The following is a 72,089-nucleotide window of genomic DNA, read 5'->3' on the forward strand; positions in this document are numbered from 1 at the left end:
TCAAATATTGTTTCTTTTATAAAGCTTTAAGTCAAGACCCTTAATAATAGCTATTATTTCCATCCATCAGTTCTGTGTGTATCATTAAGTTCTGTCAAGCTGACTGTTTCTGTTTAGTGCACTACTCCTTGCCGGCTGCAGGACTGGCACACTTGGCATGCTTCCTGGAGCTCCATTAGACACCCACTTACAGGCGCACACACCCCTGGCCGACGGGCCCCGCACCTGGGCATTAGGTCTACGGGGAGCCACTTCATTACCTGTGTGCCAGGTGTCCCAAGCCGTTGTGCAGAGAGCATCAGGAGGCCCTTACCTCCATTATACGGAGTAATCATTGATTAAAGAAAAAGACTGAGGAGTCGGAGATCGTAAAGTGCTTGTAAAGCGCTCAGCATTCTAACCACCGCTGAGTCTATCAGGTATGGCGCCACGTGCCTTTTCCCAAGGCTACAAATATAATAGGCGGTTTACTCTTGCTTTTCCTTTTCTAGGAAATGTTTAATGGCTGCTTCATATAAAAAGTATTCGGTACTCGTAAAAGGTTCCAGATTGACAGCTTTGCAGCTGAAGCATTTTCTTCTTTGCTTTTCTGTCTCAGGGGGCAGCAGTAGTGGTGCTTTAACAGAGCACTGGGGTCTTGTCTCGGTGCAGAGATGACATCTTGTGTCCCTCTCTGTCACTTCGGGGCAGCAGTCCCGCCTCCACCTCACCCGCTCTGACTCCCAGTCGTTTGTGGGGTGACCCCCTTAGCATGTGGCAACCGTTCTGCCAGCTGTGCTTTTCCACTTCAGATGCTGGACGTCTAATTCCCACCTCCCTTAAGAGAGACGACGGGCATGATGTAGCTCCCATTGAATTTCAATTACCATGTCCACACGCGCAATGCATTGCCCACTTACGGGTACCCATTTCTGATAAATTCCCCCTCCTTTAACCCCAATGCTCAGGATTTGCCAGGCAGGGGCTTATAAAAGCAGACTTCAATGAATGAAGCCCACCGCGGGGTGCCTTTCTCGCCACACCCACATATCTGGTTTGATTTTGGAGAAATTACTGAATTCCTGCCTTTGGAAAGCACAGTGGAACATCTAGTGGAGCTCTATTAAAAGCTGGGTGGGGTGGAGTTGGGGTTTAGAGATGGATACAGTGTGTTTAGCAAGGCTTGTCTGGGACAGTGTACAAAGTACAACAGGAATGCCCAATGACCAAATGATGGAGGACACGTATAACACAGACTCAGAATACTGTGGGTAAACAGGCGTGTTGTCTTTTTGACCTTCCTGTCTCTGACCACCACCATTCAATTAATGGCAAATAAATGGACGAAAGTCATAAAGAATTTAACAGCAGCATAAATGCAATCTCAAAAATTTTTATTTTTAAGTACTTGTTGTCATGAAGAACCAGTCAGTAACTCCACTCATTTAAGTTTTATGATTATTTGATTGATTCACCAAAAATGCCTGACTCATTAGAGTAACTTATTCAGGAAACAAACTACAGTACACAGGTTGCAGTGAATTTCTTTGATATGCCTTTTACTGCTTTTTGTTCAATATGTGTTTAAATATTGTGCATGTTTTGATTCAGTAATGAGCAGTATGTGAATCTAAACTAAATGTGACTAAATGTTCTCCATCTCTTTGCCATTACAGACTGACGCACATCTCACTTGTTTAATGTGAATGACTCACAGCCCCATGTCCAGAACTCTTCAGCATTTTCCTTCGGCACATTCAATACAGGGCCAAAGTTCTCTCCCATTTTCTCCTACATCGTTTTGAGTCAAACACAATATTTCTAAGTGCGGCTTTACAAGGCTCTCATGTGCACCCAGCTGGCAAAGAGTAACAAAGAAAGCGGGAACTATCAGAGGGAAAAGAGGGAAAAATGGGCTTTTTTAAAATAAACCTGAATTGGCATGGCAAATTTAAGTTGTTTTATTATTTATTTTTTTTTATTATTTTTTTTTTTTAGCAGATTAGAGAAACAGCACATGCATCATTTGGCAAATTTTTGCACTTGTAAGATCAGGCCATCCATACACTCTTGACAGGTTTCATATGGATTTTGCTGCTTTGACCATGATATAAAACTGTCATAATTTATTTGAAACACTAAAGGAGAAGACCAACATTAATCACCCTTTCTTGTTTATTAAAGCAATAAAGATTTCACAGAGTGCTTTATTACCAGTGCCAGATTGGGAAAAGGCAGCCTTTTGTAGAGGGGCTAACAAAGACAAGAGCCCATTACACCATTGCAGAGAGAGAGAGAGAGAGAGAGAGAGAGAGAGGGAGAGATGGAGAAAGAGAGAGAGAGCAAGAGAGAGAGAGGATCAAGACAAGCCTTGTTCAGACAATCTTTATTGTGTTGTCAGAATGTGTGACATCATCCTGACCTTTGATCTCAGGCGCTGCATAGTGCTGATTGGACAGGTCGCTCCATATTGTCTTCCACTATAATGCTGATCAAAGAAAGAGTCACACCTGAGCTGAGATGCAGACGGGTATTTAGCAGTGCTCAGAGTGAGAAGCTTCAGGTCCGGCTCTGGAAAAAGATCATGCTCCTGATGATACACACGCTCATTCTGTGTCTTTATCTCCAGACAACAGCTCTGTCAGCTGATCAATAACATGATTAATAACATCTGGCATCTCCTGAGGATCTCGCTGTTGGTCCGTTCAGATATTCGCACAGGGGCCATTTGAGTCAAGGACACTGGAATGGTGACCTGAATAAATCTCTGTCAAATCCAAAAGTCTCACCTTTGAGCTTTTTTTATATTCAATAACTAAAGCAAACTAAAATTTGGAGACTAAAGAGACGCATTTTTGATCCATTTAACTAGAAGGGGAACTTTTAAAGGCATCAGTGGGAATATTCTTACACGAATGCTCAATCAATCATAAATTTCCTCAAATCTTCATTTGGCTTTGAATAATATGGTGCTAATTATTATTTTTACCCTTTATAACATAATTCTATGGTGTAATGATTTTTTATGCCCCTGACATATTGTTTGTAGGGTGACATAAAACTCTGATGACATGTGACATTTGGAAAAGGTCACCCCACCCATCCGTGCTCATGTCTGTCTTCATAACACTGGCACTTGTCATTTTGAAGCTGGCATTGGCAATCTTTGTCTCACAGAAAAGCCAGAGCGCTGTTCTTTTTGCTGGCCATAGTTGTTGCCAGGCCTGGTACTTTTTTTCTTGTGTGGTAGAAGGGAGGGTGACAATTGTCACTGAAGGGAAAGAGAAACCAGATCACTCCCCCTCGGGGTTCCTGGGGGGTCACAAACAGCATGTCTGAGCCCAGTTTGCGAGCACAGAATGACAGGGAGAAGTACTAATACTAATTTGGTAAATACGTCATGACGGAGGTCAGGTATGCTGAGTGGAATGACACAAATGGGAGGATAACTGTCTGAATTAAACAAAATTGCATTGTTGCATTTTTTGTGGACTGTGGTTTAGAATCTGTCAGCACAATTAATCCCACTGTGCATTTATAAAATCGTAAAAAGAATGTAGCAAGACATTGACTTATTCATTTAGAGGTTCCATGCTAAATAATCACCTTTAACATAACAATCATATAATACTATGTCATTAAAAAATGTTTTATGTATTTGATTTATTTTAAATATTATATTGTATTATTAAATCAAGGATTTTCCAACTTTAATTTTTCAAGTATTATTCTAAAACATTAAAATGCATTGTAGAGTTTTATTTGACATCCCTGACATGTTTATCCTTCCTGTCAGTTTGATCATATAAACTTGCCTTTTCAATTTCTGTTCTCTGTTCTCTCTTTTGTTTCATCATGCTGTGATGATATGCCTTTACCACTGCTGTTTGAAATTACCCTTTTCTGACAACTGAATTCTATGGTTTTAAAATGGGTGACCTCTGCTCTCCGGTTGTTAAGTGATGTTTTTTGAGTAGGGCATTGCCTCACGGAGGACATAAAATATACATTTTAATGCACATAGGGGTCCCAGCTTTGTGGTCGTAAATAATAGTAGGGTCGTCCTCACACTTCTATCCCACAGTGCAGTAGGCCAACCCTAAGCAAGGTGGAGCTGTGGGACAGACAAGGCAGGATGCAACAGGATGAGAGGCAGAACTCAGGGTTGCTGGGTTGATATAGCCAGCTGAAGAGTGGAAAGGCCACTAACTGTGTGTGTGTGTAGGCTATAACACTTAGTGCTTATGCCCTGACAGCTTTAATGGTGATGGTCTTATTATAGAGAGTGTGCAGAGAGTAAAAGGCCTGCTTTATGGGGAATGCCTGTAATGGTGGCAGATAGCAAGGACAGTGTGTGTATGTCTTTCTTCTATGCACTGTTTTGTTTTGTTTTCTGTGCATATGCAACGCATGTAATTTGTACTAGACACAGTCGTTCTTTTTTAAAACCTAGTGAGCTGCAGTTAAATGCATCATCTGAATTATATCTTATATCATAATCACACAGCTTGCTAAAATACTTATTTTTAGGTGGATTCTAAAGCTGCATTGAAGGCAATCCCCGAATCCATTCCAACTATAGTGAAGGAGGTGAAAAAAATAATCTGTCACAGGTAAGGTCTCAAAATAATGTTAGGATGCTTATGTAGGTAATAGATAGCTATTAAGCTTACTAGGTTTTAAAAAAAACAGAACTATTGTATGTGTGTGTGTGGATGTAAAAGAGAGAAACTACAGCCCATACATCTGAGTTAGGGGCCGTTCACATATCGCGTCTTTTGCGCGCGCAAGTTCGTTATTTCCACTGTAGACGCGCGCTCATAATGGAAGCGACGCGGTCGCGACGCGCACGCAGTGCGACACGCCCATTTTTTCAGTTTTTCCGTTTTTTCCAGGCACCGCATCGAGTTAAAGACATCTCAACTTTTCAGAATGCCACAAGCGCACCGCAGGTCATGTGACAAGAACTAACCAATCAGCTTCATCCTTTTCCGTAACAACATTGAAAACTCAGCCAAGATGAAGGAACAGCTGTTCATAGCTGTATATGGATTGCCATTTTGAAATAAATTTAGTAGCAGAGCGATTTTTAGTGCTGCAAATCCATTTATCCTTTGCTGAAAGTTCGGCGTCTTCATGGAGAGAGCACCTCATGGTTGCGTAGCAAAGGCAGACGCCTCAGGAGCGCTACTGCCCGAGCGATTTGGAAAGAAGGAAAAAGCGGCGCGCCTAGCGTTTTTTAGGCACGATATGTGAACGGCCCCTTAATGAGTAGCAGCTGCAGACTAATGAATCAGGATGGCTTTAATGACCGCTGCTTAAAGCGAACACTTTACCTGAAGAAACTCCAGCAGCAGAAGCTCTGCTACACACTGAGTGAAATGTGATCATTTTCTGCGGAAGGGAGGTTGAGATTGAGTGACTCGTCTGTGTGAGGTGTCTGTTCAGTGTCTGCTCTTCTGTCCCTCGCTGTTGTGTGGCCTGCCTTCTCGCTCTCACTGTTATTTAATCCTGGTTTTGGTGCTGATGCCAATTTCAAAGCAGCAGTGTGAGAATGTTCTCAGAACGTGTCTGCGGCATCATAACCTCGGTTTCCTGTAAGGAGACCCAGCACTTGTTCTCTCTCACCCTTCTCAGCAGGGCAGTCAGCCCAGACTACAGCACCACCTGGCTGGCCGTTAGCCTGAGGAAGAGGCCCTTTGGTAATGTGGTTTAAGTGAGCTAACGGCATGAGCCTACCACAGGTACGCCTCTTCCTTCTTATTGCTTAACAGACATCCATCTCCTCTGGGACTGATGATGTACTGCACAGCCTAGCACTGTAGTCTAAAGGAGGGCCTCAAGGCTACGTCCTCCACTCTCACAACTTTAAAAATATCTTACTATAAAGCCCTTTGAAAAATACCATCAGCTGTCAACATGTCTTCACTCACCCACAACAGTTTTCACTGACTAAACTGATTTTGTTACTCACCAGCATGGGGTTTGGTAGCGGAGCCCACCCAGGCCTGTCAACCTGAAGGAAACTGCCCCTCACTCTTGGCCTTTCAAATATATTTACGTTACGAGTGACAGTTGCTGGTGAGCCAGAGCCTGCACTGTTTTCAAGCAGTCTAATATTTCCTTGGCCTTTTCTCCCATTATCCCTGACCTTCAGTGGTGCTATGCAGCAGTTGTTGACGCAGATGTCACAGAGCATTGTGCAGAAATGTCATCAGTAAAATGTCCCATAGACTGATGAAACTGGAGACGTGCTGCACGGCTTCCACATAAACTCACAATAAATGCAAAACATAACGTTTAATAGATGAGGTTTAAAAAGAAACTTTTTGTTTATCTTGTCCTCTCAATCAAACATAAGGAACAATCAATCACTACTTGCATTAATTATGCAGTCTAAAAGAAAAATGTAGAGTTTTTAATGGTTATTATTATTATTTTATTTATTATTAAAAAATATTTTGTTTTTGGTTTCCTAAATAATTTTAATCTTGAGAGATAAAAAAACTGTCATAGGAAAAGTGTTTTTCTTCATTTTAAGAACACATTTGTAATGTAAAATAATTGCACTTATTTTACATTTCCTTTTTTTATTCTACTTAATTTCTCTTATGACCATTCCAACTATCATCCCTGTATAATTCTTTCTAAATGGACAAAACCATGTGTGCTCAACTACCTAAAAGAGGGGTTAAAATAGTTGTAAACTCAAAACTCATGAAATATTATTTCCAAATCTGAACACTTGACTCTGGAGGATAATAAATTAATCTTTCTCTCTGTAAATAAGAGTTTTTTTTTATATATATTTGTGTTTCACAGGGACTAGGCCTCAGGCTCTCTCAGAGTGTCACATTTTACACTGCTGGAAAAAATTCCACTGTCTGGTTCACACCTTACTCTTAGATAAGAGGTTGGAGTTCAAAAATGGTTGTTCAGTCGATTATATAGTATTTTAAGAAGCACAGCATTAAGTTTTTTTACTGCAGTGGACGTGTTGTGTTTACAGATCATCTGTGTTGCAAGTTAAAAGTCTTAAAGTGTAAAGGGATTAAACAACATTGTTCTTGACTTCAGGTTGTTTTTTTTTTTTCAAGGGAAATTGGCTGCTAGTCTGCGGATGTCATAGTTGCTGTTCCTGATAAGCAGCGTGTGATTGATTGATTTTTGATTCTCTTCTGACATCTGGCACCCACTGCTTCTCCTTTTAATCTTAGATAAAAGGCTGCTGTCTTTTGTTTGCAGCGTTTGAGGTTAGAGCCTTGTATTATTTGGCAATTTAACATGACAGGCGATGGTGGCTTTTTTTGTGTTATAGGTGTTCAGATGTATATGGATGTCTTAAAAATATTGCCCGGTTTATAACAAAGCCTATTTCTCAATGTGTTTATTTGTTATATCCTCTGGCGCCAATTCAATAATTAGGCTGGATTAAAATTAGGGTGAGAATAAGCACTGGTGCTGAATATTAGAGAGGAGATCAAATGATTTAGTATTTTGTAATTGCAAACTTCCAAAAAAGATTAATTCATAGATGGATTCATGGCTAGATTGATTGATAGTCATTAATACTCAACTTGGGTACTTGCCTGTGCTCAGCAAAAATACAGAAGAAACACATTCTTATCAGGTGACAGGAGTCCGATCCTTACTTCTGTCCTAATCGTGTTTGTCATTGCTAAATGAGCTGGCCCCACTAGGTGTGTTAGCATCTAATGAATTTACAACCTGATATCAGAAGGCCTAAGACTTGCAGGGTCGTAAAACAGGAAGGGAAAAAAGCAGTAATTAACATTTATTAGCTGACTTGTCATCTGTGCTGGTTGTTTAGGGAGTATGGATAAAATTCCGGTAATCAATTAATTTTTAATCATCTCTAGAGAGATTATGGAGACTCCCTATGAACTCCAGACTGGCTGGAGTCTGTCAATAAACAGGGCATGGGTCATTCTGCAATGCGTCATGTGTGTGTGTGTATGTGTAAACCAGACTACGTACTTATCAACACTCCTCTTGACTAATACGCTTTAACTAAGTCCCCTGGCAGGCAACTACTTTGAACACAGGCACACACCATTTCAGGAACTTGATTTTGATCACTAAAAAAACATTAAGTTGTCACATACAACCACTTAAATTGTACTTGAAACTGTTTTTTTTTTTTTTTTTTTTAATTGGGATAACACCCCTTTTGAGTTTTACATGCTCAAAAGACTTTGAACTGTACTTTGGTTGCAGGAAATGACTGATGTTGAACATGGAGGCAGCTTTGGACCTTTCCCTCTAAACTAAGTCTCCTGTGGTGTGTGATGAAAGTGGCTAATGGGTAATAGATACCTGAACTAATGCCATTCTGTAGAAATAGCGATAGATGGACAAAAACGTAGGGGGAGAAAACTTGTCTCTGAGTTATGAAGGTGTACCTGAGGGTTAATTTATCATAGGCACTTCTCAAGCGGTAGCTGATAGTTTAAACGTAATTCATTTATAACCTTATAAGTGTTCATCCTTCAGGATCAGTTTTGGTAGCTCGCCTAAAGGCACAGTGTGGGCAGGGCTGGATTCCTGATGATAACTGCAGTTGGCGTTGTTTATTGTGGTGCATGTAATTTCATGTGTTTATTTGTTGGGTTTTAGGTCATGGTGATGTTTAGCCTAGTTGAGTACAAAAAAATCTGGTTTCTATGAAACTGAGGTTGAAAATGTTTAAGTATGGTATCTGGCTATTTATTTACATCATCATAGTCTGCGCCATTTTTAACTCTATCAATCTCTTAGTGTTGTAAAGTATCCAGCTCGTCTGGAGGTTTGTAGTGTTAATGGCTCAAGGTCAGGGCCATAAAATGGGGGACAGAGAGGGTGGAAGTGGCTTCTTAGGGTAGTTAAGAAGGGTTCGGAGCCTTAATGTGAGCCCCTCATTCACAAGGTGAATGGGGCTTAACCCCAAATCCAGCTGTCGACAGCCTGCCACTTTACACCGTTTAGCCCATTTGGTAACTTTGTCTCACAGAAGTGTTCATTCAGAGTGTTTTCTTTGAAAACTCTATCTCCGCTCTAGAGTGTTGACAGGGGTGTGAAGGTAGATGCAAAATCTGAATTACTCTTTGGCCATGTCTTTAATTTTGAAGGTTTTCTCACCATTGGCGCTTCCTACAGGTGGTTGGCTGTAACTGCAGTTTATTTAGTGTTAGGTCGCAGAGGCCAGTGTATGTATGTGTGTATGGCCTATGGAGGGGGTCACTTACCATACTTTGGACCAGCCACCACCCTCCACCAGTCCCCAGCTGCGGGTCTGAGCCGTGCCACCTTCCTTGACACAATGGGGCCCTTTGACCACTGAGAGCAGATTGACACAAAGGACCCTGCGTGCTGTACACTGCTGCACAATGCTATTGTTATCATACGTTACTGAAAGCAAAGACCTACTCCACTATTTGTCATTTTCAAGTGTCAAATGATTGCATAAAAACAGGATTTATAAAGACTTCGGGAAAGTAGGCTGTGTTTTATGACTGAAAGGAAATAGAACACCACAGTAAGACACAGGATTTTTATTTTTTAACTGTTTCTTACTGTTTGAACATCCCATGTGTAAAAAAGTAATTCAAGCTGAATTTCTTTATTCATTTACTGGGAGTATTTTTGTTGTTGTTCTTGTTACATACGATTAAGCTTAATATGCAAAATTTCAAAATATCTTTTCCCTAAATCAACAGAAAAAAAACTAGGCCTTTTAATGCCTTAATCCCCATTTATACCAAGAATTTTAACTATAAGGATACCTAAGACAATAGCTATATTAGCATCTACACCAACATCCAATAATTTTATGTTCGTTAGAAGCGCAAGCTGCTATTATGCTTTAAATGCACTAGCTCTTTAAACCTGGTTAAAATCTGGCTGCCAATGTTTTTATCATTCCCCAGCTGGAAAACATTGTTCAGAGAGTTAAGATTGTTCATTTAGTTATTAATATAGCTGTAATGTGGACTTCTTTATTCTATTCCTCATAGAATTAAACAATTGTTAAATTGTCATTAAATTATCATTTTGGTGTGAACCAGCCTTAATACTGAACTGATGTATATTGCATCTTGATGATCAAATATATATTGCAAAAGCATCTCCACTCGTATCGTGTGTCATATCTGGATTATATATGGTGCGAAAGTGTGTACATATCTATTTGTGTTTGTGTGCGTGTGCTTATGCGTGTGATAAACGTATTGTTACGTGTCTGAGAGTGGCCTGTAATTCAGGCTCAGTGAACCTCTTCTCCTCGCTCGTGCCTTACCGGCCCCGGTAGACCTGTTGATGGGGCCTCTCTGTCAGCGTGCCACAGGAGTGATAAATGTCCCTTATCGGCATTGTCATTGTAATAGCCCCACAACAGGCCCGAGATGGGCGACTGGGCCAGAGTTATCGCCCAGCTCCTGCAGGGGAAGAATACACATCAAGCTGCCAATCACCCAGCCCGAAAATTGCTCTGAGATTTGAGTCCCCAGACAGCCAGCAGATTGCTAAAGCTCCCTCTCTCCATCCCTCCCTCGCTTGCTGCTATCACGCTGCTTCATTGCTTTATTTCACCCCTTTTTTAATGCTTAAACTCCTAAACACCACCATCTCATGTCAGTTCCTTCACAAGATTTTTTTTCCTCTTTTTTTTCTTACCATCGCCAGTACTGCACTGGGAAGACATCGGGGTGCTGGAGAAAAAGGGAAAAACAGGAGCGAGTATGCTTTTGTGTGTGTGTGAGGAAGAACGTGAGATGGAGGAAAAGTGGATGATAGAGGAGTGAAGAGGTTAGTGTGGGAACACCAGCAGAACCATTCCAGTCTCTTAATTTTCTATTGATCCTTGTGCTCCTGCTTTGAGTATCAGCCCTCTCACCTCACCTGTTCACTTTAGGGTCTCTGCTCATGAGAGATGTTAAAGACGTTCCTTTTCTCTGCTCCATTCTTTTAGTCATACCTGCTAATGGCAGGTACATTTAAAAGAATTACAAGGTATACATAGTTCAATCTTGTGTTTTAAAGCTTATTGTTGGTAATGCTGTTTTGCATAATAGAGTTTGAAATTGATAAATACATATTTATTAATATTTTAGATGATTGCATTTCTAATAATCATTTTTGCAATTTTTTAAATCAACTTCAATCTAATTTTTTTAATTTCTTGATGATAATAATAATAATGCAAAGTTGAATAGTTGAAGTGTGTGTGTGTGTGTGTGTGTGTGTGTGTGTGTGTGTGTAATAATGCAAAATTGTGAATATCTGTATTTACTCCTCAACATTTTTTTCTTACATTTGGTGCTTGCATTCATTTTGGGGCCCTGCTCATGGGCAAGTATATGCTGGGTTAGCAATGTCCATAAGGTTAAAGGTTAAACAACCTTCTAACCGCTCACATGCACACCATAGCCAAGGGGTAACATCCCCCTCTGCTGTTAGAAGTCATAACACACTCCTTATGAAAGCTGATGGAGAAGCTGGTGATGTTGGACCCTGGAGACTGACATGGATAAGATCATTGTGGTGTCCACTGGTGTTTGTGATGCAATCGGCCATGTCTGATTGAGGTGTTCTCATGGAGGCTCCAGGGGACCCTCGAGGACCCCATGGTCTCTTCGTAACGGGTGGCCTGAGGTTTGCCTGCTGAAAAACCCATTCTTCCAGATGACCATCTCATGCTCAGCCCTCATTCCCACTATGGCCTTTATTAAACCATCCTGCCAGCTCTTCCCGATGAGAAGAGAAACAGAAAGAGACTCTTAGAGAAGGTGAAAGCGAGAGCAGGGGATATATGCCAGCTAAAGATACAGATATGGCAGCACTGTGGGAGGATTAGCTGAGTGTCTCCTATCAGTGACAAGACCTGATAACAACCTGAGAGCAGTATGGGTTCTGGCTTCACATGCAGGTGAGTTTTTTAATCCATCATACTGACCTCCTGAAGAGATGAACACATCCTTTCCTGCAGTCACTCGTCCCAAAGTTGAGCTGCATCCCAACAGTCTTTACATTTGGGAAATGCAGTGGCCTCATAATACTTGTATCCTTGAGCTACACTTAAAAATGTAACAAAGTGCCTTACCAAATGCCTTTTGTTTTAAAGAAAGAAACTTTGAACTTAAACATTTTTGTGTTTCACAGAAGAAAGTAAGTCACAACTGTAACAACTCATGTTGTTTCAGTTTTGGAACAACATGAGAATTAGAACATTTTCATTTTTAGTGGAAATGTCAGTTTCAGTATGGCTTAAAGTAAATGCTTAATATAAAACTTTTTGGGCCCCGCTTTATTTAAGGAAGGGTGAGAGAGTGAGTAACAGACTGACAGAGAAGTGACAGGATAGAGGGATAGGGACCAGGTTGGGCAAGTCGTGCTATGTGCTGTTGTGCTAAGGATAAATCGCAGCCCATTTGTACTGAGAGACATCTAACTAGCTGCACTCCTGTTAGGCTTCTGCTCCACTGCTGTGACCCCGGTGCCATATTTCTGAGCCATACTGCCTCTCACAGATTAGTACACACACACAAACACATAGAAATGCTGGGATATATGTGACTGTGTTTGAAGGTGTGATATTGTATAACTGGACTGATGTGCTCAACTGTGTAAGCTCTGGGTCTGTTTTTTATTTATTTTTTTTATATTAGCTAATATTGGATATTTAATTGTGCATGCTAATTTACCCTATTGCGCACTTAAACCTAAAAAAAAAAACCACTAATTTAATAACAGAGTTAATATTGCTAATAAGAAGAGATGTTTCTTGAGGATCAGATCAGAAAATTGACACTGAAGGCTGAAGAAATAAACCTCAAGCTTAACCATTCACGAAATAGATTAAGAATATTTAGAATATATAAAAATAAGCATCACAGCATTATGTGCAGTGTGAAAATTGATTATTCATTTAAAAACAGTATATTTTTTTCTGGAAATTGGGATGCTTCCACCCCCACCACCTCCCTGGATTCTACGATGAGTAGAAAGTTCAACAGAACAGCATTTATTTGAAATATAGGATGAATTTAATTCATCCTTGCTGAATGTCTTAAAAAAACACAGTGTTTTGCCTGTATTATGAGGAACAAATAATAAGAAGCATACTAAATATCACAGTTTAATGTTTTAATTAAATTCTAAAAATACCATTATGTTAGGGTTTGGATTAGGGAATACAAAATATAATCAGCTCAGTAGTGCTTTTTGTGTTCAGGGCAGCTGGATAGATTGATTTCTCCCAGTCTTTCCTGTGAAGCACAGTCTGGTACCATGTTAACTGCTCTCAGAAAGTGAGGCAGTGAGGAAGGAGAAAGAGAGAGGCTTAGGCTCTAAATGGTTTGTGGAATGGAGGTTTTAGCTCATGTCAGCTCCTTGCTGTTGCTGACAGATGAGCGGGAGCTAGGAACACGAAATCCCTGGCCCTAATGCCCAGAAAAGTGTGTGTGTGTTTGTGTGTGGTAGAGGAGATAAATAGAGATGGCTGTGTTGTCGTACTGTAGAGTTAGACTCACAGCTCTCCGCTTTGGGCACAAGCTGTAGACAGGCAGACACAGGAGCATCTCTGATGACAAATCAATCCTCGCCTCATTTTCAAACTCCGTCTACACCAGAGCCGGAGCAACTGCGGTAGGAGGGCAAGAGGAGTGCCGCACTGAGGGCTTAAAGCAGGCAGCAGAGACTGAAACTTCCTTTAGGGCTGCACTCCAACTGCCAGCATGAGAAAAGTGGCTTTTTGAACAGAAAATCAATTTAGAGTCATTCAATACACTGAGTTGTCGCGGGTAAGATTACAGCATGTTCGCCAGGTTCCATATTCAAATCATAGCCTTGGAGCCAAAGACGGTTTCCTCACCGGGGCCGTGACTAAACCTTGACGCTCAGCTCCATTGATCTGATCTACAGCGGAGGAGGCCAACAGGTTAACACGCGTAAAAAGGAATATGTCTCAGGTGCCCCGGGTCGAAGGAGGGGGAAAGAGGTTAACCGTTACACGTGCTAGCAAAATCTCCCCGGGATCGTACGTGCTGCATGTGAAAAGTGAGCTAAGCGGCCAGACCGTTTGGCGTATGCGACGGTACTAGAACTGATTGACGGTGACGGCTCACAGCACTTTCTCTTGTAACTTTCAAATCATTGAGCCTTTAGTGTATCAGGTGGCTATTTTACGACTTTGCCTGGAAAGCTTTTTTTTTGGTCTTAGCTCATACAAATTGCTGAAGCAGGATGTGTTGAGAATATTATTCATGCAGTCAGTCAGGGGCCAAGCAGACTAACTAGGACATCTGGAGGCAGAAATATGAATGTAAGTTCACTGACACAGTGTCCTAACCAGACAGAGCATTAAAGCCCATTCTCACTGACAGAGATTTCCAGCAACAAAGCCACCGGAAGTCATTCATTTTTTTAAGTTGTCATGCTATCTAAATGCATCTTTTTGATCATAGTGTGATAGCAGTTTATGAGCTTTTCATTTTTAATCGATGTTTAATCAATGTCAAAGCTCAATCTTCCAGTGAAACAAAAGACTTATGCAGGAATGAAAGGGAGTTGATGTGGAGTGGGCAGGCGATTTGCATGCATGTGAGTTGTCTGTGTTTATGTATTAGACATTGAGTGCGCGTGTTTGTGTTTGTGTGTGTGTAAGCGACGACAGGCAGGGGTGTTAATGCAGGAAGAAGTGGGGGGCGGTCGGTTATGACAGTTCCTGAGAGCCACTATTCATATGGACCTGCAGCCCTGCCATCTAAATTCAATTAACTGCACGGCTGCTATTCTGTCACCATTAGTGGTAATTAGTTAAAACATCAGAGTATAAACAGTAAATTGGCTCTGGTAATTAATTCCCCCTCACAAGCATATGAGAGCAGGAAGAGAGAGAGAATATGAGAGGGGCACACCGACAGCAGTGTACTGATGAAAAGAAACCTGTAGAGGTTATTGGTGGCTTTGTGCTATCAATTATGGTTAGGCATTATTTAGGAAACAGTGCTTGTGTATACAAGCCCACTAATGGACAGGCATAAAGTAGGCAGCACATGGCATCAGTTACAAGCCTGAGCACTCAGCGCACAATATATGCCATCTGGCCAAGGCCGTCTCTTTTTTAGACATTGTTAAATTTTTTTAAAGTTTTGTTAATGTATTTACATTTGCTCAGACCACACAATGTACACACTTCCAGTGCACATTGACATTGTTTTATAGCAAACCTAGCATTAGCTTTAGCAGTCAATGCCATTTTTTGTACCACGAGTATAAGCTTTAGCATACAATGCACAATGTGTGCGCTTACAGTAAAAGTAGAATTTTCTTAACCATGTATTTGAAAGGATTTTTTTTATATAATAGTATTAGCATTAGCTTTAGCATTCATTGTGTTTTGTGTGAGTTTTATAACGACATTAGCTTTGGCATCAATGTTTACTCAAGACTAGATATGATAATAGCACAAATACTTTGTGAAGAGTAAGATGTTTCATTTATTGGGTGTGCTTTCAGCCAGAAGATTTACAGAGTGTCTGCTAATCAGATTTCCTGTCGGATTTAGAAAATGTCTTTAAGACTTAATTTATTTTAAATGCATTTATTTCTTAAAAGTTTTACAGAGAATGAAAGACGTCTTGGAGATGTAAATGTGCTATCGGAGTATGCTGAGTATATAATGACTGCTGAAATGTCACTTGACCTTTTGACCAAAACATTTGGGGCAGGTGCCTGGGTCACCCTCATTCAGCTATGGGATACGAGTAGCACATTATGTGTGTTAGCATTCTCACTGCAAATATAATTGGACGCTAGGCATTTTGGTCATTGATGAATGACCCTCGGTGAAAAACTTTCGCCCCCGTGTTTAAGGCCCAGCGTAGATTACATCCTCAGGGACTTAACACTGCCTACTCAGCAAACATAGCCCACCTGTTCAGACAAACACACATGATTTCATAGAGCTGCGCAAATCCATCCATATTTAAGCAGATATGTGCCCTTCCCTGCCTCCTCTCAATCACAAAGCCAGAGTTGTAATGGTCCTTACCCCTTGGGAGGAGAAGGGGTGCTAGACTGAGGCTTCTCGCCTATTGTAAAAACTGTGGAGAGACAGAAAGAGAGGGAAAGAAAGAGAGGCAGGCAAGCTGGCAGATCTAACCCTGCAGTGTCACCCTCATTTCCTGGGTCAGCGCCTGGGTAATGGTCTATTAATTTGCTCCATTTTCCCCTGTGAGGCAAAACTCAATCTCCAGCCGTTTCACTCTGCTGTGCCATCCGCAAGGTGATTGATTGAATAAACAGCTGTCACTACTGTGAGTGCTCACATCCACCGACACAAGTCTTATCCTGAACACCATACACTCAAACCAAACACACACACACACACACTTACCTCAATAAGATGCCTTCTAAACACTATTCCCTCAAAGAAAACCCACACACTCTCCAAAGCAAGCCGCAGTCACTTAAATGTAGGCACACCATCTTACCCACAAATACACCAGAGTTGTCCAGCATTCAGAAATAAATTGAGAATGCACATTCAAATTGAATTTCTGAATTTGAACTGAGGCAGGAAACATGTAAATTTAAATGAAAGGATGTCTGTCAAGACCAGTTTTGAATGTACGCTACACTAATTGATTGGTAATATTTTAGAAATGTTTTCTGAAAGAAGTGCTTGATATGGCTGTATATATTCAATCAAAAATCCAAAAAAAAAAAAAAATTATTTAAGTATTATTACAATTTTAAATAACGGTTTTCTATTTTAATATATTTGAAAATTATTCATGTGATCACAAAAGCTGAATTTCCTGCAGCCATTATGGTGGTCTTCAGATGAACAGTTACATGCATCTTCAGAAATCATTCTAATATGCTGATATCGTGCCAAAGAATAATTTCTCCTTATTATTATTAATAATGTTGAACTAACGTTGTTCTGCTTAATATTTTTGTGGAAACTGTGATACATGCACAACCCTGTCATGCACAGCCAAAATAAAAATAACAAATAACAAAATAACAACAAATAACAAAAATTATTTTCCATCATGCCCTTAAGCCAGTTGTTTGTGTGTTCAGATAATGAAGTCTCCTCCCCTCTGAAGAGCATAGTTATGAATGTGGCCCTAATAACTGGCTTATGTTTCCACAAGACTGCCAGCACATCTTTGCACGCCCCACACATATGCTGATCATGCACATCAAACCAACATTGTCTTTAGCCAAACACTCCTCCCCACTGAGAGAGAATGACAGAGTGATACCGACACCAAACCACTCCCATCGTCCCACTCCTCTCTTAGGTGCTGATTGCATTTGCCTTTTTAAATGTGACACCCTGAGTGTATGTGTGTGTGTGATCGGTAGCGTGAGGAGCTGCTGTTTAAGAGCACAATGCATCACTGTCAGTGGTGATCGGCCTCCTGTGCGCAGTTAGCACAGATGCCAACACCGACGCACATCAGGTCCCAAACTGAGGATGACCTCGTTCCATTTCATCAGACATCCTCTCGATGAGGCGCGATGCCTCATTCCCTTCTTCTCTCATCCTCTCCATTCTTTTTTTCACCTAACCCTGAGTAATCAGCCTAGGAACTGCCCAGCCTGCTTATGGTTTCCTCTGCTCACTTGCAATAAAGTAAAAAGCACACACACACACAGATAGTCTGGGCTGGTCCCATTATCAGTCTAATTCCCCTCCTTTTGTGTATAAAGCACATTTTTCTATTATGGCGATGACATGTAGCGGCTCACCTTGTTCTGATTTAGCGAGGAGGGGAGGCAAAAAAATGAAGGCTGACAGGTTTGCTGGATTTATTTGATTGCGCATACAAGGCAGTGTCATTTTCGAAGATTCAGAGTATAAAAAGATGTGTGTGTGTGTGTGTGTGTGTGTGTGGCCTTAAGGCAAGAAGAAGAAAAGAGAAGCCTTGAAAGGGAGGAAAAAAAAGGCCCTGAATCAAATCAAATTCCTCTTATCGGGCATTATTTGACGACGTTATCAGACAGCATAATGTGGTTACATTCAGTAAGAGGCTGAGAGATTTCACTGTTTACTGATGTTGGCATGCTTAAGGGCAAGAGGGGAGAGAATGAGGCAGGCGTAAACACTTGATGCATATTGGGAAAGCCTGTTTAATGCAGTGCTGGTATGAAATGGAGAAAAAGGAATTCATTAGAGCGGATAGAGAGAGGACAGATTTTTGGGTGGTGGTGGGGAGCTTGTGATGGTCATGGTCAAAGTGAGCAATTTGTTAATCAGTGAAAGCACTAAATGCAGTGATCAGTAGTAAAACCAAAACTGGTGCCAATCCCTTTGTGGTCTTACATTTCCTATTTTTTGTGGTCTTTTTTTATTCAGATTTTTTGGGCCTGCTGAAAAAATCTGTAGACCAGCTAAAAAAAAAAAACAGTATAAAATTGCCCAAATGTTTGCATATTATAGTTATCAGGAATGGTTTTGACCAATCAAAAGCTTAGCGGTTCACCTGTTAAACTTGCATAGCTGGTGATTGGTCAACACCATTGCTGTTAAAAAATATGCATTCATTCCTCAAGAATAACAAGAGATTTTAGACCATATTTTGGGTTTTGACCACCCTGGTTGACCAACAAAACAGCTTAGACTAACTTACATTGTGCTTTTTACTTTAGTACGGGTGGTTTAAACCATTAACCATCCTAGCTGGTCTAGGTTTTTTTGTTGGTCAAGCAGGGTGGTCAAACAATAATTAGTTCTTCTAGATCAAAGAAGAATAACTTAAAAAGTAAATATTAAGTTACTTTCATTCCCATTCAGTGTGGATGGTGCACCTGTGGGTGCAGTGATTGGCTTTACAAAAGGGCGACTGGTATGCTAGTAAATTTAGTCATTCTCAGGTGAGTCTGGCAGGTTGTGCAGAGGAAAGTCCTTTACCATCTCTGCCTTCAGCTCACCATGGGCACACTGTAAGCAAAGAGAGATTTCATAAGGCACATGCTCCCTGCCTGTGCCCATTAGTGGCAGCTTTGTTCTCTCGCCAGTACCTTAAATGCTCTCTGTTTTGTTCACCGAGCACACTCATACACGTGGCGCACACACCTACACTCAAAAATGTACTCCTGACTCCTAACAAACCAGACAAAGACCATTAAACCCACCAAACGACTGAATTTGCTGCAATTATGAGAGTAATGCTTAAAAGGTCAAGGTGGGACTTGCCCACACAGTGATGTGTGTGGTGTTACTACCATTATAAAACTTTAAAAGATGCCTACGCACATTATATGTCAATTTTCTATCTAAACGTTTCACAGTATCTGCCGCGTCGGGTTTTATGGACGCAGATATGTAAGCATGGAGGTTTTTTTTCTGCATTTGGAAGCAGTTAAATAAATAGGCGCATGCTGTTTGAGTTATGCTGCGTGAGGCTAAATGAGAGGAGAGACAGACAGCTAACAGCCCCAGCCGGAGCTGCCAGTGGCAGGCTGCCAACTACCAGGGGAGCTTACGTTTGAGGCGGCTTCTGTAGAGCTCTTTTTCTATCTTTTTTTTTTTTTACACAATGCCTTGTAAAACAACATACGAGGAGTGTCAGAGGCAGCTGGAGGGGAACGATACATCACCATACAGCTAGTGGCCAAGTTAGCTCGAATCTGCCTTCACCAAGGCAGCAAAGTTTGACACTATTAAGATATTAGCATGCGCTAACTCATCCGTCCAGTGTGTAATTGTGCCATCAGTGGGGTTAGCAAGAGGTTACCTTTGATGAAAGTGCTTTTAATAATTAGGGAACGTCTAACGCCAAGAGAGGCCGCTGGCTCTGGCCCTCATTAGCTGTGCTATCAGAATAAAGGTCTGGGTGAGTGTATGTACGGTAATAAAGGTGTGTTATGGCTAAGAGCGGGGGGAAAGACGGGATTTTTGAAGGCAGAGAGAGAGGGAGATAGTGGGAGAGAACCATCCATCTTGGCAAATTAGAGAAGATCAGGCCAGCACTCAGTCAGAGCTGTCACAGACATCTTTCTCTTTCTCTCTCTCTCTCTCACAGCATGGCATTTAGGTGAGAAATCTCAGCTCTAAAAAGTTCTGTCAGTCCTATTTCCTTGTTATTTCCCCTCTCTGCGCGCTGGTCTCACCGGCCCTTTAGATTAAACGGAGTCCCCACCTTTCTCCACGCAGGGGTCCAGCGCAGGGGGGCATCCCACATTAATCATCTTTAACGCGCTGACAAGCAGCATGCGCCAAACCCCCTCCATGCCTCAGGATTTATCTCTCTGTCTTCTGCTAGCCATCACTCACCCCCTTAGAGAGAGAAAGATGGGGGAACAGAGAGATGGGGGAAAGAATAAGAAATGGACAAGAGGAATGGGACACTTTATAGACCACATGTGGTCTGGTGACTGGTGCTTTTTATTTTAGTAAAGAGAGAAGACTATTGGGACACTGAATGAATGAAATGTGTATGTTTTCTACCATTATGCAAATATTTTCACATATGTATGTATATATATATATATATATATATATATATATATATATATATATATATATATATATATATATGGATGGATGGATGGATGGATGGATGGATGGATCTTGTAAATCATGTAAAAAATTATTGTAAAAAAAATATTGGAAATGTACAAAAGGATAACATAGGGTGAGTTTGTTAGGATTTTTCCAGAGCTGGAGACCTGTGTTTGTGTCCCTCCTGCCCTCCCAGGGAAGACATGATTAATCACTTTGCTGTCTCTATTAGTCAATCCTCTCTGGGGACGATGTGGACACCTAAACCAAACTGCACGCACACATAGTGGGGCGGTCTATAGGAAAAACATTAGGTCTGCACACTAACACACACATGGATATATGCGAAGCTTTGACACAGCCTCACGTATTTGCAAACTGATGTCCACTCACAAACACACACCCTTTCACTATATAGGCATTCATCAGTCTGTGCTGACAGACAGACTATTAAGTGTGCGTTATTTTTTGTGAATCCTCTCCATTAACATCAAAGCTGCCAAATGACCAGCTCCCTGTTTGTGAGTGAGTGTGTGTGTGTGTTTTCAGGGAGACAAGTGACAGGGAGCTGGTTCAGGTCCCGACAAGCGCTTGACCAAACCATCATGACTCCATTACTGAGCCCATTGATTGTGTACGGATGAATTAAAGAGCCAGTTTCAAGAGGCACACACTCATTTTCTCTTCACACATGGACAGAGGGGCACACACAGACACAATCACACGCACTGGTAACAGATCCCATCATGCACACATAACAGAGTCAGAGGAACCTCTGACATGTTAACAGACAAAAAGGAAATAAATGCATTGAAGTACTGTAAACAAGAAAATACAGTAAATGTATTAATAGCGTCAGAATTTACACTTTATATAGTATTTACAATTTGCATAGGACATTTTAGGTTATACCTATTAATGATGTGCAAACTTATAGAATAAACAGAGCTGTATGATAATGAGTCTGTATGGACAGACTGTCATTCCGACACAACCTCTTATGTCAGGCTGTGTGATTTCATGTTGCAAATACGTAACAGACAGACTGAAGATTTATCAGCTTTAGAATGGGTCTGGACCTCTCTTTGTTCACTCTTGCAGACTGTGATTGCTTTGGCACGACTCAAATTATCTTGTCATTGCAATAAAGCTGACCACTGCTGAAGAGAGGAGGGGAGAGAGAGAAATGGAGATGTGTGGGTGATGATGGGAATGAATAAATGGATTAATAATTATTTTAACCAAAATCTGCATTTTAACAAATATATATATTTATGTGTGTGTGAATAAAAACATATAATCATTTTCAGAGCTATTTGGAAAATATTTTACATTTTTTATATAATATTTTTAAATGTATAAATGTCTCTTTTATTTCATTATCTATTTATGTAGTATATTTTTATTCATATTACTAGTAGAACATAGTATGCTGTATAATAAAATTTATAATAATATGTAATTTATAGACACATATATAATTAATGAAAGAAAGAAAGAAAGAAAGAAAGAAAGAAAGAAAGAAAGAAAGAAAGAGAAATAGGTGAGAGGAGATAAGACAGGGGAGAGCACGGAAAACAAATAAAGGGCGAGAAAATGAGAAAATAGATGTGCAGGATTTTGCTGGACAGACTTAGAGGGAGAGAGGGGCAAGCGAGAAAAGGGTGGTGAGAGAAACAGAGACACACAGAATTGTAATCGATTACCTATTTTTCAAAGTCACTTAAAGTGTCCAGAGTGTGGGGCCGTTAAGTAGTGGTGCTGGTGAATTGGGGATGGGTATGCGTAGGCACGCATGACTGGGGAGAGGAGAGGGAAGAGGTGGAGAGATGTATGTGGGTGGGAGGGGGAGTTTTGGAGATGCTAACACTGTCCCATGTTAGCTCCTCACTGATGAATCCATGCTCTTGCAGGAAATAGTTCTGACAGGCCAATATGTTAGCAGAGGATATGTGCCCCTGGAGGGACGTTGCCGCATGTATGCACATGTGTGTGTGAGCGTTTACATGTGTTTGTGTGCATGTTTGCCTGCGTGTGTGTGTGTGTGTGTGTGTGTGCATAGACTGGACTGTTAGCGATCATCACCCTCTCAAACTGTGCACACATCATGTCAAGACAAACACAACAGTGCCCTCTGAAGTCAAGGACGGGTTCATACTGAGCCCTAGGCTTTATGTAGAGAGAAGAACCAGGATTACAGCCCCACTGTGTGTGTGTATGTGTGTTTGTACATCTGTTTGCAACCTGCCCTCAAGTTACCTCATCATCTCGAGAAAAGATGCTCACTAACCCCTACTGCAACAGATCAATAGCTGCCTCCCAGACATTATAACCAAACTGCACACTTACACACTTTGATAATTGGACACTGTTGTTTCGCTGTGTGAAATGGAAGATCTTTTTACATCTACAGTATATGTCTGTTTAACTCATTGAATAAAATGTTATCAGAGAATTGACATTCTAAAATATTAGGACGTGGTCACTAACTATAGTTTTTTATAACTATTTATGTCATTTGAAGAAAGTGTACAAGTCTTACTAGTAAATCGTTTAGTATGTGCTAATCTCAGAGAATTTCTAAATTCAGAATTTCCAGTGGTGTGATTTCCTCACTTCCTGTTTGTGTATATATTTGCGCTTTGAGTTAAGTAAGCAGACTCACCATGTGAGTCTGTCGGTAACAGTGAGTTCATCCAGGATATCCTTTTTTTCAGGGACTATGTATTGTCCCAAAGGGCTAAAAATAGTTGCTTTGATTGGCTAGTTCGCGATCTGAGAGACTGAGGGTATAAGAGTGAAACAGGAAGTGTTTTTTCCACTCATTTACAGAGCTGCACATTAGATAATTCATATGCAAAAGATGTGTCAGTTACTCAGAGGCCGCCATGACACACTCACACCCACATGGATGGACTTTTGTAAAAATAAACACGGCCATGTGTTCAAATGTGAACGCACGTAATTGTTTATGATAAAATGCTTTCATGTTCCATGCTTTCATGAGTTCACGATAACTGTGAATAATTGTACTTTATATAACAGTGTCTGATGAAATGTTGTCCATTGCTGAATTGATATAGTAAGTGTACATGAAGTGTGTGTGTGTGTGTGTGTGTGTGTGTGTGTGTGTGTGATACAGCTGAAGTGACACAAGCTCAGTGGCGTAACTGTCTGTGTGGAGCTGTGGATCTAGTTTAATGAGGGAACAGGAGACAGGTGGCCAAGGATGACGGATTCTCCTTCGGCAGAAATCTGAGCCACTTAATCCAAACAGTCCACAGAGAGGAAAAAATCTGAGCACTCATCTGACCCATGCTCATTTGGAAATTTACTGTACAAAAACTGGGACAACACTTCTGTTTTCTAAGGTGTTTTTACAGGATCTGCCTAAAGCAAAAATTGTATCTTCTTTTAAATTATGGTTTGGGGATTTTGTCCCTTTTTAATAGCTTTAGTTAATAAAAACAACACTGGCTCTGGCCAACAATGGAAAGATGAATGTTTAGTCATGTCTACAAATTTCCCAAACTCTTTCATAATAATAAATAACCTCATCTTCTTTTTTTCTATCTTTCCGTTTTTCTCTCAGGTAAGAAGAAGGTGTCACTCTATGACAGTCAGGCTCCCATCTGCCCCATCTGTCAGGTGCTGCTGCGTCCAGGAGAACTTCAGGAGCACATGGAACAGGAGATGGACAGGCTCACCCACATGCACATCAGGTAGACTCACACATCTCTACCTGCCGTCTTCTGACAGCTCCATCAGTTCTTGTCAATGTTTCCCAAATAAATGAAGCTCGTTGGCTGCTCTCCCTCACATAAGTGTTTGGTCTAAAAATCAGCAGTGAAGACACCTGCTACTGGTGTAATGCTCCAGTGATAACAAAGACCAGTAACAGAACAGGTGATTTTCCTCCCTATCATCCATCAGCCCACATGCACTTAGGCCTTTCATGTAAGCATGGCTGGATGATCACAGAGATCCAGCAAAGTACCGTCATTCATCCACTGCCTGAGGCTTTCAGATTGGTACATCAACTTAACCCCTGTTAAATCGCTGTGTTCTCATACATCGCCCACCCAAACAAGGCAGGAAGTTTCATCCTGTGAGCTTGAAGGAACATTAGCCATAACAAGATACAATGTCGTTTTAATCTACACATTGTGCTGCATATCCCCCTTTTTGTTTTAATACATTATTCTGCTGGGCTTCAAACAGGGACACAGGGAGAAAGCGAGAGGGGGATATTAATTCTCAGCAGGATGTCTTTCCAGCATGAGTGTTATCCATCACACGGCGGTGAGGAGTTATGTTTTAATAATTAATAAAGGGCAGTGGGTTGCCCTCCCCTGCGGGTAGTGGCTGTGGACACTGACATGGCTCTGGGCCTCTGTTGCCCCTGCCTGTTTGATAGTGCTGGTTATTTAAGGAAATTGCATCATTGCTCCAGGCCTGTCAGTGTTGGATGCCCCTCTGCATTACAGGCCCATGATTTAGCCTTTCCTGCGCTCCTTTTAACCTCTGCTTATAGCCGAGAGAGTTATTTTCCTAGGCTAAGGCAGTCCAATCACTTAATACTGATTTAGGATATAGAGAAAGAGAGAGATGGACTGAAAGAGATAAAATGCTGTTTGCAATTGAAAGTAGAGGTTTAAATGCCTTTAAGTGAGTAAAATGGGAATGCTACCTCACTGCATTCATAATGTTAGCCATAACATTCTGCTCGGAATTTTCATTTTTGATGTCTATATTTGAGCATAATTTTGGACCAATTAGATATGACTCTGGTTATCCAAAATAAATAAAGTGATCCATTTTTGTTTTTAAATTAAATTTTTTTTTTTTTTAATAAAAATACTTTTATCATCTGGTTAAAACATTGCATTAGTCATCATGCAAATTTTGTCATGGTTTAGTAGTATTGCAACAGTTACTAATATCTTCCCTGTAAATCTGCAGTAAAATTAAAATGATCCCATTTTAGTTAATCTACATCAACATTTGCATCCAGAATATTGAACTATTATAGGCATTCCTGAAATACATAGAGAAGTCACCGCAATGCTTCATCGATTCTACTGCTATCAGTGTGAAACTCTGGGCTTCCTTCCCTGTATACTTCCTCCCAGGCAGGGCTCTGCTCAACACACGCTAGCACACACAGATCATTGGAAGTGACATGGCGAATTTGTGGCAATTTGTAGTAAATCTCCCTTTAATGATAGCGTTTCATTCTGCACCAAATGAGACTTGAGTGCATGTAAAATGGGGAAAGCTATTTAAGATGTAGCATTAGGCAGATGTCTGAGTGGAAGTGGGTGAGTGTGTGTGAGATTGGAATCCGCCGCGCACTCCCCTCTCTCTCCCTCCCTTGTGGCCGCATCGCCATGCCCCCTCCCTGTCTTGTCCTCTGCTCTTCATGTATGGAAATGGAAATCCATCATGCCCTTTACCCGTCTGCCTGCTCTGAGGGCCACAGCAATCTACATATTCCCCCACCCTTTCCCAGCTTCTCCACGTAATCAATTTGCCTCCAGCGGAGCGAGGGAGATCCGGGTGGCAAACGACACGAAAAGCAATCTTTATCTCCAGTTTACAACCCCCCAACTGTCGACTGGCATTTATTCAATTTTCTCTTCTCAGTCTTGCTGAACTTGGCTGCGAGAGGGGAAAGGGAAAGCTTGGTTTGTCCACTGCGTGGAGTTTGTGGGATTTTGGAGTCAGTCGCATATGGGGAATGGATTTAAACTGAGAATTTCAAAAAGATGAAAACTGATTGGTGAAGGTTCAGAGTTCATGCTGTATGGATCTACAGTATATACCTACTGTATATAAGGGAGATCTTAATACTGTGTCCCAAGTCTCATCATCTTGTTGCCCTTCCCCTCAAAAATTCTCTTGTGGGAGAAAAATTATTTTTCATTGTTAATTTAATTGTTACATTACATTAGAGCAGGAGGTTCAAACTTTTTTTTTTTTTTTTTTTTTTTTTTTGAAAAATGTGAGAGGAAATTGTAAGAAAGTTTAAATTAAATGCTTTCAGTTCCTTTGGACCAATATTTATTGTGAACATTTGTATAAAATGTGTTTTTAATTATAATTAATGATTTTAAATGATTATTATATTTTTAATATTATACTATTTTTATATTCATATTTTAATTCATTTTGAATTTAGTACAATGACAAGATAAATGCCAATGATGTAATTTTTAATATCACACTTTTCACACAATTTCCTCTTCATATTTTTGGGGTCCTTGACATCAAAACATTTTAAACCCTCTGCTTATCGAGTAACATCTCAAATTTGCAAGTCTCACTGAGTTTTTGCCTCGTCCGATTGAACAGCATCTTGCCTAAAGATCACACGCAGATTATTTTTACTGCAATAAGTACTCATGATTTATACATTATTGTCTGCACACTAGTCCTAAATTGACTTGCTTTCCGTACACATACCATTACATAATGTCCCTCAGGTCCTATAGTTCAGTTTCTGTGTGGCAACTCTAAACAAGTAAAGAGTGTTTTTCTGTCATTGGCCTTGCCTGCTTGTGGCACCACTTGGAAAAGAACATTTTGAGAGACTAGGGTGTCCAATAAGTGCAGAGGGGCCATTTAGAACACTACAGTGTATGAAGTGTATCTTAGTGTTGTTGTTTTTTTGTTTTGTTTTTTGACATGAGGAGATGTGTGAGGTCACAGAGATTCACTGTGCCACACTGGGCAGATATATGATGCCTAGGAGTCCGTTTATTATCTTGCAAACAGCACGCTGTCACCGATGGGGCAATTTATCCCCTCAAGGCCTGGTTCCTGATTTGTGTTGTATCTTTCTTCTCCTCTGTCTCATCTTTTCTCTCTGTCCCCTTTTCTTTCTTTCCTCCCCTTGCTGTCAGATCAATCATGACGACTACAGAAAAGGTGGGCTAGAGGCTTATTAACTGAGTGTAAGGGTGGGGCAACACTGCAAACCCCGCCTCCACCTGTCATTCATTACATTTGAGTCTTTTTAGGCAGTCCATATACTTTACTGTAACTTCATCTGTCACAGCAGAAACTAAACTCTCTGTTTCATTTGGCCAGTGACACGTGTGCCTGCAGGATCAGACTTTCAGATTAGGGTGCAGGCTAATTCAGTTTCAGTTAAACCGTCTCCCTGGGTGTGAATGCATGATTTAAAATGAACATGACAAGGGTGATGTTACCCCGTCATTGTTTCTCAGGTCATCATCATGCTGCTTCATAAACACCCAGCAGTGGCCGATCTATGGGTCTCTAAACAAGAGATTCAACGAGAGTGACGGACAAGGAAACAGACAGACAGCGAAAAAAGCAAGAGGCAAAAAAAAAGTAATGGAAGGAGAGATGGCAGGAAAGATATTAATGTTTCAGAGAGGAATCTGATTTGATATGTCTTTCCCTATTGTCGGCGGATGCTTTAGCCGCCCCGTTTAATAATTCCTGCCTTCCAATCAGTCATCCTCAATCCACAATGTCCACGAGGCAAAGATTCAATGTACAATCCACCCGCCAGAGACAAGGAGTCACCCCCCCCACACACTTTTTTTTCTCTCTCTGCCATTCTCTGCCTCTTTAATACAATGTTTACAAGCCAGTGCATTGTCCTCAACATATTTCAAAGTCCTAAGTGCCCAAGGCGTTTCACTGACAAATCAAATAACCGCAAAATCATTTATTCCCTTCTGCCTTAGTCTAACTGCAGTGGGGGGATCAGGTCTGGATGGAAGCATCCATGAGAATGATTACTTCAATAAAAAAATTATAACCCAAATCTGCTTAGCAGTCGTACTTTTGGACAGTAATTGTTTCAAATACAGCATGACCCAGGGCTGCCTGGATTGAGTGGCATAGAGGATGGGTTTGAAACTGCTCTCAACTCCCCCCCTCCCCCCCACCCCATTTTCCATCTCCAGATGATTAAAAGTGTGATTTGTGCGGCTTTGTTCTCTTTTGTCTTGTCTGTCCTCTCGAAGGCCAGCTTGGGTCCTAAGTGAAGCCAACAAGGGAATGCTCAATATGACTGAGCAAAAGAGAGTGTTGATGGAGGAGACGTGTGTTGCCCAGCTCCTCAGGGGACAGAAGTTGCATCTCTCCGAAGTGACAGATTGCAGTTTCTGTTCAGTCAAAAAGAGATGGGTTTTTAGCCAGTGCAGCCTGTGACACATGATCAAAATAGATCAGCCATCATGGCAACAAGTTGCTCCTGCACATCACATTCCATTGAAATTAACATCAGTGCACGTCAGCTGTGAAATTGTCCTTTTGAATGGCCTTTTTGAGTCTGTATCAGTCTCATCGATTACACAGAGAGCTGTAGCCAGCTAGACATCGAGACATCGACCTCGAAAATCGGAAGAATGGTCAATATGTGGCTTTTTTATGGCAAATTCCTACATTTTACATTTGGTTTTCTCAATTTTGATTACATGCCATTGGTTATAGCTATATGAAGAAGTTTACTGGTTACAGCCATGTCTCACATTGTCTTTTTTTCCCTGTAGCAAGAACTCATCACACAAGGACATCAATGCAGCTCCAGGCACACCGAAGGTAAGATGTCCACCATCTTTATGTTCACTGATAGGCTCAGCCACAATTAATGGCAATTAGTTCTCTATTTCATAGACAAAGACGTAAAAAAAAGAGTCTTGTGTCACTATAAGAGAGAGTGGTCGCAAACATCTGGCTTTATTTTCTGCTGTAATTTATTTAGAGCTCTCAGTGTTTCCTGGCTGCTTATTCAAAAGACCTGCACATGGAAAATGATACCCGTGTTTTTCAGTGTCATTGTCTTAAAAGGAGGAAGAGGCCAAGTGTACTTAAAATCTCAATTAAATCTGCAACCACATTGATTAAATTATGTAGTGCAGTCACCACATGATTCGCTAGAGAGTTTTAATGTGCTACAAACAACTCTGCTTAATTCCAAGCATGGATATTAAAGGTATAGTTCAGCCAAAATGATAACTCTGTCATTATTTGCTCACCCTTATTTTGTTCTAAACCAAAAGAAAATATTTTGTACATTTCATCAAATGGACAAAAACAGTTTAAATATATATATTTTTTTAATATCCATAAAAAAAGAAAGTTATACCTGTGAGGGTGAGTGAATGATGACAGAATTGTCTTTTTCAGATGAACTTATCCCTTTGAGCTATGATTTTAAAGGATAACAAATTACAGGCTGATGTGACATTGTCAATGGAGAGTATTGCGACACATCAAGCATTTATATTTCAGTTTTGGGATTTTATGATGCCATGAACCTTTGCAAATGCCAGAAATGCCAACCTCACATTCACTAAAGATATTCTCCTGATGCCTGAGATATATATTTTCACTTTATCTCAGAATAAATGCATATTTCTTGGTGAAGAAATGAACATGAATGGTGATAATAATAAACCATCCTCATATGATTGTCCCTTATCCAGAGGGCAAACCCTTTGGTTCTGACCCACGGTTGGAGAGAAACTGAGACTCTGGAAAGAGCATGAGAGCCAGAAGACACAGGAGCAGGTTAGAGAACAGGCCGTGTGAGGCGTGACTGAGCATTCTATAGCACACACTTAGTATTCCGTAGGAGTGTGTGGAAAATGAAGAGGCTAGCTAGGATGGCGGAGGAGGTCCATGATTCTCCTTTAAAAGATGGCAAGCAGCAGATCAGGCCCAGCTCGCTAGTTCTAAAGGGGATTAACCCTGGGCCGAGTTGGCCCATCTTTACCCCTCTCTCAAGCCGGCATTGCCATAGCGACTCCATGCCAGTCTAATCCAACAGGGCGAAGGCCAACAGTGGTAGGCGGCACAGTTAACATGCTAACATTTGCAGCACTGCTACTGCTTGTGCTACACCTTAATGTGCAACTTATACAATGATTAAATGCCTGAAGGATAAAATGTTAATATAAAGGTAATTTTCAATGCAAAATCTGTTGAGGTTCATATTGCACAGTAATTCAATTTATTATGCATAAATCTTTTAGCAAAGATAATGATTTATACACTACGGTTCAATAGGTCAGTAAGATTTTTTTTTTTTTTACGAAATTATGATTTTTATTCAGCAAGAATGCATTAAATTTATCAAAAGTGACAGTAAATGCCACAAAAATAATTGTGAACTTTTTATCCATCAAATAATCATGAAAAATGTACATTTTTGTTCAATGTTGATAATAATAAGAAATTATTAAGATTATTAGGAAAATATTAAGATAATTTGTAAGGATTGTATTGCACTGAAGACTGGAATGGCTGCTGAAAATTCAGCTTTGACATCACGGGAATAAAACATAATAAGTTATTAAAAAGAAAACAGTTACTTAACATTTTAATAATATTTCAATTAAATGCAAAATTGTTGAGTATAAGAGACCCTTTTTAAAAAGAATTGTAATAATTTTACTGATCACAAAACTTGAACAGTAGTATATAACCTTTATCTTTAATATTTTTTTACATTGTAACATTCAAGTCAGATTACCTGGTACTAAACATGCTGGTTCTGTGTTATTTTGGGTTTATTATCATTTCTCATTAGACATTGAAACAGTTAAACATCACACACTAGATACAGTATAGACTAGTGTAAACACTTAGTGCTCATACTCACTCTCTGGCACACACCGTATTCCCTGAGCTCCAAAGGTTTTGAGATCACAAATAAATTGTTTCCTGACCTTGCGATTCAAAAGCATAAGGAGCCATGCATAATGTCTAATTTACTGTCCCCGTAGAGAAAGGCTGCCATTTTTCACATATTAATATTAGATTACAGTTGTCAGCCGCTAAAGCAGCAACCCCTCCTCTCACTCTGATTAATCAGAGCAGATTGTAAAAACAAATATTTTATAGCCACCTCATAAAAGCAGGACGGAGATCAAGACTCTCGGGAAAGCAAGCAGTATTTCCCCTTCCCCCGTTCCTCAGTCATTTTAGAAATTAAGTCAATTAGACTTTCAGAAGAACAAGCCTGTTACATCTCCAGGCGCACGGCGATACGTTTATAGGCGATCAAAGTGTCCTGTCATGCCATCTGGTGTCCTGCTTTCTGTCTGTTCCTCTGTCGAAGTCTCCATTACTCTAAACACTGTTGTCCTGTCAACACATAGTTTAAAGCTGAAATGGCAGTTAATGGTTATCTGTCAACAATCAGCCATATTGTTACAACACACCAGTTTTGTAGTTCTTGTGTTTTGTTTTAAACTGGCTATATTATCAGTTCAGTGGATGACACATTTGTCTGGATGGCTGCTCACCTCTTTCTTTCTTTCTTTTTTTTTTCCTTTGTTTTTCTCTCTCTCTCTCGACAGTCTCTCCTGTTGTCAGTGCACATCAAACGTGAGGGCGAGTCTCCAGTTGTGTCCCCGCTCTCCTCTGATGAAGCTCACCATTCTGACAGATACCAGGTGAGACGGGACGCCTCAGACAGAGAGTGTCTGTCACAGGTGCAGAGTGACAGACTGTGCAGTTCTGACACTCTGAGCACAACTGCACAGACTGAAACCCTCCACTCTGATGCAGCCCTTCATTTCACTGGGTTTTAGCTTGTTGAGAGTGTCTCAATATATGGGAGTTTCAAATTGAAGTGAAATCCGTCCAAGTTGGTGCTTTACCTGAGATGTAATGAAACTGGATTTCTGTCAACTGAAAGTAATGACAAAAAAAATAACCATTAAAAAATTTAGCTTGGGAACACCTCCACAATATCCTCCATCTTATCCCAGACTGGATCTGATTGCTGGACGTATTAATACAGGCTGAAATCTGTTCTGCTAATCTCCAGCCCCATGTTTACTCAGGCTGTAATGTTTGTTCTGCTCTGATATGTATTTATCCATAGTTTAACCCTGGGCTAATCTACACCGCCCCCAAGCCCCGGATATCATCTCTGTGCGCCAGTGTCCTTGACATGTTTGTTTTCTTCCTGCTTCACCCTGAAGCTGTGGGTTTCCCCTCAACCCTAGAAGTGGGAGAATTTCTCAATTGAAGCAACATCCCGACAGATCTTTGCACATTAGCTATAAGAAGGCTCTCCTTCATGGTCCTGATAAGTCTTTAGAATTTGCCTTTAATGTCACAAAACTAAAAGTACTACTGACTGATATACAATGATTGTCAAGGGGCCTTAAATACATAATGGCACCGTTTCAAGATCATTGTTTTGTAGAACTATTTATTAATGAAGCTGCTCAAATCACCTCATGCTAATTTCCTTTTCCTAAAAGTCATGATGTTCTTTTTTTGTAACAAAATCTGTCTCGTGTGGACACATCGTGCCATTGATATATCATAAAATAGACTGACAGCAGTGGCTCAAGAGTTTCTGAAGGGATCTCTGCCTCTAGACATTATACATGCGCCAACTGTTAGAGCAGTTTGAACCTATGTATATACATATAAGTATATATATACACTTAAATTATTTTGATAGGTGTGTATCTTTCCAGTTTTTTTTTTTATATATATAAAAATGTTCAGCATATTTGTTGGGTAACATTTACAATATATTTGCGGGGTGTTTGTTGTATAAAATCTGATACTTTTGCTTTTTTGTAACAAAATATATTGGAAGGTATAGTCTACACACAGTTGCATAAGTCTTCACATCTTATATATATATATATATATATATATATATATATATAGAACAGTTCATTGTACCAAAAAAGAAATAAGGACAGAAAAGTATTGAATAAATCATATTTTTTATACCAGAAGAGTTTGTTGAGACCTCTTAAACCAGGGGTTCTTATCTCTGGCCCTCAAGGTCCACTTTCCTGCAGAGTTTAGCACCATCCTTGATCTAACTGACCTGTCAGTAACTTTCTAGTAATCCTGAAAGAGCTTGATTAGGGATGGAGCTAAACTCTGCAGGAAAATGGACCTCAAGTGCCAGAGTTGAGAACCCGTGTCTTACAAAAATGAATCAAGCAACACATTTCATATGCGTCGTTTACATACTGCTGCGCCCCAGTGGCGAAAGAAGGAACTGCATCAGTTGCAACTTTTGACTCTGACGTGACGGTCACGTGACCGGTAGCAATATGGCGGCCATGGCGCGCTGAGACGAACTGTTGTAGTAAGCCTAATATTTTAAATCCTTATTCATCCTTCGTAAATTGACTATTGAGTCTCATATCCGCGTTTTGGAGGAGAGTTATCCGGGCTTCATGTTTTTGTAAACCAAATGAGTTTGGAGGGTCGTAGCGTTTGCAATGGAAGAGGATTTGCAGAGCAATGGCCAGAGTGAAGTAGGTTTTGTTTACATTCAGACATCAGGGATCTGCTGCAGAATCCAGCGCAATCTTGTGATGCGCGCATCATTATAGTCCTTATATAGAAATAAGCAATAAACTTAAATGACTGACAGATTTTTCTTTGTTCTTTTTTCCCCCCACATGCAGACATTTTTACGAGTTCGAGCTAACAGGCAAACACGATTGAATGGTATGTATATTTTCTCCCTGGAACAAGGAAAGTGATATTAATGAGCGATTATCTGTTGACATATGACTTATAAAAACGTAATTGACATATATTTAATAGTTTAATACTTCATATCATTGGTACAAAGTGCAGTTAATATATAGAGAGCTGTCCTTTACCTAGCAAGCTCCTCTCTGTAATGTTTATTAAAATAAAAATGAATATTTGATAACATTTATATCAATATAAAGTTGCGATATTTAGTCAAACATAAGTAGTACTATTTAAATAAATTGTATTTTTATAGTACATCATCTTCTAGAGTCTGTTTACATGCAGTAGTATTTGATGAAAAATAATGGCCTTATTATTAGTTAATTTTAATAAATACTCATGCCTGTCTAAGTCAGCTTATTATAAACACCTGACAAAAATGTCTGCAATATTGGATGGTGGATAGATCATTTATAATCTTTACCTGATAAAATAATACAGTTTAAGGCATTTGTGTGCCATTCTGCTTAGTGAGCAATACTTGAAGCACTTGACATGCTCTGAAGACTCGTCTTGCTGACAGCGGGTCTAGTCATGTTGTATGTTTATCTGAACCCCAACCCATAGTCATTAGTCGGTGGGTGTGATGGAGCAGCCGCCCCCGTGGGGAGGGTTGGTGTGAGCTGGTAGCTCACTGACCCGAGGCCAGTTGTTATTCTGGGTGTTGGTATCCGTCTGGCACGAATAAGGAGCTCCTCGTCTTTCAGGGTGCATCACTGGGGTCTGTCATGTGGCCTTGCCAGAAGCTTGACATCCATGTCAACCACAGCACCCCTTGCCACATATTAGGTGATTTTCTACAAGCCTAAGCTGTCATATATTAAATAACATGGCTGTTTATTATAGTTAGTATAGCTTGTAGTCAATTGTGGCCACCTGATTTTGCACTTCCCTTGACTGTAGCGCCTGCCCAAGCAGAGAATCTCCTTAACCCTTGGTTTTTTCATGTGTCAACAGTCGATGACCTCTGCTGGTGCAGGCGCAACGCCAAGGAAAGTTTCAAAAGTCCCCCAATTCCAGTGCCCAGAGGAGTGCCCCTAGCCCCTTGCTGCCTGCGGCATGGTAAGACCCCCTCCACCCTTTATCGCAGCCGCAGGCACTGTAAGGGTAAATGGGGCTGTCTTTGTTTAAACCCGAGGCCGTATTAAAGTATACCACCTCTCATCTGAGACGCGGTGATTTCAGAGTGAGGAAAAACTCCTGCTGTGCCCAATTAATCTGCCTTTCTTCGTGCTATTTAATGATGCCCATCTCCCCCACATTACTGTCAACGTGGCCAGTGTTTCTCTCTCTTCTCCCTCTCCTGGAGGTAATGGCAGAAGCTCCTGCCTCTCCTCCTCCAGTCCCCCTCGGCTCCATTCGCAATCACAGCCAGCTAAAAATTAATGTCCCCACACGCCATTTGCAGTTAAGAAAAAGCGACAGAGACTTACGGCGCAATAGGCGCTGTTCTGCTGTGTTAAATTTCTAATTATGTGCTCGGGGAGGGGAGGGAGAAGAGCGAGACACCCTGAGAGATCAGAGCTCTGGCCGTTTTTTCGTGCCTGTCCCTGATGTATCATGGAGGAATTGGTGTTTTGGTGCAAAGGCCTAATGGACAGAGTTCACCTCTGAGCCCTATCATATCACTGTTGTGCTTTGCATCTCATCCTTCTTGCCTGAATAATCTTTTTTGTTTGACTGTGTGTGTGTGTGTGTGTGTGTGTGTGTGTGTGTGTGTGTGTAAATCAATAAATGTAATAACTAAAATGAACAGAAATCTAAAGTCATTTTAATGATGTCATAAATATACATATTTTTTTATTTTAATCATTACCTATTCCCCTCTCAGTGCCAGTATAGATTATGTATATAGTATATATGATGTTCAATTTGCTCCATTGCATTATCATTTGATATATATATATATATATATTTTTTTTTTTTTTTCTTGTGCTGCAGCCCGGATTGGGAAGATGAAGCGCCGAAAGCCTGAGGATGGACAGGTATGTCCACTGTGCAGCGCCCCGCTGACAGGAACGGAGGAGGAAATGAGTAGGCATGTGGAACAATGTCTGTTCAAGGTAGCTTCATAAACCCAGAGATCTGGGCCTCCAACCTCCTCTAGAAGCTCTGGCCTTTCTGCCCTCACTTTTCCCTGGACATCAGTCATCTGACAAAACACACACGCATATTAATGTTTCTGGGATTTAGTTCCTTATGATTACACCTATGTTGTATTCCTACATGGGTGTCCAGGGAATAGTTGAAGGATTAGTTCTGTTCCTCCTCCTTCACTTAGATTTGGCTGGCAGTTTTGGCATCCTGAACCTACTTAATAGATATTCTACTGTATTGTCATTTAACACTGAGTTTATAGAAAAGCTCAATGGAAACTTGTTCAAGGAGTCTGACTGGCTTCCCTCTTTAACCATTTAAGTGGTTCAGGATGCAGCACTTCCCTCTTTATTATATAGCAGGTTCCTCTTGACCCATCTAATCCAGTAGTTCTTATAATACTAATGCACTCTTGGTGGTTGGATTCAGGTGTTCTGTTGCATGTGGTTTGATAGCTCCTAAAATTAGACATCATTAGAAGTTAGTGGATTTGAAAGCGCTGCTTTGATTTCCTCTGATGTAGTCACACTTTGTGGTTTTGTCTTTTTATATTGAATGAACCAATTTAAATGTGTTGGTACATGTTTGATAAGTGGTTTTGTTCTCTCAGAGGGAAGGTGGAACAGAAGAGGATTCTGCCGATGTCGAAGGGGAGAACGGAACGCGGTTTGAGGAGTACGAGTGGTGTGGACAGAAGAGGGTCCGAGCTACTACGTTACTGGAAGGTGGTTTCAGAGGTATGTGTTTTTTTTTGCATTTTCTTATATTTTTGAAAGAAGTTTCATTCTCACCATGGCTGTTTATTTGGGGGGGGGGAAACAGGCAAAACTGTAATATTGTGAAATATTATTTCAATTTAAAATAAATGTTTTCCAATTGAATATATTTTAAATGTAATTTAGTCCTGTGATGGCAAAGCTGCATTTTCAGCTGCCATTACTCCAGTCTTCAGTGTCACATGATCTGTTAGAAGTCATTCTAATATGCTCTAATATTGGTGCTCAAGAAACATTTCTTAAAAGTTTAATGAAGATCGCTTACAAAGGTCACCAAAAACATTGAAGCTGTTTAATACGGCTACTTACATTTCTTTCTCGGTGTACCCCAAGATCAACCTGTTCAAGTGGCGTGTGTGTTAATTTATAGGCTAGGCATCTGTAGTCCAGACAAGGTGAGTTCTGGCAAGCCCTGCTTGGCCTTCAAGGAGTCAAAGGAAAACACATTTAGCTGTGCAATTGACCCTCCTCACCCAGTACAGAGTTGTGTGTGAGAAAAATGGGCCGCTGACCCGTGGGCTTCCCTCACTGCAGGAATGCAATTATAGCTCCCAACCTAACGCCGCTCACCTGGGACGTTCTCTATCACATACACACACGCTCCCTAAGACCCTTTTTGATGTGCTGCCACACTTTCAAGGGAATTCTAGTTGGTTCATAAATAATTTACCTCCTCAGATTATTTTTTACACTAGGGAGGAAGTGTCAGTCATGCTCCATACTTGAGATTTTTATCTTGGAACTTTTCTTAATGTTGGATGGGTTGTTTTGAAAGGGGTTGGTTTATTCAGTTAAGTTTAGGCTGGCACTTTACAGGAAGTGCTAAGTGAATGTCTATCAAAAACGATCTCAGTTTTTCTCCTCACTGTTCGTTTCTTATTTAGAAAAGGAGTTCGTCTCCTCCTTCAGTGGTCTTTTGTAAACTTCTGCACTCTTAAATGGAAAGGCTGTTCGATCCCAAGGAGAGAACAGATTGCAAAGCTGTGTGGATTAAGAAAAGAAATGGACTTGCTCCTCTAACGCCTGGCTGGACAGATGGTGGCCCAGATCAATTCGGCATGTGAACAGAGCCATGTGTCTGTACAGAAGCTCACCAGACCTTTATCTTCAGCACAGGCACCAGTGTAATGGCGATATGGGGGGGACCTGGTCAGAAGTGACTCAGTGGCCCAGGGGCCACTTGAAAGCTTCCTCTAGGATGCTCAGAAGGTGGATTTTCCCTTGAAAGCTCAGCTGAAGTCCTCAAGCGTTCAATCGGTCTGCATTGCAGAATCCCTGCAGCCCAGGGGGAGCTAGACTGGGGAGGGGGGCTTGAAAGGAGTCTTCAATGGGATAAGAGGGCTATAGTCTCTGAAGCACCAAGCAGCTCTCTAGCTCTCTTTGAGGACCCAGGAAGAAAGCAGACAGGAAACGCTTTAAACCAAACAAAAAGAGCATGATAAGGAAAAGGGAGACCAAGAGGAAGAGAGAAATCGAAGAGGATCAGTTTGTGTTGGAGGCCTATAAGGCCTCCTGTGTCCGTGGCTTAGCAGGGCTGTTGTGCTGATGAAGAGATAGCAATGGCAGTCACAGGCAGAGATGGAGCAGATTTGGTGAAGTCTTGAAAGAAGAACAGAGGCCCACCGCTCATCTTTGTAAAGAACCTTGAGAGATGGCAGCTTTGAGCCCCTTCTCTGGCAGGCATACATGGTAAATGCCATCCTGATTGGATGAACTCTGACCTGTGACATACTGTGAAAGGCAGATAAGTGTCATGGCAACAAGGTGGAGGAGAGGCCATGTTTCATGTCCTGTTTCTCTGGGATCTCTGCTTCCCCTTTCTTTGCTGTGGCATGACACACCTGTCTTGGGTGACATATGTAGATTAACACTTTACAATCATGGCAAATGTAATTCAGCTTGCAAAATGTGACCCAACAAGGAAAGTGTGATTTATGCATGTGACAACTTAACATCTAAACGCAAACAAGATTATTGTCATGCAAAGTATTGCAGAGCAATACAGGTAAATACCGGCTATATTGTAAGGGAGACATTGAAGTTTTTTATTCATCCAATGTACACCGTGATGAAGAATAGGAGTAAGCTTATGTCCCTGAGGCTGCTGGGCAAAGAGGCGGTGCATAATTTGACTGAGAGGCAGTTAGAGGTGCAATGACCTTTTTGGCACAGATTAGATTGCCTGCCAAGATTGCTTAACAGTAGCCCCAGCAATTTCAGTCAGACACACACTGCTCAGGTAGTTATACACCATTCAGGGGGCCGTTTTGATGTTGTGGTTGCCTGAGTAGGTGTGCCATCCATTTTTTCAGTCTGGCTAGGTTCAGTGTCGTCAATGTACACACTGAAGTGGACAGTGTTCCTGTCTAGGCTGAATCAATGCTGCATGACATCCTTCCTGCCCTGGTTCTAGCAAAGCATTAGCCAGATCCATAGCCTGATCAATTGATTGAATTAACAGTGATCTTTCTTTTTTTTTTTCTTTTTGCTGCCATATCTGCCTCTGCCCGGCCTGCCATTAATGGTCACTATATTTATTAGTTTTTCCCCCGGTTTGGCTTTCATTGCAGCTTGTTGACAGTTAATTAATGAAATGTTCACCATCATTTACGGTTTACGGTCTTTTATTTTTGGCTGACTGTACCCTTCACCCAATTTCAGTTGGGTCAGTGGAGTGGGAATGTTATCTTTAGAAAACTTAACACTATTTCCAAGCTAGAATAAGGTGATGCCGGACACAGGACCCACAGTTCATGTTTTAAAGCGGTCACAAACATTCCTTTCTTGCACTTTGGTGCAACTATGATTAAAGCTTACCCAAGCTTAAATACTATTATATATTTCTAACCAAGCTACAACGATGTTCAATAGTTTGTTTCAAAAGTTAATATTTGTTTTAAAATAATACCTTTATCTGCTAAAGTTTAAAAAAAAGAAGAAAGAAAGCAGCATTTTTACAAAAGATTTCAGTTTCAAATAAATAGTATTCTTTTGAACTTTCGGTTCATCAAAGAATCCTAAATTCATTACAATTAAAAAAATATATATTAACAGCATAACTGTTTTCAACATTGAGAATAATGGTGGGAAAAGTAGAATAATTTCTGAAGGATCAAGTGATTCTGAAGAATTGAGTAATGGCTGCTGAAAATTAATCTTATGTGATTGTAGGAATAAATTAAATTTATAAAACATTAAAATAAAGATATTTTACATTTTTATAATATTTCACTATAATATTTTACTGTATTTTTTATAAAATAAATGCAGCCTTAATGAGCATGAAAGGCTTCTTTGAAAAACATTTATCAGTAATTTATTAAAATAATGCTTTGTCATTGTTAGCTTTATCAGTAAATATAAATGGACAGACACTAAGCATAAGGTAAACTAATAGACAGATTTGTTCAAGTTATTATTGGAAAGGAATGTACATTTAGACTTGTGCACCGTTGAACCCTGATTCTCTGTTCGAGGAGCTCGGATTTATGTAGCTCAGCTATTGTGCGCATAACTCTCTGCAATCACAGGGACCAAAAAATAAAACTTAAAAGTTCTCTTTTTATTTGATCGCTAAAAACCATAGCACATTGTAAAAAAACGAAAAAAGGGAAAGCATTTGTGATACATTTTATCCCTACTCTGCCTCTTTTGGATCCCTTTCCAGAGAAGGGGAGAGAGAGATCATGGCTGCCACATCCACTTTCAGTCCTCCTCCTCTTTTCCATCAGTGCCTAACACTCCCTGAAGGTTGTAGTTATCCACTCCACACTGTGCAATAGTCATCCCCGTGTCGTAGTGCTTTGAGGAACAAAAGTACCATTCTCCACTTCCATTTCCTACCTCAGCTCCTCATCCATGACATACCCGTTCTCCAGCAGTGCCCTGACATCCTTCCATCAGCCCCTGAGGGGCCTGGGCTGCTCCCACCCTTCAGGCTGCTGCCGCTCCAACCTCTTCTTAACCAGAACTGAAGGACCCAGACAGCTAGTGGCTGGAGTTTGTCTGTGCGCTCATCAATGGATTTATAGAAGTGCCACTCAGCCTGCACGCCCCAATGCTCATCACCCACACCCTGACAGGCACCTGACACAACTCCTATTCAGACAATCTCCGATGGCTTCATCTGGGCCCAGAGCACCAGAATCCTGGCTTGTCTGCAGTAATCTGGGTTCTGCTCAAAGCTAAAACAGGCCTTCCCAATTGGGGTTTCTTTGGCGTGACAAACCTTGTCCTGGATTGGGACTGTTATGGTTGGAGTTGGTTGCAAGTGACAGATTTATTATAAAATATGTATTATTAAATGCGACAAAGGATTAAGCCCAAATTTAATTTACTGATGACCGTTGTTCCTCTCCTCCCTTTTTTTAGGGACAGGCTTTGCCATGTGTAGTACGAAGGAGAGCCATGATAGTGATGCAGACCTGGATGTGGATGGAGATGACACACTGGAGTACGGCAAAGCCCAGTATCCTTGATTAGTCATCTGGAAACATCTTGCTCTTAGTGGCGCTGTAGTTGGCATTGAAACAGTAACTGAAATTAGATGCCGTTGTGCCTTAACTCAAGGTTTCAGGTACACTGAAGCAGACATCATTCCTTGTTCTGGAGAGGACCAGGGAGAGGCCAAAGAACGTGAGGCACTGCGTGGGGCTGTTTTGAAGTACGCTGGATTTCACTGAAATGATTTCATCACAGACTTTAAAATGACAAATAACAAATCTATAGACTTGGCTTTTAAACTAATTTTTTTTATTTTTTATTTTTTCCTCCTGTAGTGGTGGTGTGCCATCCAATAGAATAACACCAGAGTTCTCAAAATGGGCCAGTGATGGTGAGTTGGCCTTCAAATAAATGCTGTTCTTTTGAACTTTCAGTTCATCATAGAATCCTGAAAAAAAAACGTGCTTCATGGTGTTTTAAATATGTGACCCTGGAACACAAAGCCAGTCTCAAGTCGCTGGGGTATATTTTTAGCAATAGCCACAAAAACATTGTATGGGTCAAAATTATAGATTTTTCTTTAATCCCAAAAATCATTAGGATATTAAGTAAAGATCATGTTCCATGAAGGTATTTTGTAAATGTCCTACCGTAAATGTATCAAAACTGTATTGCTAAGAATTCATTTGGACAAATTCAAAGGCGATTTTCCCTCACCCTCAGATTCCAGTTGATCAAATAGTTGTATTTCGGCCAAATATTGTCTGATCCTAATATTCCATACATAAATGTAAAGCTTATTTATTTAGCTTTCAGATGATGTATACATCTCAGTTTTGTAAAAAATGACACTTAAGACTGGTTTTGTTGTTCAGCGTCGTATGTTAAACAATATATCAAATCAGATTGAATATATTAACTAAGATGCATATTAAATTAGTCATGTTATTTTAAATTATAATAATATTTCACAGTATTACTGGTTTTGCTCTTCTTTTTTTTTTTTTTTTTTTTACCCCTATATATTTAAGTTGGATGTTATAGAATGAAACATTGCTTTTGTCAGCACTCATTCATTATATATGCTCTGTTTGTCTATTTTTGCAGAAATGCCATCCACCAGTAATGGTGAGAGCAGCAAACAGGAGCCGAGCTCTTCATCTTCGTCCTCCACGCCGAGGACCTGTAAAAACAGTGAGATCGAGAAGTGAGTACAAACACACACCTGTCCGCAGTGGCAGTGTGTTTGCTGGTGTATTGGGGTGAGATTAGTTTGTGTAGGAACTGCAAGATCATAAATGATGCATTTAGTGTGCTCATCTCTCCGGAGCATGCTCGATCACAGGGAGTGGCCCAGAGTATTGATCCCAGGCAGCTGAGCCTTGTCTGGGCTTAACTCGCAGCACAGCCCAGGAATGCTAATATCCCTTTAGCCATTTCCATACTACAGCTTTTCACTACAGAAATAGTGCAGTATTTATCTCTTGAAATTCACAGAGAAAGCGAGATGAATTCCTGCACTCCACTGAGAGTGAAAACAAGCTGGAGGGAGAGTAGCAGGCAGCCTTCAGCCGCAGATAAATTTGAATAACCTGAGTGGGTGAAAGGCCGGCCCCTGTAATTCCCTCATCTCTGCACCCTCATCCATATTCCTCGACAAGTGCTCCCACTAAACTCTCCTCCCACTTGCGTGTGTGGGGGCCCAGCCCCAGTGAATATGTAATTGGGGTCAGAGTGCAGCTCCCAGTAGAAGAGGGACTTATTGCCACTGTGGTGGTGCGACTGTCCTGGTTTGATCTCCCACTGCTGTCTAGAGCTGGACCAGGTTCAACACGTTAACCACAGACATACCTCACTCTGCCTATTCAAGAGCGGGAGCACAGCTGTCAGTCCAAATGACCCATGTCCCGTCTCTCTGCTTGTTTAATCCCGCTGTGCAAGGTTGTCCAATGCAGTGCCAATTTAATGTTTGCAATGTCGAGTCTCAATCAGGAGATGGTTTGCTTTGTTCTAAAGAAAAAATTAATAGCTGATTGATTAATAAGATTGTTTTATTTTCTGAAAGAAAAAGAAAACCTCTATCATTAAATAATATTAGTGGGGTTTTTTTTTTTTTTTTTTGTGTGATTAATACACATACTGACTTATTTTATATATTTTGTTTTCAATTTCAGTAATATTTGTTACTTTTATGTAGAATTTTTTATAACCGTTTTTATTTATTAATAATGAGATCATTACGGAGTATTTTTTTTTTAATGCACTCCCGCAATTCATCACTTTATTATCACACAATTATCTGTCTCTTGTCTCCTCTGAGCCTTCTTCTCTAGGGAGAGGCTTCTAGTGTAGCTGAATCAATCTTGTGTGGGCGCCAATACACGGGGCCCCATATTAAATATCAGGGGCAGATAACTAAGCACAGCAGACCTGAAGCAATTGATTTTTCTCGTCAGCACCTTCCCACCCATCTCCAGTCAAGTGTGCATCTCCAAATTACTTTGTCTGGAGCGCAAGTTTGATGTCAGCTCCTGTCTGCAATTGAAATCGTCACCATGGCCAGCAGTTAAAAGTGTGACTTTGCACACTGTTTGCTTGATAGGTTTGACTGAGTGTTAGGTTTTTTTTTTTTTTACCGGAATTTCTAAGTTTCGGTTCCAAAAACAGTTCTGGTGCGACACGTGACCAAGCACTGTGAGCGGTCTTGCATCAGTGTTCTGAATAGTTTTTTAATTGTTTTAATGGAGCCGAATTGGAACCGGTACCATTAGGAGGAACCAGAAAATTCCCAACCCTACTAAGTGTGTGGAAATGAATGTTAGTGGTTGATCTTAAGAACACTGTGTGGCTCTGTCTGAGCGTGGGTGTGCAAGTAGGAGGATGAAAATGGACAGAACGGGATTCCTAAATGGAGCTGCAGGAGTTTGACAGCTTAGATTGATTCATTGCTTTCCTCCGTAGCGACTCGCTCAATTTCTCCCTCCCTCTGCGCACACACTCAAAGCACCAGGCATCCAGTTCGACTAGCCGTAGTGTTGTTTCGGGGGGCATTAAGTGTTTTAGCCGACCGGGGTATGAATCACCGCAGCTGTTTGATGTCATAGAGAAGAGCGAGCAATGAGCGCAACCCACCCGCCAGCCGTTTTATTAGCTTAGCGCTTAGCTCCAGACGTGACACACACTCGTTTATTTAATATCTCCCGCAATATTTCTCCCAGTCTGTGCCCGTCCTCCTCGGCCCTCCGTCTGAATCTATCCATCTCTCCCCGACAGTAGAGCCCTCTCCGAAGAAGAGCTCTTCTCCTTCCTCCTTCTGTTGATTTGATCAGGTATCACAGGATGTTACGCGATATTGTCTTATGAAAGGGGCCAGGGAGATAAATCTCAATGATGATATCATTAATCACATCCTGAGGGGTCATGAGAAGGGGGAGGGAGGTGTATTAACTCTTTCCTAGCCAAAACAAGATGTAGCATTTGAGTTTTAGCTTCACATATAAGTTCAGTGTTTAAAAAATACATACTTATGCTTTTCTTTTTCTTTTTTCATGGTGTGCGTCAAATGGATGTAACATGTAAATTAACAGGAATGGCTGTGCCATTGTTTAATTTACAATTTCCTGAAGTGGAAATTTCAGAGCGAGATTGAAAGAGGGCCACATAAGAAGCTGAAATCCTTTCATTCCACTTCAAGCCAGAAAACAATCCCAACCTCTCTATTTGTAAAACGTGTGCATTTCAATCTGCAATGAAAATGAGATTTGTCCCCTTTAGTTTCAGTGATTCATTTTGGATTGTGTGTGTGGGTGTGTGTGTGTGTGTTTTGGAGTAAGAGGTTGAGCATGTTACGGTGTTGTGAGTTGTGTAAATTGTATACATGTGTGTCTTCGTAAAGAAGAGGGGGCTGATGAATTTCCCCAAGCTCTCCTGTGCCAGATGGGTAATGATCTCTGGGTACTCGGGTCGCCTCTGTCTTGCTCATTCTGCACATGATAAATGAGGGCTCCCTTGCCACCCATGTGATTGCAGTCAAATTTCATGCTCAACTTAAATCACTGTAGCAGATTTTATGTACCTCCACAATAATCAAATTTATTCCCAAATTCATTAGTAAAAAAAATAGTGTCAGCCATCTCTCCTGAAAAGCTACATCCTTTTTGTAATTTTTTCATGTTTTTTTTTTTTTCCTTTTTATATTTTAAAATTACAGGCTCGATCAGCCTCTTGATTTAATTTGACTGAATTTAAGAATTGATTGTCAGCCAAGTAACTTTATAAAGATCTCCAAGTATCTGTCTGTTCCTGTAACTCATGTTTTCTCATGTCATGCCATATAGAGTTATAGATTAGACCGCCTTCTATAGTTAGGCTTGGCTCTGATGGAGACGGATGGTTAAGGGGCTGGATAATGTAATGAGAAATAGCTTCACACTCAGAGCCAGATCTAATGGCAGTGTTAGATCACAGTGCAGGCTTCATCTAGTTCCTGTTTGAACTTGTGCTTTTGTTGCTTTAAAAACATCCCGTTATAGAGAATGATGCCTGTTTCAAGCATTAGACCTACACGTCCATCATGGTTTTAACATCCAAATTGATTTTTAATATAATTGGTGTGACGTTATGGACTACGGCTGTTGGTAAGCGACATGATTAGTTTGAATGTCAGTCCTCATTGTGGTTTCCTTAGTAACTTAACTCTTAATTGAAATGACATTATTCTTTCCCTAGATTATGTCATTGAAATTTTTCAGCCAGCATACCACTGCAAAGCGGAGAGACGAGGTGTGTGTTTAATGTTTAAAACTCCCACTCACTCAACGGGACCTTGGTGATTTTCAGTTATGAACTTGCCCAGCCTCCCCTCTCTAGCTTTCGTATAAAATCACAGCCCAGCTTTCTCTCTCCCAAACCATCTCTTCATCTCCATCCATATAAAGTTAGATTAAAACCCTCTTTTTTTCCCCCAAGAGAATTAAATAACTTTTAGAATGTGGTTTTCTATAAAGCACAACACAATGAATATTCATGCCGGAGCGGGTCGGGCATTACTTGGCGCGGGAACTGTTGTATTCTTTTGTAGGGCCGGTGACGGCATACGGGCAAGTGAACCGAAGCGATTTATGAAGCTGTTAAAGAAAAACAGCAGGCATGGAGCACAGTACACCTACTCTCCTGTCCGCTTTATAAGCATGCACGCTAATCAAGACTAAATGCTTTTTTACAAGCCGTCCACTAATAAGAAGAGATTTTAAAGCTTTATAGTCCCTTTATAGATTGTAGGCTATAGGGAATTGATCGTCCAGACAGCTCTCTTTCTCCTTGATCAAGGTCGTCGTATTGTTGGTGCTTTTTGAGAGAGACCTGGGTGAGTTTTAGGGTGACCTTGAGAAGATGCCAGGACTTTTCTTAAGAGTTTTGTTAACGTCTTCCTTAATGAGATGAAATAAAAATTAAAATTCACCTTCTATTTTCCAAATACATGCCAATCTTATTGTGACTGGTTTATCTAAGCATGTTTTTTTTTTTTATTAATATTGGTTTGACCTTGTAATTTTTAATCAGAATTCTTCAATAATTTTGTCCTGTAAACCCCATCCCTTTCTTACAAACGACTTGGATTCAGTACAAACTCCATCTAATCAACAGCCAATGGATTGAACGTCCCTGTCCTTTTTTCTTTCAATAATTTGCCACTCGGATGTATGTTACAATACAGAAGAAAATATATGTTGCTACTTGAGTCATCGCAACTTTAAATGAAATGGGACATGTTTAATTCCTGGCTGCCAGATTTTAAGCGCTATTTCTCAATGTGCCCATGATTCTTCAGTTACTCTGTCATTGTTCTTCCTTTAGGTTGGCCTTATAGGAGATGCTGAGTCCATAAAAGGTCTGTCCGTTTTAATGGCCTTTCCTTGATTTACATTCTAATAGCACCTGATTAACGAGAGGCCCATGTCCCAGTGTGTGTGTGGTGAATGTGTACTCATTGTGGAGTCACACAGGCATGTAATAAATGAAGCTATTGGAAAAGGCAGTGGAACTGCAGGCACTAATCGAGGGGATTGTGCCTAGGAGAACGCTGGTGCAATGTTAAATCAATACTGTAGATCAGTGCTCCATCTGGCTGGAAAATGATCGGATCACCATAAACATCTCGCCAAGCGCCTTGCCACACAATCAATGGTGGCCATATTGATTTAGTTATTGCGAGTTCATATGCTGTGGACAGTGTTAAATATGCATTCAGCAGTTGAGAGGCAATTGTCTATGGGACATTTAGTATAACCCTGAGAGGTGAGAAGTTTGGGGAACTGGTGCAGGTGTGACCTCAGAGGACTAAAGGAAGCTCGGTGCCATGTTTAATAATGGTAGTACAATAAAGAAAAACATATTAGTTCATATTGACATCATTTTCTTTCTGTAGCAGAGATGAATTCACTGTTTCCAGTGGGGCCATCTGTTTTTAATTTTGCTTTAGTGTTTTTGGGAGTTAGCAGTCAAGTTTGTCTGAACTGAAGCTGTGTGGAAGCTGTGCAAGTGTAAATTGCAAATTTGCGTGACTGCACTACTTTTAAAAAGCAATTAGCATTCCACTCTTTTCAGTTTTATGTATGAGCCAAACTGTTTTGTAGTGCTCTAATTGAACCAACTTTGATTCTTTTCTTTTCTTTTTTTACCTGCAGGATAACAGAGGACTCGACAGCGACCACACTGGAGGCACTAAAGGCCCGCATACGAGAACTGGAAAAGCAGATCCTCAGAGGAGACCGATACAAGTGTCTCATATGCATGGTGAGAATTCTCACTTTCCAATATTGTGCACGTTCATGTGGGTGTGTTTGCTTATGAACTCTCTTTAATAACATGCCGTGGTGATATAACCTAACACCCGCAATCGTGCACCCAGCCGGCTGAAGCTTTGTGATGGTTTGCCTCCTTCAGCTTCAATCTAGCATGGACTGGAAAATTAACCTGCACATTAAGGTTCTGTTAATGGAGTTCTGCCGTCCTGTTGGATATCTGTGCTAAACCTTTTCAGCTTTATACCTGTAGTCTTGTTTATAAAGAGAATTGTTTTGATGTTTTAACTGGAAAGATTCAAGACATTTTTCTGTAAGCTTCTGTGTCCTGCAGTCGGTTGAGGTTGAACATTTCCCAGTGGTGGTCTACTGCCACCCGCTGATTGTTGGATGTATAGCAGACCAAAAAATGAATTCTCAGTAAATGATTTGGACTAAAAGTGCTAGAAGTGTGTCAGACGGCTTCGCGTGATATCCAACCTGAATATTCACACAAAAATGCAACAGAACTCCCAACCATTCCTTTTTTCCTGGCTCAGTGTTGGCTGAGAGCTTCTGTTGATAAGCTGCACACATTGGTCTGATGTGTGTGTCTGTGCCTTCCGTGGCGGCCACATTCTTGTTCTCAGTGCCGCTCTTGAATATCCCTGCAGCGGAAGCCGACTCAAACAGGGGCTGATGGCAAGAATCAGGCGGTCGAGAGGCACGGGAGCACAGAGGCCCTGCAGCTCGGTTTGTACTGTTTGTACAGAGGCTACGTAACAGGCTGCAGCGCTGCCAATGCGAGCAGCAGTGGGGTTAAGAAGCTGCTGCCGCTTCGGAGGGTAAGGCTCTCTGTGCTCCCATTGGACTGACCCCTGCACTGCCCTACACACTCCCTCACTGCCCCCCATGGCTGATTTGTGCTGTGCTGGTGCTGTCTAGTGACGTCTGATGTTGTGTTCGTGGGTGGCTAGATGTGAATTATGTTTAGCTGACCTGGTTAAATGTATCATTTCTCCTTTTTTTGTCTTTTGTTTCTCTATCTCAGGACTCGTATACAATGCCTCTCACCTCCATCCAGTGTTGGCACGTGCACTGTGAAGAATGCTGGCTAAGGACTCTGGTAACAATTACACACTTGCTGTTCAATAAGCTCATATTGAATCTGTAAATGCAGAATGTTTTGCATGGTTAGGCAGTATCTGAAATCCTTTTGTTTGTGATGCTGATAGTTAAGAATCAGGATACTTAGGGGTGTTCACAAATAGTAGAAAATTCGATCTGTAATTAATTTTTCACTGTTATAACTAAATGTACCGGTTGGCACTGTGTAGCGTTAACATGTTGGTTGTGTTTGATCACAGAATGTCGCCGTCTGCCTCACGAAGTTCAGAATTACTTTAATCAAAATTATCTTACTAAATAATCGTAGAAAATGACATCAAATAAATCAGTGAAACGGAGTTATCAAAATATCACCACCACAATGAGAAATCACATGAAATCCAAACACCAGTGGCCTGAGGAATTTTTTTTTTTTTTTTTTTTTTTTGAAGACTTTTGTTTATATCACCATTGCTGTAATAGTTGGTGGAAAAAAAGATGTGCAAATACTAGATATTTTATATAATATTTAAATTTTAGATTGTATTTTTTTTATAATTTGAAAGCTTTTTTTAAAGATACAAGCTTATTTGTCTCACACACACACACACACACACACTTTCCTTTTTATTCTTGGAAGAGCTCCCTCACAGGAGGTTCATCATGGAAGGGTCTTTGGTTTGAAAACCCAGCACATCACATGGCACGGATAGTTAGTGTACATATTAAATTTCAACTCTGTGCACCACAGAGTGCCCAGACCTTCTCAGTGTTTAATGTGTAAAATGCGGATAATGGAGTAGTTTATTTTGATAATGCCGTGGTATTTGTGTAAGTTGAAGAATTCCTCTCAACCAGACCAGTGAGATTCCTCATGTAGCGCTATAGGTTCTAATCCCTTTAGACGGCATTGCATGTTCAACCAACCTCTTATGAGAATTGCGATTGCCTGTACTCGTCCATTTGTAATCCCCACACTTACACTCGCTGGCTCTTCCTCTTTTCTAAGCTGTTTCAGCCAGTCTTCCTCAGGGAGCCCACTCTCATTAGTCACTAACACATTCAGTCACCACACACGGAAGCAATTAATAAGGAAATGTTTCCCAGCTTCAGCTGTTTTCCAATATGCTATTTATTAAATCGGCTCCTTCCATATCCACTCATCACAAGCCCTTCTGTGTACGGCTTGTCGACAAGAGGGGAACAGAGATGTGTGTGTGCGCCTGATCGTTAGTAATGCAGGCATTAAAATTGTTGCCTAAAGACACCAATAAAAGTAGCACGGCGGGGCTCCTTGCGTCTTGATCAAAGTAAATGTGTGTAATTTGGTTAGCGTCAGCCTTGTTTTATGAAGCTAATGGAGCGCAGCAGCTACCCGCCGCTGATGCGAGGAGCCCACGTTCAGTCCGTGACCTGCCCACGCTCATTAGAACTAAGTAAACTCCTGCTTCCTAGAACAAAGGAACCAAATCTCGGGTCCTCTTTGTGTCTGGGGAATCGTGGGTATAGGAGGAAGCACGCTGGGGGTTTTGCTGCTACACTGCTTTAGGTTTTACAAAACAAATTGCCTAAAATAACTTGATTCATGTAGGGGGTCGGAAGGAGAAATCCAACTTTTGTACTCCTTCAAGCTGGCCACATCAAAATAAACCACTCACATAGTCAGACCATGATGTCAAATTTGAAATCATTGTGATTACTTGCACATTCACCATCCAGTGTTAGAGCTCACTGTAACAGTGTTAACAAGCCAGATTGTGTGTTGCTGGATCTCTTTGTTTTTAGTCTGAACACTCAGGATCAGTGGACCGGGTTCTGGTGCCCTAGACATGAACTGAATCGTATGGAGCCACAGATCCTTGTTAACATTCAGATGGGAAGGCACACTGCAGGGTTCACGCTCTGACACCCTTACTGCTCCCAGACTCCTTAGTTTGCTAACAAAGTCAATACATATCAGTTCCTATAAGAGCCATAGCAGTGCACTTCATGTGTATGAGAAGAAATACGCCCTGTGTGTGATCAGTGGCATATGTGCGAGAAGGTCGTGATCACCAATGGTTGTGAGATTCAACACCGTAACAGCGCTGTCTGAACTTCACACAACTGTTGGGTTGCTTTCCCAGGGCAACACACAAACGTGGGGATTTTATAACTCTTGTGCCTTGCAGTCTACATCTCTGTCAAGTGTTGTGGTATTTTTGAAGCTGAATATATAATTTGCTGACTTTTAGAGCAGATCCTGTTGTGATGTTCAGTCGTTCCCTGTGTAGCATGTGTGTGGTGCAGGCAGCAGACCACACAGCTCACCTTCCTCCTCCTCTACCTACTGTTCTGCTGCAATTATGGTGCAGGCTTTATGGGTACTGGCTGAACATCAGTGGTAGTGGAATAGGCACATGCTTGTCAAAAAGGGTGGGCCGCTCATATAAGGCCCCATTTTTATGTCCACATATACACACTATTAAACTACACTACCTTTCAAAAGCTTGAGCTCAGTAAAAGAGAGAAATTATATTATTTAGCAAGGATTAAAGTGCACTAAACTACTCAACAGATATGTAAAAAGTTGCAATAGATTTCTATTTTAGATCAAGGTTTCCACTGAAACAAAAATGCTTGTTCACCAAGAGCACCTTAATAGCATATGATTTAGCATTTTTAATCTGAAATTACCATCTTTTCACTCTTCTTTTTTTTTGTGTGTGTGTTTCTCTTTCAACAGGGAAACAAGAAGCTCTGCCCACAATGCAACACCATCACGTCGCCAGGGGACCTCAGGCGTGTCTATTTGTGAGCAGAACAGCCCGGATTCTTTTTTTTTGTTTTGTTTGACTTTTCGTTTCCATTTTTGCTTATGTTTTTGGTTCCCCCAGCGCCTTAGGGAGTGAAATGTCGTCCTGACCACGAGAGGCTCGAGCACAGACTCTTACTGACTTTAAAAGGGGACGGACTTCACAAGCATTGGACTAATGAGGACTGTGTAGACTCAGTCCTCTAATATAATTGCTTATTTGAAGAGTCTTCCAGCCTCCCTCTTGTGTTGGTCCATGTTCCATTCTCTCCAGAGTCAGCTTGGTTCCTTAATGAGGAACCTGTTCTTCTCAGATGAAGGAAAGAGAACTCAATCTGTCCCTCCACCCGCACTGCTGCTGCTGCTGCTGCTGTTCTTCAGCTCCCACTGTCGCTACTTCTTCACCACTGACGTCAGCCTGACAATAAGAAGAGACTTTAAATGGCCCACCCTAGGCTCTCCAGAACCCCCTCGATCTTGATTGTTCATTGTGTTCACGTTCGCCCCAAATCATAACTTCTTTTGTGGTTGTTCTAGTGATGTCAACCAAATTCAATGAATCTGTGCAAGCACATGTATTATAGTCTGTATGTTTACAGTGTTGTGAGTGAATGACATACAGAACTAAACACACTTGTATACACGTGCACACATGGACATACACATGCACATACAGAAGTATATATTGAATAAAAGTCCAGTTTTAATTGGGGGTGGTTTGGGTCGGTCGGGAGGGGGAAATGTTTCAATCTTGGTGAATAAAAAAAAAAAGGAAAAAGAAAACCCTGTGTATTTTCAAAGCAGATGTTGTTGTCTTGAAGTTAAAGTTGTATTGCATTGTACAGGAAGAAATTTAAGTAATGATAATAAACTACTCGAACTAGGACTTAAAAGATTTAGGTGTATGTTTTTCACTGAAATATGCAGTAAAAACTGTAGATTTAATCCTGAAACAAGGGAAAGTATCTTTCTTTTTCTTTGCTTTTTTCGAAGAAATTGAAAGATTTGCTTTTATTCACTCACATTTTGACTTTAATGCTGAATGCCGTCTGTTACAAACAATTGAAATTATTGAACATACAATATTAAGACCCCTGACCAGTTGCATAGACCAGGTTCTTCCCTCAGAAAAGGGACTTTTCTCAAAACATCAAATACTTAGGGTGGTTTCATTTATAAGTTACATTCCGATTTCCTCTCTGAGACTTTATTTTTCCTTGAAGAATGAACTGGAAGAGTCAAGACTTGTTTCCCTGACTGACTGACTGACTGCTCACGTTTTTCCCTAGGAGTGAGACCGTGTGCTTTATATTTGTACATCTATGTATTCTGTGATTTCTGTATTGATGTAAGTGCAAAAAAAGGAAGAAATGAAAGATCATTGCTGATCCCAACACCACAATAAACAGTCAAATGTTGCATTTGTTATAACTTATTTCACTGTTCTTTAAATCTTCACCATAGCTGGGTCACAGTCAAGGACTGTGAAAACAGCTGTAGCAATATCCTTAAGATTTACACTTAAAATACTGTTTCCAGATGTGAAATACCTCTCTCTGCAACTATTTTGTAAATGATTAGGGTTAACACTTTGTATTCTTCCTTTGCCGAACAATTCGTTCCTGCCCCAAAGAAGACCGATTGCACAAGATGATTGTGTGCTATGAATTGTGTGTCTGTATATTCTTGAAAATGGTACGTGTCTTTCCCGTTTGTAAGCTACATTTCACATGAATTAAATGACTGTAAATCTGAACTGGTCACTATGTGCTGGCTTCATTCACTGCCAAGTGGAACTAAAGCAGTTTAAATTATCTAGAAGTGAAGCTGGTTATAATGTTGCCACATGCTGACATAACTTTTGAAGTACATCAGTCAATATTTATCCATTGAGTTTCAGGCAGCAAAACAACTTTCTAACGCATTGTAATTTTTTAATATCGATGTGCATTACACTGCATCCGGTAGAGATGATAATGAGGTTTTGACACTAACCCATTGATTTTATATCTTCCCCGACTCTAAGTTGCATTGAATTACGTCTTTTTTGGATTCATTTTGGATCTTTTTGGAAAAAAGGAAGCGTTAGTGTTCTATTCTGCCATCTTCAGGCTATAGCCAGGTGACATTTTACCTGAACAGTATCAAAGCACCACACACTTAAATGATAATGATCACACTGCAAATAAAGCTCATCAAATTACAAGATGTAATTAAGAAGTCATCGACCTCCGAGGTAAAGCCTCCGATCCCATGCCAAACATAGGTGCATGCTGTATTGAAGCAGCATGGAGAAAACAGTAGCAGCGTCCATAAGCATTTTCAGATGCCTGTAAAATTTGTAGATATGTTGGAAAATCAGCAGGAGTTTCTGTTATGTCCTTGAAGCCTGGCTCCAACCTTTTTTTGGAAGTGTTTGCGGATTCTTTTGAAAGGAATGAAACAAGCTTGGAAAACCTATAAGTAAACAGCAGTTATGTTGTTGCAGTTTATGGACTTAATTATGGTGCAAATATCATGCTTGTGGAGTATGGAGTAAGAAGTTAATTTCCCCAGTGTGGGATTAATAAAGTCTATTGAATCAACTACAAGTGAGGCCATTTTTATTCTGTGAAAATTTGCTGTGGGGTTGCGTTGTTTTTCCCTTTTTTCTCTTAAAGTTAAAGTAGACTTTTAATATATATGTATATATATATATATATATATATATATATATATATATATATATATATACTATACCTATATATCGTATTTTTCGGACTATAAGTCGCACTTGAGTATAAGTCGCATCAGTCCAAAAATAAACATATTTAAGTCGCATTTATTTAGAACCAAGAGAAAACATTAACATCCTCAGCCGCGAGAGGGCGCTATATGTCTTCAGTGTAGACTACAGGAGCACTGAGCTGCATAGAGCGCCCTCTCGGGGCTGGAGACAGTAATGTTTTCTCGTTTTGGTTAATTTCTCTTAGTTAATTTCTCTTGGTTCATGTCAAATTAATTTTGATAAATAAGTCGCATCTAACTATAAGTCGCAGGACCAGCCAAACTATGAAAAAAGTGCGACTTATAGTTCGGAAAATACAGTATATATATATATATATATATATATATATATATATATATATATATATATATATATATATATATATATGAAGTTTTTATTGATGTAAAAAAAAAAAGATTAGACAAAAAGAGCAAATTATGAAATAGTTCATAATCTCCTCTCTTGGGCATAAGTTAGTTCATATATTATGTATTTGTTCAATAATTCTTTTCCAATTTGCTTGCTTTAGAATATTAATTTTTCCTTTTTTATCTATTATTTAAAAACTTTTTGTAAAAATAAAAAAAACACATACTGTTATAAAAAAAGTTTTTTTCTCTGAGCTTTATTGATCCTGTTCATAATAAGACATCTGATAGCTGGTTGATGTCTGTATCCTCAGTATTGGTGATATCTTGTAGGGACAGGGATTTAATGGGTACCAGAGGTCAGAATGGGGTCCGAGCAGTAGGTGGTAATGTGTCTCCTATGTTGTGGTGAAAGAATGTACTGTGGTTGGATCATCTCACCTCTACCATCTAACCCAAGTCTTTACTTACTGTCAAAAGCTGTGTATTCCAGACAGCCGTGCGATCCATAGAGTGCATTAGGCAAGCTGCGGGCTGGGCTCGGGTTACTGCCCACCCTGTGGTCTGAGTGGTGCTAGAACCAGGAAGAAGCCTGATGAGTAGAAGCAGATCTATAGAAATTGCTTTTGGAGGTCAAAGCCATCCCTGATGGGGAGTATAAAGTGTGGGGGCCATTATACGCAGTTTACAAACATCTCCGCAGACCAATCAATAGGACAGGCCTTCTCTGCTGCACTGGGTAATTCCTCGATCGCACTGCCTGTCTGTAACAATGGTAATTTACACCTTCATGTGGGAATTTTACCATGTCTCCACCCCTTCAGTGTCCACTTCTTCCTGGTTGAAGTGCTTGTACAACTCATTCAATTAGGAGCCTCTCCTCTCCTCAGCCGCTTTATAAGATCGATCCACTCGAGGTGCTTGACAGAAAAAAAGGCTTTGGGTATTTTGTTATGCGCTGGAGTAGGAAATTGAGGAATGTTTGGCCATCTGGCATATTTTTAAATTGTTCATCCAGGTTTAGTGCTGCAAAATAGCATCTCCAGAGTGCCTTTAAACTCTACACATTGTCATATGTTCAGGAAGCCAATATAATGAAAATTTGGTTGTGCATTAGGTCCACATGACCATAAGTGGATAGAGACAGATTTAATTCCCTGTAACACGGACAACTGCTTTTGGTCACAAAGTTATTGTTGCAGACTAGGGGTGGAACTATAAAAATGTTTCCAAACCACTGTCACTAAACAATGTCAATATAGACGAGACTGGGGTCGAAAATTAGGTACATGGAATTAAATCACCACCGTACATCACCGCCGTCCAAAAATGAATTCTGTTATACATCAAAATTTAAATCTGACTAGCATTAAAGTGAACAAAAGAGACAGTAAATAAGTTTTAGAATCAGAATCATAAATATCTTTAGGTAACACATACAATGAATTGATTACGGTGACCGTAAGTTAATAGGAAATAGCAATATACAAAATAGACAATAGATCCAGTAGTTCCATATTCCAAAGTCTTATTTGCTGATTTGGAAGTGCATGGAACTTGAGGCAGCCATTAAAACTCTTTTATAGTTTATGGATGCAAAATGTCCCCTTTTCTTTTGCCTTTCACACGCTGCCTGGAGGAATTCAATGCTTGCTTTTTTTGTGTGTTTGAAAGCATTGTTCTCTAGCTAACATTGTAGCTAAAGCTGTACTGAATTGTTCTTATATCCACCAATGCTGACAAGTTTTCCTGGTGACATTATGAGGATTTCGCAGGGACGCTCGTTTAATAACAAGGTGAGGTGAAATGGTTTGTGTGTTTGTGTAGGTGATTGTGCATGTATATGCATGCTTGTGTGTGTGTGTGTGTGTGTGTGTGTGTGTGTGTGTGTGTGTGTGTGTGTGTGTGTTAGCACTGACAGGATTACCATAAGCCTGCACGCGTGAAAGATGAGATATTAAGACTATGCTGCTGTAGACTCTTAATGGGCCAGCGTGGGAGTGTTGTTCCCCAGGCTCAGTAATCTCTCGCAAGACCAATTTATTACCAAAGACAATCTGCTGTAACATTCATATCCGCTACTTCCCTGAGATTACACATATCAATCACAAGAACAACATATTACTACCCCTGCAACAAGATGTTTCCATACTCAGAGCGATGTATTGGAGGGTTTATCAACTTTGTCTGCCATGTTTGATTATGGCAGACTGCCACAAAGAAACCAACAAGGGCTGACCTGCTGACCTAAACAAAAATGCTGGCTTTGAGGGCCTGACTAGGTAAAATACAAAAATGTATTTATATTTTATAACACTGTCTGCAATGCTAGATATTAATTTTAGCTAGTCATTTTAATCTCAAGATAAAAGTCTATGGGTCATATTTTAAAAACAGCTTTTGGAAAAGGTCAAATAAAAAAATAAAATAAAATAATAATAATGTCACATCCCAGAATTCTGGTCTGCATTTTTTATTTTACATGAGAAATTTACTCCCAACATCATCATAAAAAATAACTAGGCCTGCTCCCTTTACTGTGTATGCCTGCTGCACACTAGACCGTTTTTGTAGTACAACACATGTGCCACATGAGGGCGCTAAGCATTGCAAAAGAGTTTGGGCGAGACTTCGCTGATTCAAGGCAAAGGTAAACTTCATTTTGAAGGAGAACGTTTTCAAATAATATCTAGACTCGTTTGGTTACTCATTAGCAGAATAAATGTCAATTTATGCTGTATCCAAAAGGCGTTTCGACGCAGTGGCTGGTTTCTCAGTGTTTTTTCTCAGAGTTTGGTTCTCAGAGTCTTGTAATGTGTAGTATTGGCAAAGAGGGCTTCTATACTCTTTGGTATTGGGACATATTTTGCACACAGTTATCACTTTAAAATTTCTAGTGGCCAGTCAGCCCAAACATGTTGTCAAGAGAATGTTCATGGTGATTGCGTGCAGCTTTCAAATCAAATAATTTAATAAAAAGCTATTTTATTAAATTAATAAAAAGCAGTTAAACGTTTTTAAAAAAAATTAAGTGTTATGTGTAAAAAAAAGTTTCTTGTCTCACAGTGTGTTTTTAGTAAAATATTTGCTCAGTCACATAAATTAATTAATATACATAAAATACATAAATATTTATTTAATATAGAAGTAGAGTAAGTATATTTGGACTTTGTGTATACAGGTCAGAATTAAATTTAAGAGAAAATACTGTTTGCAACCTGTGTTTCTTAATTTAAGATATAAAGGTTAAATTTGACAAAGATAATATATAAAAATATAATTAAAATATAAATATAATTTTGAGAGTCTGCGGCATCTTAGAAATATAATATGTATGTGGAAAGTAACCAGACCAAATGCGAGTTTGCTAAAATACTGATTAAAATGTTAATTGTCTTTTTTTCTTTTTACATTATCAGATAAACCATGTGTCTTAAGTGATGTAAATGGAAAGGGAACGTTGTTATAGAATGCATGTTGATTTCATGTTCATTTTTTAAGCTTATTAAAATATTTTTCTCTATAATATTGGAAAAACATTGCACCCAGCTATAAGTAACCTCCCACATGGGCACGAGCAGTTGAAACTTTAGACCCCCAGCAGCCACTCCACACACACACACACACCGACACCGCTCGCACAAGAGAAGCCTTTGACTCTGCCGCCTGAGATGCTCCCGCCGTTTCATCTGCCCCGCTCATCACCTTACCTTTCATCTTCTATCTGCCCAGGGGGCAAACACTGGCCCTTTGTCTGCATGTCGGGGGTCTGGGGTGCAGGATGTGTGGGTCTGCTATTTCTGTGTCCCTTACAGTATCTGTCTGTGTGAGAGGCAGGTGAATGACAGGTCTGAGCGTGGCCTCACATCGCCTTATAGTGGCACTCATAAGAGCTACTAGATCAGACGTAGAGTAAATTCACTACACCAGAACATCAGTGTTGCTTCACTTTAATCTGTACAAACACCTGCGAAGATCTTAATACAGAAAGATATTTCAAGGCTTGTGCTCTTTACTAATGGCTTTGTTTGGTTTTCTCACTCTTTCAAGAACAGTATTTGTACTGTACCCATGGCTCATCACACTCCATTACTTTGTTTGTCTTAGCGAGGATATGCTCTGCTAACTGTGTAATAATGCCACTAACTGTGTGTGTTAAACTGTGTCATAATCCTGCGACTGGTCTTTAGCGTGTTTAACGGGAAGAACCGCTAATTATGGGATTTTTACAATGCTTAGCAAACGTAACGCTTGTTCTCAAACATACACCAGACACAAGACATATTTAACGTTGGCTTTGGTGTGAGGAAAAACAGTGTGCTGTTTTGTTAGTAATGTTACACTTGTGAGATCTTCTTGGTGTTATTAGGACACTGTAAAACATTTTAAGGAGTCTAAGTGGTAAGGGTTTTTGAAAAACCTGTATCCAAAACATATTGATGGCCAGAAAGATTATGGAAAATTCATCTTAATTCATTAATCAAAAAGTAACGCAATCATGATGAAAGAAAGTCAGCTCCTGAGCTCCCCAAACTAAAACACTATAAAATACCGCCTTAGTGTTTAAAAGGTAGGGTTAGTAAGGTTCTTTTATTTATTTATTTTTTTAAAAATTTTTTAAAGGATCATGTGACACTGACTGGAATAACATCTGTTGAAAATTTAGCTATGCCATTGCCATCACAGTAATAAGTTACTTTTTTTTGTTACACACACCAAATGCAGCTTTGGTGTGTGTGTGTAATTTCTTGATAACTTCTTACTGACCACAAAAATTCTGAAAAGCAGTGTCACAATCTGCCTAATGTTCTGATGCCATGTGGTGTGTTTGAGTGTTGAACAGACTGAATAGAAATAAACTCTTTTCCTCCTACCATTCTGATTAATTTACTGACTCTTCTAGACACGCAACCCATTTCTAATCCCCCAGTTTAACAGTTTGGCCTGGACCAGACCCAGTAGTAAGATAAGGACAAGAGATGTTGTCTTGTTCAGTCTGATATCTCTGATCCTTCCAGTCAATATGGTGAGTGAGCAGTAAATGTTCCCTCTGCCTCATCCATCTCTCCTTCTGGGCAGACCATTGTTTCCTGTGAAACATGTCTGCCATGGTACTGATCGGGGATATCTGACCTGTCCACTTTCAGAGTGTGCTTATTCACTCTAGGACATTCTGAAGCTGTTTTATTTGATATGTAGAGTATAGGCACGTCACGGCTGTTCTTCTGTTGTTAGCAGTACTTCTTTGAAACCACTAGAGGGCAGCAAATAAACACATTTTTTGGGTCATAAAAAAAAACGTTTTATTTATTTGTATAGTTAAATTTATATTTAACTAGGCCATTTAATGAGGCCTGTTTCCCATTTACAGTCTACTTTTCTTGAATTATCTTGTTCAAGCTCAGAGGAGATTTATTTTTTCTTTGTGGTTGTTTTACCTATGAATGCAATCTATATATGTATACTTGCATAGAGCAGAAGAGGCATGCTGAAATGTGATTATCCTTCTTTTTTACTTTCTTTCTTTCTCTTCTTGTCTTTCTATCATCCTCTCTGTCTTATAAAGAGAAGGTAGCGTATGATGGCCTGAGGCGGCCGTGACTCACCTGTGCAAACAGGAGGTTGGAAAGACTGGTTTTAAATCCGCCAAATCCACCGTATTCTGTAACTGACTGCCAGCTTTATATTCTTTCTTAATTAACCACAAATTTGAGTACTTAACAACTTTGTCTGTGCCATTCATGATGCTAAACTAAACTTCTTTTAATTGCAGACAGCTCTACAGAAGAGGAGGGCGAGTAATGTTTTATTTAAAGTACAACTAGAGAGAGAAAACATCTTGACAGGTTAGTATATTCCCTGTGTCATTCATGTCACAGCTGACTTATAAATATACTGTTTCCCTTTTTTGTGTTCTGCATACATTTTCTCTTTACTGTAAATTTCTAACATCCCAAGAGTGCAAATAAACCTTATTGCTCTTCCTATTAACTCCCAGTGTAAATATTGAAACTGTTCTGAATATGAAAATGCTGTTGTGTTTCTGCATTTAACAGGATGTTAGACAGACATGTTATTTGTTTTCCCATGGCAAAGAATTAGTTTTCTTCTCTTTACTTTACAGTAAAGCAGATTAGTCACTTTCCATAAACTCAGACTCATTCATCGGCACTATTAATATTTTTTTATACCCAGTGTTGTCAAAAAATTGTGACAAAATCTCTGTTATCTGTTGCCTTGGAATGTTGTAGTTTTTTTTTTTCCTACTCTAAAACCAAAGACTATGCAAATCTGACAGCCAGTTCCATAATTTCCTTCTTTGTCTGTCAATTTTAAATCTAAGTTGGTTTCTAACTATATTTTACATCCTTGTTTAACCAACAGTGTAAAGCTGCTTTGTCATGTATCATAGCTTACATTAGATTTGAAATAAAACTGAAAAATATAAATATTAGATGAAAAGTTACATTTAAAAACAAATTCAAGCTGAAGTATTATAAATAAAAGCTAAATAGAAATGTTTCAAATAAAACATAAAAATAACAAAAGCACAAAATCACTCAAAACGAAAGCGGAACATATAAAAACTTATTCAAAATATGAATCAAAACTGTAATAATATATAAATTATATTATAAAAACACTTCTGAATAACCTCATGGCTATATTAGTACCAGTAAAACACAGATGGCACAAAATGATGATGCCAATTCAACATGCCCCAGCTGGCATTTGTTCAAGAGTGGCTCCTGTGCGAGGATGTTTATTCTTAGATGTTCTCTTTAAAGTCCTGTCAAAAAAAAAAAAAAAAAGACTTGGCCTGGCCCTCCCCCAGCGTGCCTGTGTGCACGGAGGATTTTGATGTGGTGTCAGACAATGGGCGATTTAGAGATTTCCTGTTTCAGAGTGTCGTATGATTTGTCCTCCGGCAGTGATGTTTAAGAAACCTTTTGTTGCAGAATAGGACCAGTGGAAACTATACTTCCCAAAGGTCCTTTATGTCACCTGTTGAATGCTGGGATTGCGAGCCATTGTGCAGTGATTTACACAGGTAACGGTGGCTCTGGTGACCCCGGCTTGACATGCGCAGAGTTAACAGTGTATTTGATATGGCTGCCTTTTTGCTTTTACACGTTTTTTCTGTCAGGAGAGCAGGCTTTGTGGCGGACAATGCCTTTTTTTGGCGGGCACAAAGAAGAGGTTTCAAACATCAATTCACGTTTCCACTCTGATTATGGCACATGGATGTATCATTTGATCAGAGAGGAATACAATGTTTGCCATCCATCAAGCATCAAAAAGGAATATAACTCTACAAATCATTTCAGTTGCTTACAGCGCGTATTCGCGGAGAGACGTGTAGTTTGGTGCAGGTGTGAGATGGATTATTAAAATTCGGAGATCAGGCATATTGCTTACTACCTGCATGTCAACACTAACTCTCCTGCTTGAGAGGGTAAGACATGGCGACAGGTAAACAGGACTGACAAGGAGGATGTAGTCCAAATGCAATAAGTTATTGCATGTCCCAGCCTGGAAATGCATTTTTGAGACCTAATAAGCGTGTGTGTGTGTGTGTGTGTGTGTGTGTGTAAGAGTGAGCGAGTAGGGGGGTATTGGGATGGGAGGCCAGAAAATGTCTGTGAACAAGAGAGAGGAGTGACAGAGAAAGAGAAGAAAGAGCTGGGGACAAAAGAGAGAACTGGCTTATTGAGAGAACATCAAACGGTTCTCTTGAGGCTCTCCTCTTGCTGGACAGGTTTTGCTCATCTGCCACTTCCATTGAGAACAAGAAGAGCCAAAACCACATCCACATCATTGTTCCTTTACTTTCGACTTTACTCGACTTTTATCACGGCATCTGTAAAAACAAAGATAAAGTTTACCATTTAAGTCAGCGTACACTTCTCACATTGAAATCATCAGTGAGTCATTTCCCGTCCATGAGAGATGTTGAATAAACAGATTATCTATATCGTGTGGGGAGAGATTCTGTTTAAACTGCTCAGAGGAATCGTTTACCTAAAGAAAAGTCTTTCTGACATCAGCTACACCTTTGATGTTTAAAACCTGGATTTTTGTTCTCGTTCTGTGGAACGCAAAGGAAGTAGTTTAGCAGAATGCCCAACCTGTTCATTTCCATTCAGCAAAAGTAGACGAGGACCTGCAGATAGCTCCAAACAAGCACCATGAAGTTATTCATATTCTATATTTCAAGTCTTCTGAAGCTATATGTCAGTTTCATTTTAGAAATGAAGTTGTTGTTTACAGAAAATCATACAGAAAATATATGGATTTCGATTGAAATGAGGGTGCATAGATGCATTTAATTTCAGGATGAACTATTTCATTTCACTTTTGCATTTTTTTCATGTTTGCGGTTGATAAGATGTTTTTGAAGTCTCTTATGTTGACCAAGGCTGAATTTATTCGGTACAGTTATAATTTGCAATATTACTACTATTAAAAATAACTGTTTTTAAATTTGTAATGCATTCATGAGGTTTTTTTTATAATGCTTTTGTAACAGTATAAATGTTTTCAATTTAGTAAAAGGTATAGCTCACCCAAACATTTTAATCCTGGCATCATTTATTCACCCTCATGTTTTAAACTTGTATGACTTTCCCATTGACTTTGGTCACTATCATTATTCAAAAAATATTTTCTTTGGTGTTTTATTTTGGATTATCCCTTTAATACATACTTGCTGAATACAAAAATTAATTCCTTTAAAGAAAAAAAAAAAGAAAAAAAACTGGCTGTCCCCAAACTTTTTTTTTTAAGGGCAGTGAACAGTATGTGCATATTCATATCTTAAGGTCTGTCGGGGTTATATATCTTTGACATGAGAGTTCTGTCATTGTTTATGGATGGCTGGAGGCCTTTCAGACTTCCGTCTAGATTAGTCTTTCCTCTGTCTGTAAGCCTTTTGCTCTTCATAGACAAGATGATAAATCCAGCCCAGTAATCTGAACCCACTATGTCTGTAAATATGTCTCAGTCAAGACCCATGATCATGCCTTAAACGGGACATCTTCAACAGGACCACATCTTTTTGCCCTGTGGCCTTGTAAGAAACAATAAGAGCTCGAAGCTGAAGTCAGAGAGTTTCAGACACCTAGCGTGGAGCTGTCAAAAAGGAGCGAGTAAGTGAACAACACTAGATATCAGATATGAGGGAACCAGGATTGGCTCTTTCAGCATGTAGATACTTGTCAAAGGAAAAATGCAAAATTTCTTTGCTTTTAGGGGATCTTCTGAGGAGGACGATGCACGCTGTTTTCTCTCTCACTGTAGTATTCTACTTTTTTTGGTCCTGTACTGCATTCTGGTACCACAACGGCTGAAGATTAATAGAACACAATAGCAAAGACTGTTTGCAAACATATTTGGCAGGCGCTGCTCTCCAAAGATTCTGCATATGTACTTTTTGGAGTTCATGCATTCCTTAAGAATCATGTCCCTTTGTGATGCTGGTGCAGTGATTTACTCATTATTTAAGCTACAGGAATCTTTTCTTCGTTTCTCTAATTTCTTGGAACTAAAAGTCCTGTTTTAAAATAATAATTATAAATAAATCAGGCAAGACAATACCTCGAAACTAGAAAACCTGATGTATCACCAAAACTAGGTGTGTGAAACTTGTTCACCCTTTTTTTTTTTTTTTTTTTTTTTTACAAAGCGTGTATTCTGCTTATTGCATAACAGTATTATATAATAATACTTGTCAAAACAATTAAATTATTTTTTTAAAACCTCATATTAAGAATGCAGTTTTATCATGTTTCCACAGTGCAATAATAATATAAGCCCATGACTGCCACAATCTCACTGTCATTAATAAAGTGATACATTTATTCATCAAATCTAGTAAATGGTGCTCCAGCTAATGTATTGTTATTTTTATTTCTTTGTTTGTTGATGGTTTGATGCCAGAGGAAAACTGGCCGATGTTGACCGTCAGGTTTAATTGTATTGTAACGCAGAGACGCAGAACATAATTGCAATTTCCTTACTGTCTGTCCTTGTTTTAGGCCTGTTTTCTAGGAATATTTACACACACACAAAAACCTCATTACCATGTTTATGTATTGTCACGGGGTGAAGAACCACTCGACAAGAGGTACGTGAAATCAAAAGCCCCGGAGGGTGGGTTTATTGAAAAGTGAAGGGTGCCTGGTGAAGTGTCCTGATCTGCTTTCCGCTGGTTGGTGCTCCCCGTGTGCTCTCCGTGCTCCTCTGTGCCAATCAAGGGGAAAGTGGGTGTCCAGACGTGCTCCAAAGGGTGTGGGCTGTCGGTCACTCGCTGCTTTCTGTGGGGATAGGAGAGAGGGGTTAGTCCAGCTTTGCGTTCTGGTTGAGAACCTCTTCTCAGTGAAACATGTGCTGCTTTTCACTGTGCTGGCTGATGGGGAGCAGCTGTGACCGATCAGCCGGTGACGAGGGCGTGCAGGTGTTTTGGTTTGGTTTCCAGGGCGACGCTGATTCCTCTGGGAGTGCTCGTCACATCCCCCCCCCTAAGCGTCGTTCTGGTCCTGCGAAGACATGTAGAAAGTAGGGGTGAGATTAGGGGAGGGTGGGGAATGACCCCTGACAGACCTGCATAAGCTGTCCAGATCCGGGAGAGGCCATCGGCGTTCGCGTTGGCGGCCCCAGCTCGATGGCGGACTTCGAAGTGGAAGTCCTGGAGTGCTAGGAACCAGCGAGTCACCCTGGCGTTGGTGTCCTTGGCGCGGGCCATCCACTGTAGGGGCGCGTGGTCGGTTACCAGGGTGAACTTGCGGCCCAGGAGGTAGTACCGGAGCTCCAGGACTGCCCACCTGATGGCCAGGTCTTCCTTCTCCACAGCGGCGTATTTCCTCTCGGCGGGGGACAGCTTCCTGCTGATGTAGATGATCGGATGCTCCTCACCTTCCTGAATTTGGGAGAGGACCGCTCCTAGTCCTGTGTCGGAAGCATCCGTCTGCAGCAGGAAGGGGCAGCTAAAGTCCGGGGTGCGGAGTACCGGCGAGGACGTGAGTGCTGCTTTCACCTGGGAGAAGGCTTCTTCCGCCGACGGGGTCCAGCATACTTTCTCCGGCTGCCCCTTCCTGGTCAGGTCTGTCAGGGGGGCGGCTAAAGAGGAGAAGTTGGGGATAAAAACAACGATAATAACCCGCCAACCCCAAGAAGGCTCGTACCTGGGTCTTTGTCTCCGGTCTTGGTGCGGCGTGGATGGCCTCAACTTTCTTGTCTTGCGGCCGGATGAGTCCTCGGCCGACTTGATAGCCCAGGTACTTGGCCTCAGAGAGGGCTAGGTGGCATTTTCGGGGGTTGGCGGTAAGTCCAGCCCGCCGGAGCTCCGAGAGCACCCTCCGCAGACGATCCAGATGTTCGTCCCACGCCTCGGAGTGGACCACGACGTCATCCAGGTAGGCGCCCGCGTAAGCTTGGTGAGGCCGCAGGAGGATGTCCATCATCCGCTGGAACGTCGCGGGGGCCCCATGTAGGCCGAAGGGAAGGGTCCGGTACTGCCAGTGGCCACTGGGGGTGGAGAAGGCGGTTTTCGGCTTGGCGGCCTCGGAGAGCGGTACCTGCCAATAGCCCTTGGTTAGGTCTAGGGTGCTGATATACGGGGCCCTTCCTAGCCGGTCCAGCAGTTCGTCCACCCGAGGCATGGGGTACCCGTCGAATTCGGAGACTTCGTTCAGGCGGCGGAAGTCGTTACAAAAGCGGAGGGTGCCATCCGGCTTTGGGACCATCACAATGGGGCTGGACCACGGACTCCGGGATGGTTCTATTACCCCCAACTTTAGCATCTGTTGGACCTCTTCCTCAATAGCCTGCCGACGAGCCTCCGGGACTCGGTAGGGCCGTTGCCTAACGACGACTCCTGGGGGCGTCCGGATATGGTGTTGAAGCACGTTGGTCTGCCCGGGCTGAGAGGAGAACACATCCTGGAACTGACTGACCAGGTGGTGCAGCTCCGTCTTCTGGGCAGCCGAAAGGTGGGGGTTGATATCCACAACCACGGGCTCGGTGAGGCTTAGGGCAGCTACTTGGTCCCGGGTCCCCACCCATTTCTTTAGGAGGTTGACGTGGTAGAGTTGCTTCGCCTGCCGTCGTCCCGGCTGTCTCAGGCGGTAAGTGACCGGTCCAACCCTCTCGACGACCGAGTAGGGCCCCTTCCAGGAGGCCAGAAATTTGCAGGCGGAGCTGGGGACCAGGACCATGACGCGGTCTCCCGGTTGGAACTCCCGTGGCTGGGCTGTCCGGTCATAATGACGTTGCTGCGCTTGTTGGGCCCTGGTGAGGTGTTCCCGGACTAACGGCATCACTCGGTCTATCCGTTCCCTCATTTGCCGGACATGTTCGATGACGGTACGATGCGGGGCCGGCTGCTGCTCCCACGCTTCCTGGGCCACGTCCAAGAGGCCCCGGGGTTGACGGCCAAACAGGAGCTCGAAGGGGGTGAAGCCAGTTGAGGCCTGGGGAACTTCGCGGATCCCGAAGAGCACGTAGGGGATCATGAGGTCCCAATCCCGCTTGTCCTCCGCCGCCACACGTCTGAGCATTTGCTTGAGGGTCTGGTTAAATCTCTCTACGAGGCCATCAGTCTGGGGGTGATAAACAGTGGTCCTCAACTGCTTCACCCGCAGCAGCCGGCAGAGGTCAGCCATTAGCCGGGACATAAAGGGGGTTCCCTGGTCAGTCCGGATCTCTGAGGGGAGGCCGACTCGGCTGGCCAGCAGAAACAGCTCCTGGGCGATGGACTTTGCGGTGGCCTTCCGCAGGGGGACTGCTTCTGGGTACCGGGTGGCATAGTCGACGATGACCAGGATGTGCTCATGCCCTCGGGCAGACTTCGGCAACGGCCCCACTATGTCCATTCCAATCCGCTCGAAGGGCACCTCGATGATAGGTAGCGGGATGAGCGGGCTGGGGGGAGGAGTCCGGGGCGACGTGGCCTGACAGGTCGGGCAGGCCTGGCAGAACCGCTTTACCTCGGCGTCCAGGCCCGGCCAATGGAAACGGTCGCGGATGCGTTGGGCAGTATTGGCTGCTGCGAGGTGTCCTGCCATGGGGTGGGAATGGGCCAGCTCCAGAATGGTCTCGGTCTTGGCACGAGGCACAACTAGTAACTTTTTCTCCTCCCCCCTACGCTGGGCGACACAATACAGCAGGCCATTCTCTACGACAAAATGTGGGAGAGGGTGGGGCCGGGGGAGGACGTCCTCTCCATCCACGACTCGCACCTGGCTCAAACAGTGCTTGAGTCGGTCGTCCTCCCGCTGTTCCTTGGCGAAAGAGCCCCCTCCAGCGGCCTGTTGGTAGACATCATAAAACAGATTAGTAGATTGGGAGGGGGCCTCACCTTCTCTCCCACTGTCGGAGACGAGCAGGGCCGGTCGGCGGCGGGGTCCAGGCGGCCGCCTCGGTCTTCGACGGTTCCCCTTGGGGCTGGCAGGCTGGGTAGCGGCGGACAGCAGCTTCTCGAAGCCGGGCCAATCCCTTCCAAGCAGTACGGCCACCGGCAGGTCCTTCACTAGGCCTACCTCCACTGGCCAGGTGCCTTGGGGGGACGAAATGACCATTTCACGGGCCGGTACTTGACGAGTGTCTCCGTGCACACAGGTAATCGGTAGGAAGTTTTTCCGGCCGCTTCGCGGGGCGCACAGCCGCGCCTGGATGAGGGTGACCGCACTGCCTGAGTCCAGCAGGGCCCAGAACCGTCTTCCATCCACCTTCACATCTGCTTCGGGGGCTCCCGCCGGCACCCGTTGGTGAAGGATGCAGCCTGCCAGCCAGGCTCGCGGAGGCGACGGTGGTTCGGCACTTGGCATGGGCTCATCTCGCGGTGGGGGAACCGTCGGCCTGCTGACGGGTCGCGCGGTGCCTTCGAGCGGGCGTCGCTCCTGGACCACCCTCCGGGGGAATGGCGGCAGCCGGTCCCCTGCCCCGCTGGGATGAACGGCATCCGCCAGCTCGATCGCCTCCACTAGTTCCCGGACGTCACGTGGGTCCCTCATACCGACGGCCGGTCGGTGGGCGCGAATTAGTGCGCGCAGGAGGCGATCGACCACCACTCGTTCCGCTACCTGTGTTGGTGTGGGGTTTCCTGCCAACAGCCAGTGCTGGGCGAGGCGGCTGAGTTCGGCTGCCTGGGCACGGGCTGGCACCCGGGGCTTGTATTCCCACTCGTGGAACTGCTGGGCGGCACTTACAGGGGAGAGGCCCAGCCTCGCCAGGATCTCTCGCTTCACTTCGACATAACTGTCGGCACTCGTCAGGGGGAGCGAGAAGTAAGCCCTCTGTGCTTCACCGGTGAGTAGGGGTGCCAGCGCATGCGCCCACTCGTCCTCTGGCCATCCCTCTCGGTGGGCAGTGTTTTCGAAGACCTGAAGGAAGGCTTCCACATCGTCATCGGCCGTCATCTTGGGCAACAGACGGGTGGCTTGTGCCCGAGGCTCAGGTAGCGGAACGCGCTGGGCCGCGGCCGCCCGGACGGCGGCGAGTTCATCCTCCGTCCTGCCCAGGCGAGTGGCGAGGTGTTCCGCTATTCGCTGCTGGCGGATGCTAACCTCAGCGAGGCGTTGTAAGACGTCCTCCATCGCGGGGCCGCGCGTGCCGCCTTCCGTGGTGCTGCTGACAGAAAGCAAAAAAAAAATTAGGAGTTGGGGCGGTGACCTTGTCGGTGATTCCTCACTTTTCTGCCCGCATTCTCCACCACTGTCACGGGGTGAAGAACCACTCGACAAGAGGTACGTGAAATGAAAAGCCCCGGAGGGTGGGTTTATTGAAAAGTGAAGGGTGCCTGGTGAAGTGTCCTGATCTGCTTTCCGCTGGTTGGTGCTCCCCGTGTGCTCTCCGTGCTCCTCTGTGCCAATCAAGGGGAAAGTGGGTGTCCAGACGTGCTCCAAAGGGTGTGGGCTGTCGGTCACTCGCTGCTTTCTGTGGGGATAGGAGAGAGGGGTTAGTCCAGCTTTGCGTTCTGGTTGAGAACCTCTTCTCAGTGCAACATGTGCTGCTTTTCACTGTGCTGGCTGATGGGGAGCAGCTGTGACCGATCAGCCGGTGACGAGGGCGTGCAGGTGTTTTGGTTTGGTTTCCAGGGCGACGCTGATTCCTCTGGGAGTGCTCGTCACAGTATGTTATCTAATCTAGTTATTTAACCAGCCTCATCTTCCACAGATCAGTGTGGAAGAACTTGGCTGTCCATTCTCTACTTGTTGAATAGGAAAATCCACACAGAAACTCATAAAAAACTTGTTACAGGCTGTTACAGCTGTCCCAATACTTTAGTCCATATAGTGTGTTTATACTGAAATCCTTTGTTTTTGTTTTTTTTTCTGAGTGCAGGTTCCACTGTTTGATTGGACAACAAGATCTTATCATATCTACTGAACACATGATGTTCTATGTGTTATGTAACACCTCAAACCACAAGATAATCTCTCCTGTTCTGAACTACACATTCTTAAATGGTCCTACTCAGTGCATCTTTTTAGTGCACCTTTTCAGTTCATCAACCAGATTTAGGCAAAATTTCAGTGTTCCTAAAGCCATACTTGTGTGTTTTGCAAGTTTGTGGCACACTCAGTGCAGAAGCTCTGGTGAAGCTCAGGTTGATCTGCTGACAGAGCGATGTCTTGGAGAAAGCACTTGAGGGCAATTATCGGCGAGTATGATGTTGTCAGGCTTGAATACAAGAGGGGCACCTGTCTCATCAACGAAAGCGTCAATCGCACAGACAGACAGATCAGTGCCCCTCAGGCGCAGGTCGACACATACCTGGCTCTTGTCCAGATTGTCTTTTTCTCCTTCTTTCTCTCCGTCTCCCTCCTTATCTCTCTGTCTATCTATCGATCAACCAGTATTTGCATTTCTTTATTTCATCTCAATATTATCACAGGATGAAGCAATAGTATTAGATATGACATGTGCACAAATTTCATATCCGTATGTGTCTGTCATTAGGGTGGTTTCTCATGATGTGCTTTTATTTGATTTTTTTGGATGGTGGAGCTTAAACAAAGCATGCAAGTCATTATAGGGTTTAAGGACAAGCCAAATCAAAAGCTGTCAGGTTTGATCAGTCAGATCATTTTAGCTTCAGGGCTTTACATACTTTTGGCATATTAAGTGATATGTCTTTCTGTTGTGCTATTCACAAGCACAGATACCATTCACCTTCATATGAAGCGCTGCAAGACTTTACTTATTAGTAGAAAAGTCAAACTGCACACCTATGTCAGTCAGCACTTTGTGACACAACAGGTGTGTTTATTTCCAACAACTGTGATCCTGTTATGGTCCAATTATGCCTTATTCACTCATTCAGCCAGTTACAACAAAGCAGTAAAAGATCTTTATTTAGTGTTTGTGACCGCTTCAATTAGAAAATTTACAATATGATGCACTGATGCATCGTCATTCTGGATCGCTCCCAGCATCACATAAATTGGTGTTTACCCCAGTTTCACACAAATTCATGACACTTTACATACATAAAGTTTAAAGACTTCAGCTACAACACAGACAAAACAAATTCCACCAGGCCTTACGTGAGGCAGTTATTCACTGATCAGTCACAGTTATCTGGATCTTGATTTATTTCCCCCGACAGCCAAGTTGACGCTGTTTGAAATGTCTGGATGTGCTGACAGATTTATCCATTGTCCAAACACTGATCAACAATGCTGTCCTCAAAAAATGAGAGCTATCCTTTATCAGTGAGACAAGCCACATTAACTAGATTACACTGAGATGCCAAAAGTCCCTTTGGTATTTTAGGTTGAAGTTTGTAGTTCTGATGTTTGATTCCCGTTCACAGATACATAAAACACGGGTTTAGGGCAATTCGATTTTTAGAAATATAAATACATTTGTTTTAGCTTTGAAAAATGCAGTTTATACCTAATATGGCAAAATTGAATTTTCTGCAGCCATTACTTAATTTT

General features: G+C 41.5%; 1 protein-coding gene across 7 annotated transcripts; it reads left to right on the forward strand.

Annotated features, from left to right (window-relative positions):
• The first annotated feature begins 9,438 nt into the window (after positions 1 to 9,438).
• Positions 9,439 to 53,767, forward strand: LOC113097191 (E3 ubiquitin-protein ligase RNF220-like). Of its 7 annotated transcripts, XM_026262408.1 has the most exons (13): positions 24,090 to 24,219; positions 29,029 to 29,077; positions 31,843 to 31,938; positions 33,937 to 33,979; positions 35,954 to 36,075; positions 36,720 to 36,846; positions 41,257 to 41,353; positions 41,462 to 41,548; positions 41,664 to 41,719; positions 42,436 to 42,535; positions 48,015 to 48,123; positions 49,162 to 49,236; positions 51,943 to 53,767. In XM_026262408.1, exons 1-13 carry the CDS (start codon positions 24,179 to 24,181, stop codon positions 52,012 to 52,014), a joined length of 1,074 nt encoding a protein of 357 aa, XP_026118193.1. In that variant the 5' UTR covers positions 24,090 to 24,178; the 3' UTR covers positions 52,015 to 53,767. The 7 variants fall into 7 exon arrangements, with proteins under 7 accessions (XP_026118197.1, XP_026118193.1, XP_026118198.1 ...); XM_026262409.1 differs by lacking the exons at positions 24,090 to 24,219; positions 29,029 to 29,077; positions 31,843 to 31,938; positions 49,162 to 49,236; positions 51,943 to 53,767 and adding exons at positions 33,532 to 33,783; positions 34,580 to 34,801; positions 34,970 to 35,074; positions 48,785 to 49,040; XM_026262412.1 differs by lacking the exons at positions 41,257 to 41,353; positions 41,462 to 41,548; positions 41,664 to 41,719; positions 49,162 to 49,236; positions 51,943 to 53,767 and adding exons at positions 9,439 to 9,514; positions 34,970 to 35,074; positions 48,785 to 49,105 and having other exon boundaries at positions 35,954 to 35,997.
• Positions 53,768 to 72,089: the final 18,322 nt, after the last annotated feature.

The sequence above is a fragment of the Carassius auratus genome, unplaced genomic scaffold (assembly GCF_003368295.1).
Source record: "Carassius auratus strain Wakin unplaced genomic scaffold, ASM336829v1 scaf_tig00216129, whole genome shotgun sequence".
Classification (NCBI taxonomy): domain Eukaryota; kingdom Metazoa; phylum Chordata; class Actinopteri; order Cypriniformes; family Cyprinidae; genus Carassius; species Carassius auratus.

What these genes read in the sequence shown, in the direction of transcription:
- LOC113097191 (XM_026262407.1), top strand. Translation starts at nt 33,748, where the DNA reads ATGGAAGAGGATTTGCAGAGCAATGGCCAGAGTGAA. An exon ending in CCCTTGCTGCCTGCGGCATG is followed by an intron (nt 35,075 to 35,953) that starts GTAAGACCCCCT and finishes CTTGTGCTGCAG; the next exon opens with CCCGGATTGGGAAGATGAAG. An exon ending in CTCAAAATGGGCCAGTGATG is followed by an intron (nt 41,720 to 42,435) that starts GTGAGTTGGCCT and finishes CTATTTTTGCAG; the next exon opens with AAATGCCATCCACCAGTAAT.